Consider the following 71,496-nt stretch of genomic DNA (forward strand, 5'->3'; position numbering starts at 1 on the left):
GAGTTATCTACAAATGTGTATTGATACCAAGGCTTTGCTTATACCTTAGAAGAAATATATAAAAGCTTGTGCGTGAAAATCAGATGCAAAAATGTATAATGTAGTGAATTAAAAAGTGCATTTCTATGAATAAAATAATTCCCCTCTTCCCCTTGTTGTTCCATTCTATTACCTTATCATAATTAACATTTAAGTTAGGAAGGGCTTGTGACCTCAAAGCATGGAGAGTTATGGGTGATGCCAAAGTTAGTTGCATGTAATAATTTGGAATACTAGTTATTACTACTAAAAAATGAGTCTTTTAGTCCTTTTTGTTGTGATTGTTTAGCGAACTACCCTACACGCTTGAAACCTTTGTTTGGAATATTATGTCTTCATATTTTTTCTTTTCTGAAGCAGCTATAAATACTCCCGACCTTAATATTTGATATTGGATTGCAGATACGCTGACAGGATAAATTGGAGATGGTTTCTTGGTGGAAGAGCAAAAGATTGTGAAGAAGGTTTTAAAGATCCCAAAACAAAAGAAAAGCAAGCTTTAAGGAGCTAAAAAGTAGGAGGGTGAAAGCAAAACTTTTTGGATTTTAAGAAATTAATGAGAAACTAGAAAACCTGTTTTCTTTGTATTGAATTCCCAATTTTATTGGGTTTGAATTGACAAAATTTCTTATATATATATGCACTGTAATTTTACAATCTAAATTCTTATATAAGCAAATTAGTGATACTAATACTTAGTTTTATTTGGGTTTAATTTGACAAAATTTAAATATAAATGCCACTTTAGTGTTAAGCAACACTATAAGGACAAACTGGTAATTTTCAAGGTTTTAAATTTTTAAAAATCCAGCGGTAACATCATTCATTTAAAACATTATTTTTAATAAAAATTTAAAAGGACACATCGGTAATTTACATGCTCATATATAGTTAAAGGCATAATAGTAATTAGTGGGTATATTGGTCATTGACTTTATTGCTATGACATAAAATAATAAAAATTATTAAATCAAATATCTAAAGGTGTTTTCGTATTTTCAGTCAAATAGCAACAGAATTTCCCAACGGAATATAACGGTGGGTGAGAAAGTCGTTTTGAAACTTAATGGGTGCGAAAGGACATTTCGCCAAACCTTGGGTGGGAAAAGTCGTTCTCCCTTTTAGTAACTCTTTTACTAACGCAAACACAGAGGTGTGTAATGATAATATCCACTGATATATTCACCTGAACAATAAATCGGACTTTAAGCGACGGGAAATAACGAGAGCAGAAGTGCTGTCGTGTCTTGACAGCCAGTGGTCAGCAATAGTCTCTGAGTCTCCTTCAACTTAAGACTAATACCAGGTCTCTCTTCATTTTCTTTATTTTTATTTTTTTAATTTTAACTCAACCATTGCTGTTTAATTTCCACAATGTGCCAATTGTTGCCAACTTGATTCAAATAATATGAAATGCAGTAATAAATCCAACTTTTTATAAAATCTGAAAATATTCAATTATTAAATTTCTGGGTTCCTGCCAAAATTCGAGATTCTTGAGTTACTAGATGAAGGTAGGTATTGCTTTCAGAATTTCTTCTTATTAAGTTTGGGGTTATTTGTTGTAAGCGTCCATTTGGTTTACAGTTTATCCACTCGGAAATGAGATAGCATTTTGCCATAAGCTCTGCGATACATTTCTGTTAAGAATTTAAGACTGATGGCAATATGCAAATGTGATCATAGTGTTGGTTATTTTTTTCACAGCTTGTTTTTTACCTAATATTGTTTGCATTTGGATTAGTTTGGGGGATATACAATTTTAGTGTTTTATGCCATAAGCCATTTGACATTTTTATTTTCTCAAATAAGTCTGCCCCATTTGAAATTGTTTTTCTTAAATAAAAAAAATCACCAGGAGATGGAAGGCAATTCTGCTGTAAATTTAATGTTGACCAAAGATACAGCGGTATCTTCTGGTAATGAGAGAGTTGAGGATGCCAAGGTAGATGAGCATGGTGTTGGAGTGTTAAATGGAGATGAAGAAATAGAACCACCCCATGTCGGAATGGTTTTTTCCTCCCAAGAAGAAGTCCGTAATTATTACATCAAGTATGCTCAGCGGCAAGGTTTTGGCATCATGCGAAGAAGCTCGAGGTGTGGTGATGATGGGAAGTTAACATACTTCATACTTGCATGTGCTCAGTCAGGCAAAACCAGAAGCATTGCAAATAAAAAGGTTCATTTCAGGCCAAAAACAAACTGCAAAGCTAAGAACAACGTTGTAGTAGATCCTGATGGCAGGTCCATGTCTGTAGTGTGGTTCTTGAACATAACCATGACTTGAGTCCGGGAAAGTTGCAATGTAACATACAAAAGAAAAGTGGAGGTTCTCGTATGAAAAAGAGACAGGAGGCTAAAGAACAGGCAAGAACATTGATCCACCAAGACTCTCATTCTATTAATGGTGAACATTGGAGCATCGGTACTATACCATCAGGTGATCATTTTTGTTTTATGGTTTGTGAAAGTGCACTTTTGCTTTTTCGTTGATTTAAGCAGGATGTTTGTTAAGATAAATGATCAATTTAAGTTGCATTGTAAAATTTTCCAAGGTACATATTTTATCTTCTATCGAGAAGCCTAGAAATCATAGATTATGTGGTGGAGATAATTTAACTTATCAAAAGCAGTTAGCAAATCTAACAAGCATATTTTATATATTTTTCTTGCTTGTTTGTATGTTTTTTGTCCACAGAACATTTTTCTATATTAAGGGTATGCTAAATGTTGGAATCATTTATCATGTTAAATTTCCAAGCTCTTGCTAAAGTCTTCGATCTGTTGTTCAATAAAATGCATTTTTAAGTCTCTTGACTGGTTTTCAAATGGTTATGTCGTAACCTGTTTGTGTTACTTTCTTTTTCCTTTTTTGATTACAACCCTAGGAATTTAAGTGTCATGTATGTAACCTTTCAATAGTTACTGCTGCAGTGCAGGATTCTTTAAGGCATGTCCTTGCAAAGAGGGCTGTAGAGATGGTGAAATCTGGAATGGTGATCGGACTGGGCTCAGGAAGTACCTTATCTCTCGTCATTGAGGAGCTTGGAAAACTAATTAGAGAAGGAAAGATTTGAGCTTCTTAATGATCTTCACATAGTGTCACAGTTTTATCAAATTAGCTGGAGAATTAAAGGCTTGACAGGCCTTTTTTTATTTGTGTGTGTGTTACCACATACCCTACCCCATCCCTCTCTTACTCGAGCACAAATATAAACTGAATTGAAATTTCCCTTAAGGCCTAATTCGTAGACCTATTTCTTTTCTAAATAATAATTGAATTTTTATTTATGCTTTTGAGGTATATGCCACAGCTTTTTTCCTAGGGAACCTCCTTGTAGTTTTCTTATCTTTTGATGGTTTTTCATTGAGGTTCATGTGAAAGTGTGTGGCAATATGTGGTTTGTGATTGAGGAAGGGATTGCGCTAGACCCGATTTTTCATAAAGCTTGCAATGGTCTTGTTCTAGTTTTCTTCTCTTGATAGAAAACCTAACAATTGAACATGAACTTAATCATTTATACGACAAACCTATAAATGTTATGAGAGTGTGTGGAGTAGGAAAGAATTTTAAAATTATAATTATATAGCTCTAGAAAGGGAAAACGAAAAATATCAAACATGTAGAATAAATTTTCATTTTTAGCTTAATAATAGGCTGGATTTCCTAAGTATTCATAAATTGTGAGTTTAGATGATGTAGGACCTGATTCCCCATCACTAGATGCATCAGTGCTCTGTACAATCAGGCATTTTTAATATTGTTAAATATGATTTAGTTGTTTGAGGTTTTGTTTGCCTTCTTAAATTACTTGCAGTTGAAGGATATTGTCGCTGTAGGAGCAAACCATCAGTCTCGTTTTATAGCTAGACAGTTTGGCATGACAACTGTAAGGTTCAGGTTCTTTTGGGGACCATATTTTATTTTATCTATGAAAAATTATTTTGCATTTATTGGGATTATTTTTCATTGCTATGGTGTTGTTAATGCCTTTACTTTAGGTTGATTTGAATGATGCTAACGACATTGACATCGTATTTGACGAGGTAGATGAAGTGGACTTCAATAAAAACTTATTGAAGGTTTTAATTCTTCATGTCTCTTGTCGTGTTTGTCTTTCTGAAATTGAATCCTGACATCTTGCTATACTTAATGTATTTACTATCATCCTTTATTTGGCAGTGCAGGGGAGCTGTTCATACTGTGCAAAAGGTAAGTTGGTAACTGAATGAAAATTTTAATTTGAGAGTATATTTCCTGGTAATACTATTCTAATCAATAAACCAGTTCCGTCATTTGCTTGTTGACGAGAGCCTGCTGTTTGTAGAAAGTTCCTAGCATTTCAAGTTCTATTTGAAGCACTTTGTAACTGCTGATTTTCTCGTTTGTATTTTATAATTCAAGTCTTAGCTGGTCTCTGTTGCTACACTCTGTTCATTTGCATATGCTAGCTGCTGGCACTTCTTCATAGTTTAATATTGTTAAATATGATTTAGTTGTTTGAGGTTTTGTTTGCCTTCTTAAATTATCTTGCAGTTGAAGGATATTGTTACTGTAGGAGCAAACGACCAGTCTCGTTTGATGGCTAGACAGTTTGGCATGAGAACTGTAAGGTTCAGGTTCTTTTGGGGACCATATTTTATTTTATCTATGAAAAAATATTTTGCATTTATTGGGATTATGTTTCATCGCTATGGCATTTTTGATGCCTTTACTTTAGGTTGATTTGAATGACACTAATGACATTCACATCGTATTTGATGAGGTAGATGAAGTGAACTTCAATAAAAACTTATTGAAGGTTTTAATTCTTCATGTCTCTTGTCATGTTTGACTTTCTGAAATTGAATCCTGACCTCTTGATATACTTAATGTATTTACTATCATCCTTTATTTGGCAGTGCAGGGGAGCTGTTCATACTGTGCAAAAGGTAAGTAACTGAATGAAAATTTTCATTTGATAGTATATTTTCTTTGTAATACTATTCTAATCAATAAACCAGTTCCGTCATTTGCCTGATGACGAGGGCCTGCTGTTTGTAGAAAGTTCCCAGCATTTCAAGTTCTATTTGAAGCACTTTGTAACTGCTGATTTTCTCATTTGTATTTGATAATCCAAGTTTTAACTGGTCTGTGCTGCTGCACTCTGTTCATTCGCATATGCTAGCGGCTGGCAGTTCTTCTTAGTTCACAGAATATGTATTGCCCCTTTCTTTTTCTTGATCAGGTCATTTTCCCAATGGCATTGCTTTCAAGCTAGATTCTTTAACTCTTGTCAAGTATAAAATATAAGTTTGAGACGCTAGAACTGTTGAATACATAATATACCATCTCATCTGCTAAGTTAGTTAATAATTTAAATTCTTTAAGAAGCTCAAGAAGCAACCTAATCTTTCACTTGGTCTTACTGTTATCATTAATGTTGCTAAACTGCATGAATTGCATAACAATGATGCTAATTATATAATTCGATAAGTTCATAGTTTGCAGTTTGGGTATTTGATGAATATTTCGGTCAAACTGCTCTATTATGTTACAGAAAGAAGAAATGCGCAATTAGATGTTAAAATAAAAAATGTGTTCCTGATGAAGTCCTAAGGTGCATAAGTTAGAGAGCTAGGATACAATTTTGCTATTGGTAAGGATTTTGTGAGCTTATGCTTAGGGGCTACTTCTTGCTATGTGGCATCGGAATTTGCACTGAATTAATGAAAAATAATCAATTGAATATTTCAATTTAATTCTACTGTGCTAAGTGTTCTGTTATTAAAAACACAGGTGGTTTATTCCATGGCAAAGGCGTGTATGTGTTGCGAACCTACCCAGATTTCTCAATCACTCACACATACAATAGCTCATAACCGAAACAAACAACAACTTATAGCAACCTCTAGAGTTCCAGACTAACATAAGAGAAGTATTTCATTGATAATTCTGTTTACACCACTCTAGACCATCTCTCAAATAAGAACTACTGGGTTTAATTAACTACACTGAAAATAAGAGAAACCAAGCTAGAACGTAATAGAAACTGATATGCTGGACTTCGAGGGCCAGCTATCTCCCCTTTTCCTCACTTCTTTCTCGATGCCTATTTCCCTTTCTGCTGCTCCTTTTATTCATTTCTTCTACTAACAGAATTTACCCTTCTTCCAGTAATCTTTCGCCACCTGTCCCACTACCTTCAATTCACACTTTAGTTGCTTGTTTTAATATTATTGATCCCCTGGTGCTCCTTCCCACGCTTCTTATACACCCGCACTTCGCGTGTTTGTATCAATACCTCCCGAAGAGAGCCACCTTGTCCTCAAGGTGAATGAAGAAATTGCAAATTCAGGTGTCATATTCCTCCAAGTGTTCTCATGGTGGGGTAACCCTTGTCCACTTACAAGAACCTCCCTGTCCCCATTGATTACCTGCGGAGCTTGAGCACTTCCTCTGGATGACCACTAAGACCAAATCCTCATTCAGTGAATCCGAAGAGGCTGAATATGTGGTGATGGAAAATTGACCTTTTTGAGTTGAGACACATGAATACATTATGGATACGGGCAGTTTCTGGTAGGTCTAACCTGTAAACGGCTGAACCAATTTTCTCAAGGACTTGGTAGGGGCCATAAACCTGGGACTTAGCTTTTCATTTACTGCGGCAAGCTAGAGATTTCAGACGGTGGCTGTAGCTTCAGGTAGGCAGATTCACCCACTTCAAACTGGACATCCCTTCTCTTTGCATTGGCAGAAGTTGTCATGCGGTTTTGAGCTTTGTGCAGTTCTCCTTAGCTCAAGTAAAATGCTGTTGCGGTCTCATTTGTTGATTAACTTCATCCACCGAGAGTTTGGTCTGTGTATTTCAGCAATGCTGGAGGATCTCGTCCATATAATGCTTTAAAAGGCTCATGCCCGTGGAGCTACTATAGGTAGTGTTGAACCAGAATTCTGCCCCAGGAATCCAGTGAGGCCACTGCCGAGGCTGATTCCTACAAAACAGCGGAGATAAGTTTCTAAACACCTATTAACAACCTCCGTTTGCCCATCCGTTTGCGATGAAAGCCGAGCTCATATGAAGTTTAGTTCCAGCCTGCTTGAACAATTCCCCCCAAATGGCTCAAAACACCCAATCGCGATCCGACACATTCGTTCTGGAAACCCATGAAGCTTAACTATATCTTTAATGAGGCTGCTGCCACTTCCTTTGCTGTAAAAGGGTGTTTTGAGTGGTGAGAAATGACTGTATTTAGTGAGTCTTTCGACCACACACAGGATAGTATCCACATTGTGCACTTTTGGAGTCCCACTATAAGTCCATAGAAATGTTCTTCCAACCTGAACGGGAATAGGGAGAGGCTGTAACAATCCGACTGGCCGCAGTGCTTCATATTTTCTGTTGACACACCTGCAGGAGTTCACAACTTCTGGTATCCCTCTTCATTCCATCCCAATAAAACACATTCATCAGCCTTTTGTAAGTTCTGAAAAATCCAGAGTGACCTCAATCGGGGATGATGGATTCATGCAAAAGTTTTTGAATATGGGGGCCTTGTTTCGGAACAACTAACCTGTTATGATACATAACGTCTACCCATTAGCTTGAAGAGGATGGCAATGAGGGTCGACCACAAGTTGCTGGGTGAGCTAACGCAACTTGTCATCTTTTTGTGGTCTCTTCCAATTCCCCAACCCTCCGAAAAAACCCATTGAGATGGCTTTAATTTCCACACTCTTTGGCCGCCTGGAAAGGCATCAGCAGCTTTGTTCTCTGGCCCGGGCTGATACTGTATTTCAAACTGTAACCCGAGCAGTTTTAACACCCCATTTCTGTTGGTCTTCATTTAGCAACCTCTGTTCAGTAAGGAAATGGAGGCTTTTCTGATCTTCTGATAAGGAAGCGTCGGCCTAACAAATAATGTCCCACTTCTGTACTGCTAATACAATAGCCATCAATCTCTTTCATAAACTGATTTGAGTTTCGAATTGGCTGACAGTCCTTTACTAAGAAATGCAAGAGGCCTACCTTCCTGCATTAGACAGCTCCCAACCCACATCCTGTGCGTCCGTTTCATAACAACTGTTTAGAAAAATCCGCATGCGTAGCCCTGGTACACTGGTCAGGGCAGATTTTAGAGCTTCAAATGCGGCCTGCGGTTGCTCACCCCACAAAGCTCCTTTTTCAACAGGTTAGTCAAGGGAAGTGCGATTTTACCGTACCCTTTGACAAACCGTCTGTAGTATCCGGTCGTCCAAGGAACCCTCTGAGTGTTTTAATATCTTTGGACGGGGCCAGTCGACGATACTCTCAATTTTAGAGGGATCCACAGCCATCCGTTTGCTGAAATAACTGGCCCAAATTTCTAATTGGGTTGCCCGAAGAACATTTTTTTTGGTTGGCCACTAATTGGTGTTCCTGTAGCTTCTGAAATGTGAGACTGAGGTGCGCATGTGTTCCTTCCATTGACTGGCTGTACACAAGAATATCATCAAAAAAACCAGAATAAATTTCCGAAGATAAGACCTGAATACCTCGTTCATCAAAGCTTGAAATGTATGGGCGTTGGTCAATCCGAAAGGCATAACAGAATTCGTAATGCCCTTCATGAGTGCGAAAAGCCATCTTGTGCGTGTCTTCAGAGCGCACTCTGATTTGATGGTAACCAGACTTTAAGTCCACTTGGAAAATACCTCAGCTCCCCCAAGTTCATCGAACAGTTCATCATGGCTGGAATGGGAAATCGGTCGGAATGGTCACTTATTGAGTGCCCTATAGTCTACACAAAATCTCCAACACCCTCTTTTTTCTTAACCAACAACACTGGACTGGAAAAGGACTAATAGAGCTTAATAAGTCCTGAGGCTAACATCTCCCCAATGATTTTCTCAATTTCGTTTTCTCTGGTAAAACGGATATCTATAAGGCCTAAGTTTGGGGGTTGGGCATCTGGCAGTAACCTATTGCATGTCTTGGGGTCTGCTAGAGGGTAATCTGGTAGAGGCTCAAATACGGATCTGAAAGTTTCTAACACTGGAAACAGCTATACTACTGACATTGATCTCTTCGTCTGACTGTTTTGCAGCTGCCCAAATTCAACCATGTAACCATTTCCCTCATTTCTCAACGTTGATCATGGCTTTCAAGGAAACTTGTTTTGCTAAGTGCAGGATCCCCTACAATTGTCACCGTTTCCTTACCTATTTAAATTTCATCACCTGCTGCTCCTCCAATTCATTGTGGTTTCCCCTAATGTTTCAAGCCAAGCCATGCCTAACACTACATCTGCACTACTCATTTCAAAGGGAAAAAAATCTTGAGTTATTTGTACCCTCTGGACTCCCAAACTACTGCTTTACACTCCCCTCACATCGGACTTTATATCCATCACCAACTCTCACTCCAAACGCCTGTGTTCTTTCTACAGCAATACCCAGCTTCTCACAACTCTCGGCTAATGAAATTGTGGGAAGCCCCACTGTCAATCAAGATAATAACCTCCTGACCCATAATACTGCCCTTCAACTTCATCGTTTTTGGGCCATTGATTCCCACAACCGAGCTAAGGGAAAGTTCAACATTACCTTGGGTTTGTTCTGTCGTCGTTCCTTCACTGGTTTCCATGTCCCCTGGATCCATTCTTCTTCTTCCTCATCCACGAGGATTACTTGAAATTGCTTCTCACCACACTTATGGCCAAAGAAATACTTCCCATCACACTTGAAACACAACCCTTTTTCTCTTTTCCTCTGTATTTCGGCCTCCGTCATCTTTCAAAAGGGAAATTCCCGTCGCGGTGGATGGTTTCTGTCGAAGTACTGAAGTTTGTAGAAGTGTATTCGCGAGAGAGGAATTCATGGATAAACCCACGACAGTACCTTCTGCGTTTCTTCGCCCAGGATTTGAGAAATTGGAGAATGAATTTGAGGAAGAATTTGAAAGGAGTTCGATTTTAGGGACATTCAAATTTGGGGCTTTAATTGAATCTCCGGGTCGGTGGTGGATATCGGTTAAAACTCTTGGATCCCAAATGGTTTGACCCGACATTTAATCCTGGCCCATCCATTCCACTATTGGCTCTTGCTGGACCTGTCTTCAGTTCTTCTAAAGCCCAGTTACGTTCCTCTACTCTGTGGGCTCTTTCTATTGTTTGGAAAGAGAAATGGCTGGATCAACCTCAGCTCAGCCCAATTTCTGCCTTTAACCCATTCAGAAACGCAGCGTTCAGGATCTCTTCCTTCTCTTCCACCAACAAAGCAGCTACAGCTTCGAATCTTCTTCTGTAATCAGCGACTGTACTGTTTTGCTTTAGGGCCATTAGAGTTTCATAGGTTCCTCTCTTGAGATCCGCTGAATCTCTGAATTAAAGCAAGTTTAATGATGGCCACGGGTTACAGGTGCTCTGACTTCCATCCACTGATACCAGTTAATGGCTTCCCCTTCCATGCACACTGCCGCCGCTGTTAATTTTCCATCATCAGGAATTCCATTCAGAGAAAAATACCTTTCAATTCTAAAGATCCACCGTAGGACTTCACCCATGAAATGGGTAATTCCGTTTTCTTCTCCTCCAACTCACTTGACTCTGTCCCAAACTCCCTGATCCACTTACTCTGTTTTGATTCTCCCTTTCCTGATTTCTCACGTTTCTAGATGAATTTTGTTCCTCACGCCCCACTTCTTCTTATCCTTTCTCCTCATCCAACTCTGTATCTCTACCATGCATTCACGAATTGTCCCTATCCACGCCCAATTTCGTTACCTCTCGTTCACATTTTCAGCCTAGATTCCTTCTTGTTGTTACCATAACCCCCGCACACCTGCTCTGATACCAATTTGTTGCGAACCTACCCAGATTTCTCATCACTCACACATCAATAGCTCATAACCGAAACAAACAACAATTTATAGCAACCTCTAGAGTTCCAGACTAACATAAGAGAAGTATTTCATTGATAATTCTGTTTACACCACTCTAACCATCTCTCAAATAAGAACTACTGGGTTTAATTAACTCACTTGAAAATAAGAGAAACCAAGCTAGAACGTAATAGAAACTGATTGCTGGACTTCGAGGGCCAGCTACCTCCCCTTTTCCTCACTTCTTTCTCGATGCCTATTTCCTTTCTTCTGTCTCCTTTTATTCATTTCTTCTACTAACAGAATTTACCCTTCTTCTAGTAATCTTTCGCCACTGTCCCACACCTTCAATTCACACTTTAGTTGCTTGTTTTAATATTATTGATCCCCTGGTGCTCCTTCCCACGCTTCTTATACACCCGCCTTCGCGTGTTGTATCGTATGATATTGGCTGAAGATACAAAGGTTGTTCATCGTCTTGGTAGCAGCATTCCAGTTGCGGCTCAGTCCGTATTCCTTATTGCCAATCAATAATTTCTGCTTGCTTTTGTTACTGAGTTCTCCATGGTGTCTATTGCTATCACCTTTGACATTTTAGTAGTACATGTACTACATTTTTTACCTTCCATTTAATAATGACTCATAAGTTATTGCGAGTACTTAGCCCCTCAAAACAACATTGTACCATATCTGGTATGAATAGCTTGCATGTAGAAATAAGGAGAATTAGGTATTATCTTTCAAGTTCACGGTTAAAGAATGGTACTATAATTTGAACCAATCCTCTCTTCAGTACATTCTGGAAGTATTTACTGGAGACCTCTTTCCATATTTATTCTTTTAGAAGCATAGAGAGCACAAATTCAATTGCACAATAATACAAGAGAGTCATTGTGGACTGAAAAAATCAACGAGAAGTATAATCATTTGCATCACTTTGAGGAGAAAAACTTATTGGGATTCTCACACCACATCATCATGTTGTTGTAGTGGGACTGTCCAATAAAATATTGCCAAGTGTCGATACTTGGCATAAAATTTTTAAACGTTAAACTTAATAGATTTCAAGAACTTTCCTATGTTTTAGGCATTAGCCGCTAAACAAAAATCTTAAATCGATTCTCTGCCTGTGTTGCAGTTCTCCATTCAGCTTGCCATCTTCCAGCAGCCTGAATTCCTAATGTTTTATCCTTCACTTTTTTCTTGTTCAAGCTTGAAATTCAAACCTTTAAATTTTATTTTCCTTTAGTCACTGGTAGGTCACAGATAGAGAAATCGCCAATAGGCACCGATAGCAATAGTGTACCTGTGCACTAAGAAACTTGATAGCTGCAGTTTCTGCAAATTTTACTCATCCAATGAAGACTACAGTACAAGAGATCGCCTTTCATCTCTAATCTGAAACAGGTTTAGTATTCAATTAAAGTAAATAGATCCAAAGACCTCAATTATACAGGCTGGAAAATCCAAATAAAGTGATGCTTGGAAAAAGTGTTTTAGTCATGACATTTATTCTCTGTTATGGCAGAATTACTAAGGAATGGAAGAACACATACAAATCAAATCTTTATGTTCCTATATAGAAACAAAATAATCGTTTAGCAGCTCCCATTTTTTTGGTTAGAAAACACTTAGGAGTTGTGGATGCCCGATCGCTTGATGACAACAGCAACTTTGAGGAGAATGGTGGCTTTAGGCAGATACAGCATGATAGAGATGAAAGAGGAAAGTAGTGATGGTTCAAAATTTTCTTTTAGCTGCTAAAAGCCTAAACATAGAGAACTGTTTAGTGATTTAATAGTAGGTTTAAATTTATTTTTTTTATAATAACTGAGGTATCTAGGCACAATTTCCAACTGAGCCCGCCTAATTCTCAGGCCACGGATACCCAACAAGCCCAATGGACCAAGATAATTGCACAATTGTGGTAGTGTCTCTCCTGAGACTTGAACACAAGACTCTTGGATATAGTTACCTCTAGTGGTTAAAATGCTTGTCATCCGCCACAAGGGAGGTTAGGGATAATTTTTTTTTTTTATTGCCTATTTTATTGGACAGTCCCACCACATAAGCATAATGATGTGGTGAACTGTCTCATGTAAATTTTTCTCCATTTTGTGTTCCAATGGTGATTTCTGTGGATATGATACTATCGTTTTCAGAATGCTGACTAATGACATTTCAGGTTGAATTTCTCTCATTGTTTTGTCACCTGTTTTGAGGAGGCATGTTGCTCTTGTGGAGGTTATTGTTGAAATCACTGATTGAATTTCATATAAAGTGATGCATTCTTAATTATGTTTTAAAAGTATGCGATTGTTTCTCTTTTATTAATATATCGTGGTTTTTCTAGGACTATCCTTTAATCCCTCAATGTATTGGGGACAAATTGTAGTGACAAGATTTTCCTTTCTAATTTCCTGTGTTGTTATAGCCATGGAGTTCATTTCAGCACTTGACGTGAAATGAATGTTAACAGAGAATATTAGCCCTTTATCTAGGTGTTCCCCAAGGTTATTTACCTAAAATGGCATTTCCTGTAATGTTGTTTCAGTTCCTGAAATTTGATCTGCTGTGATGAAGGATGGTCCTGTGATCACAGATCTTGGTAATGTGGTGGTAGATGTGTGGTAGTTGCTTTTTAATCGTCTTTCTCTTCTCTAAGGAAAATTAGGTGCAGAACTTAAGAATGACTCACAGATTTGTTTGAATTGTGGAGCTAGATCTCCTATCCCCTTTGTGACTCTTCTTCTTTCGTCATCTTCTTGAATGAGGACTGTTTTCTCACTACTTGAAACTCCCGGCTCTTCCCCTCCCACACACTCACACACCTCCACTCAGCTCAAATTTCTTTCCCTTGGACATAAATAACATAGCATACTTTACACTATGTATGTTCTCATGTGTTTGATTTTCCCTCGTATTATTTTAGTGGAAATAGGTTTTCGAAAGGTTCTTGTAGTTTCAATCCTTATGACTGTATAACTCAACTGCTCATATTTTTTTATCAGCTTTCCAAACGGGATACAGAACCCTTTTAAGCTTGAAAGAATTTAAACATGATACCTGGAGTGGTTGATAATGGTAAGAAAAGGACTTGAAACTTGAGCCTTCTATTATTTTCTTGGAGCATGCCATTTCTAGTATTCAGCCTATTTTCATTTTCTAGACATACATCACTGCTACCCATATATCATAACTTTTTAGCCCAAGCTTTAATTATTCTATGTATGGATTTTTTCATGACATGATACAGGGTGACAAATTCTTGGACCATCGTATTTTCTATATATATCCACCTGATAGGAAAAAAAAAAAAAGAAAAAAAAAAAAGGAAGAGTTATTCCAGAAAGTTTCTAATATCATCAGTCCTTTTTACTGTTTCTTTCACCATAAAACTCGATGCAATTCTAATTTTGTCTCTGGGTGAAACGTTACTTATTATGCCCAATTATGGTGCAGGTATTGTTACTGGGGTTGCAACAGTTGTGCTGGTTGCCGCGGTTAAAGATGGATGTAATGTGAAAGTAATGGATTTGGAAGAGTTTATTGAACTTGTAAAAGGCCGGAGAGATGCTAATTCTACCACATAACAGCAGTGCTCTACTTTTGCTGTAATTATCTGTTTATGTAGCTGAGAAAGAAAAGAGGGGATTCTTGTATTATATGAAAGGCTCAATAGGGTAGATTGGCTACAAATTTTTGTGGTTTAGTGTGTTAATTACAATATCTTCACCCTTATGTAATTAATTATTCCTTATTTTAAGCTATGAGTAATAATAGTTTTACAAAGTCAATCTATTGTATCATTAGCAATCAACCATCACCATTATCATTTACATTCTTGTGATAAATTAAATATCAATTGAGATTGAAAAGAGTAAAGGACTTTTACAACCCAAACAATGACTTAATAACACTTTTTCACCCACATACTTTTAAAATATTATTTTACTACTCAAATTTATATTCTGTTTTTTATTTCGACATCGTTACGATTTCACACCATCACTATTCTTTTATTTGATTATTACTCACTAAAACCCTTTTAACTTTACATCTGCCAACTCTGTCAATTGTCGGCAATTGAGTGATTAGGATTTGCATAACTACCCCTCCCTAATTAAATTCTGATCAATCTTAACCACCAAAATCCAGTTTTCTACCACTAAAAGACTCATCGACCTCCCTCTTCAAAAACCCTAACAGTTTGGACCGACGACAGAATATAAATTTGGGTAATAAAATAGTATTTTAAAAGTCAATGGATAAAAAAATGTCGTTAAATTTGTGTGATAAAAAGTAGTTAACTCAATTGAAAAATATGAGAGAATGAAAGATGTATAATTGAGAGGTGGGCAAGGGCCCTCTCAAATTGGGACCAGTCCGTCTTGGGCTATGAGATTTCTTAAGGCCCAGATGGGTCTTATTTATTTATTTTTATATTTTTTGTAAAATTATTTATAACCCCCATATTTAGTGTCAATTTTTAAATAGGAGGTTTTAGATATTTTACGAAGGTTTAATGAAATGGGGAGAGGGTTTGGGCTCGGGCTTTGGAGGAGGAACCGGCTTGGGCCTGGCCCAATCCCTCCTACCCTTGGGTCTGGTTTGGTCCTAAGACCGGGTTTTTGGGCCGAGTCCTTTGGGCCAGGCCTAATTCCCACCTCTATGTACTATTAAGGATAAAATTTTGAGAAAGATTTTGAAAAAATATCTACTGCAATAAAGGGGTATTATGGAACAAACAAAATATAAAAAAGTAGCAATGGTAATGGAGATATTTATTCCCCAGTTTTGTTATATTCTTATTAAAAAGCAAATGAACACTCAACACGTAGAGAATCCACAGTGTGTTTGAGCTTCTCCGATTTCAACTCCCACCTCTTTGTAGCTTAATTTTAAAGCCCTAAATCAAATTCAAACAAACCCTAAACCTAAATATCATCAACCCATCAATTTTACTCACTAAATGAACCAATTTTTCTTCAATTGAGCCCCATATACCTTTTTCAGGTTCTTTTTAATTCATTTTCTCACACTACTTTTATTACAATCTCATCAATATTACGTTATCAAGTGTTCTTATTACAGTAGGCTTTTTTTTTTTTTTTTTTTTAAACCCCATTTTCGCCATTTATTTTTTGTACAAATTTGAATAATAAAGGAACCCAAAGGCACAATGGTTTAAGGGTTTCTGTTTTTGCATCTAAATGTTGTTGTTATTTAGTTAGGGTTTGTCGTTTAGCGTCTCTGGGTGTGTTTTTTATTATTTGCTATTAAGTTGTGATGCTTTAATATGTTTATTATCCTTCTGGGGTTTTTACAGGATGCAATCTTCTTCACCTCCAGATGCTGCGAATGCAAAAGGAGCATTTCGCAAGCCCTTAAATGATGCGGGTTGTAGGAAATATCGGCGTCGTTCTCCAGTTAACAGGTCGTCTTCGTCTGATGGTTAGTTTTCCATGGTCTTTGATCTACTACAATTTGAGTTTATGTCAGTATCCTGCGAGCATGTTAACAAGTAATTTATTATTAATGTAGAACAGTTTCTTGACCCAAAAAATTCCGCATGTGGCTGAGTGCACTTTCGAGTACATAACTTGGTCATGTTTTTGCTTTTACTTAGACAATGTGCGGGTGGGAGAATTGCAGAAGGTAGCATGATGTTATTTTTAGTTGGAGTGGGAAGAAAAAAACTGTTACCAAGTTTAGCTGACCATGGGCCTATTCTGTGGGCATGGTTGTAGAATTACCCAGTGCTAGGTTCTCGTATATTTCGTTATCTGCTGGAGTTGAGATGGATTTTGTGTTGTGAATTTAAATGGGATTCTTGTTTTCAACATTTAATAGTGAAAATAAAGGAATAACATAAGTCTTTGGTGTTTGTCACTTGTATTTTGGATATAAAAACTCAATACAGATTGCTGCAATCACACAGCTTTGGATTGATATATTACTTTTCATTAAGGTTATCTTGGAGTGCAATTATTGCTGAAATAATAGTGTCTTTGGCTTGGTCTTTGCTGGTGATGCTATGGGTTGAAAATGAGAATTGTTTATGAACTGATATTCTGACAATATATCCAGGATCACAAAGCAGTTTGAAGCTTGTTTTGTTGTCAGTATTCTCGTTGGTTATTTTGTGTGTAAGTATCATGTTTCTTTGTATATAGGGAGTCCTAAACATGACCGGAGCTCTAGCCCAGTCTTTTCAAGGGAAGATCCTGCAAAAGCCTCTGAACATCGACAAAGGAGGAGGGATGGCGAGAGGGAATTAGACAGGGATTCTGGTCTAAGCCAGTATGGTAGAGGTAGTGGTTCATATAGACATTCTGATCGCCAATCCTCCAGGAGTTCCCATGGTTACTCTAGGCATAATGATTATGGCAGACATGACAAGCATGCAAATGACGAAGAGAGAAATTATCAGAGGTTATCCTCACGTTCTGGTTGGGAGTCAAGAACTAGTACTCATTCTGATTATCCAAGACAAGAAAGTGATCTTAGTAGGTCTAAAGACTATTTGAGTAGTGCTGACATATCTATTCGTGACAGAAATGATGTTACTGGGCATAGAAGCAAGGATAAGGAGAAAGAATCATCATACTTAGAGCGTCAGAAATATAAAGATAAGGATTCCTCATCTGACAGAACTGGATCTGCTAGGAGACAGACTAGCTTAAATTCTGAAGAGACAGATAAAGATTGGCATAAGCGGGATAGGGATGGCAGAGATGAAAGAAGAGATTATCGGAGGAGTTCGGGAGACTATAGAAATGATCGTGCAGTCACCCATGAAGAATCGAGGGGTCATCGAAACGATTCATCTTCTGGAAGGAACCATGGTGGGCATCGCTTAAAAGAAGTGTGTAAGAGTGACTCGAAGGAACTGGATGGCCAAAAGCTTGCCAAAGGGGAGAAGAGAAAATATGATGATCAGGAAACAAACAGGGACAAGGACATGTACTATAGAGAAAAAGCTAATTTTGCAAGTGAAAATCAAGAAACTCTGACCAAAAAAACAAAGTTTTCGAACTGGGATAAAGGCGCTGATTTTGTGAAAGATGGTAATCATTTTGTTTATGCATTACTAATTATCTCTACCTGTCTTTCTATTGTTTGATGTGCATTTGATCATTATCTTGTTGTATGATTAATTGTAAAGTCATCTACAACTGTAGCTGCCGAAAAGATGTCTTCAAATTCAAAGCAAGCTCAGGGAACTGGTGGTAATGTGGCTCTTTCTCAGGCTGATGACGGTGACTCTGTCACAAATGGTCTAGATGCTGCAAAAGTTGCCGCAATGAAAGCTGCTGAATTAGGTATGAAATGCCTGTATATAGTTACCATCTCCATATGAAATTATTAGTGTTATATACTATTGAAAAATGCTTTACATGATATCTTAGTTTTACGATATCATTGGCTTGTGAATTAGAATCTCATGTCTTTCTTTTGTTAGTTAGGGAAATGGAGGGCAATTAGTATTTTACTCTAGGTCATTAATTCTTGATCTGGCTTCTTTTTCTCTAACTGCTCGGATAGGTGCTGCTCCGCAATTTATTCATTTTTATTTGGTAATTGGTAATATGATCATTTTGTTAGTAATATCCCATTGTTGTTGGTATGAAATGGACAAGGTGTCATTTCTTCCTTCCTAAGGCATGGAAGAACAGTTTCATTGAGTTATTTAATTCTAGTGTTCTGACTGTGTTTTTGTGTTTCCAAGTCCAAATGAATTCTTGGTCATGAAACTTAGTTTAGTTTTAAACTTGCAAAGCATGTTGGGATACTTTTGGGCTTTCTTGCTTATTACTTCTGACTTGCTTTTTCACACCTTAGCAAGTCAATATACTACTTGGGCCAGTAGATTATTGCTAGACAATTGCTGGCCAGCCTGTCCTAAATCAACTACCAAGGATGTTATCCTTACTCAATATTTGTATATTTGCTGAATATTATTGTTTTACTTTTGGGTTTTCTTGCTTATTATTTCTAATTATCGTATGCCATTGAATGCTTGGGAAAGAAATGAAAAGGTTATGAGTAATATTACACTTAACAAAATAAATATTCTAACTTTTTATCCTAAGTAATGTGGCACCTGGTTTGTCGACGACATATAAATGGTATGATGATGTGGTAAGTAATATAAGTATGCCAAATAAACTCTCACATCAGTAGGGATACTAAATTTGTAAGTGCAGCATTACTTAAAGGTTAAATCTTAAATCGATGCCCTTGTCTCCCTATATGTAGTTCCCATTAACTTAATGAATTCATATCACTGATACTCCATGACATTGTTCTCAGTTGGATTTTTTTTTTTTTCATACAGTTAATAAGAACCTTGTTGGGGGTGGTTACATGTCCACTGATCAAAAGAAGAAGCTATTGTGGGGAAACAAAAAGAGTACAACCACAGAAGAGGTATTTCCAGTATGTTCCCTTACCTACATATGTGGCTTGTTGGATCCTTTGTGCTATCTCCTATGAATCTCTTTGTTTTCCTTTTTAACCCCATTTTCGCCATTTATTTTTTGTACAAATTTGAATAATAAAGGAACCCAAAGGCACAATGGTTTAAGGGTTTCTGTTTTTGCATCTAATTGTTGTTGTTATTTAGTTAGGGTTTGTCGTTTAGGGTCTCTGGGTGTGTTTTTGATTATTTGCTATTAAGTTGTGATGCTTTAATATGTTTATTATCCTTCTGGGGTTTTTACAGGATGCAATCTTCTTCACGTCCAGATGCTGCGGACGCAAAAGGAGCATTTCGCAAGCCCTTAAATGATGCGGGTTGTAGGAAATATCGGCGTCGTTCTCCAGTTAACAGGTCGTCTTCGTCTGATGGTTAGTTTTCCATGGTCTTTGATCTACTACAATTTGAGTTTATGTCAGTATCCTGCGAGCATGTTAACAAGTAATTTATTATTAATGTAGAACAGTTTCTTGACCCAAAAAATTCCGCATGTGGCTGAGTGCACTTTCGAGTACATAACTTGGTCATGTTTTTGCTTTTACTTAGACAATGTGCGGGTGGGAGAATTGCAGAAGGTAGCATGATGTTATTTTTAGTTGGAGTGGGAAGAAAAAAACTGTTACCAAGTTTAGCTGACCATGGGCCTATTCTGTGGGCATGGTTGTAGAATTACCCAGTGCTAGGTTCTCGTATATTTCGTTATCTGCTGGAGTTGAGATGGATTTTGTGTTGTGAATTTAAATGGGATTCTTGTTTTCAACATTTAATAGTGAAAATAAAGGAATAACATAAGTCTTTGGTGTTTGTCACTTGTATTTTGGATATAAAAACTCAATACAGATTGCTGCAATCACACAGCTTTGGATTGATATATTACTTTTCATTAAGGTTATCTTGGAGTGCAATTATTGCTGAAATAATAGTGTCTTTGGCTTGGTCTTTGCTGGTGATGCTATGGGTTGAAAATGAGAATTGTTTATGAACTGATATTCTGACAATATATCCAGGATCACAAAGCAGTTTGAAGCTTGTTTTGTTGTCAGTATTCTCGTTGGTTATTTTGTGTGTAAGTATCATGTTTCTTTGTATATAGGGAGTCCTAAACATGACCGGAGCTCTAGCCCAGTCTTTTCAAGGGAAGATCCTGCAAAAGCCTCTGAACATCGACAAAGGAGGAGGGATGGCGAGAGGGAATTAGACAGGGATTCTGGTCTAAGCCAGTATGGTAGAGGTAGTGGTTCATATAGACATTCTGATCGCCAATCCTCCAGGAGTTCCCATGGTTACTCTAGGCATAATGATTATGGCAGACATGACAAGCATGCAAATGACGAAGAGAGAAATTATCAGAGGTTATCCTCACGTTCTGGTTGGGAGTCAAGAACTAGTACTCATTCTGATTATCCAAGACAAGAAAGTGATCTTAGTAGGTCTAAAGACTATTTGAGTAGTGCTGACATATCTATTCGTGACAGAAATGATGTTACTGGGCATAGAAGCAAGGATAAGGAGAAAGAATCATCATACTTAGAGCGTCAGAAATATAAAGATAAGGATTCCTCATCTGACAGAACTGGATCTGCTAGGAGACAGACTAGCTTAAATTCTGAAGAGACAGATAAAGATTGGCATAAGCGGGATAGGGATGGCAGAGATGAAAGAAGAGATTATCGGAGGAGTTCGGGAGACTATAGAAATGATCGTGCAGTCACCCATGAAGAATCGAGGGGTCATCGAAACGATTCATCTTCTGGAAGGAACCATGGTGGGCATCGCTTAAAAGAAGTGTGTAAGAGTGACTCGAAGGAACTGGATGGCCAAAAGCTTGCCAAAGGGGAGAAGAGAAAATATGATGATCAGGAAACAAACAGGGACAAGGACATGTACTATAGAGAAAAAGCTAATTTTGCAAGTGAAAATCAAGAAACTCTGACCAAAAAAACAAAGTTTTCGAACTGGGATAAAGGCGCTGATTTTGTGAAAGATGGTAATCATTTTGTTTATGCATTACTAATTATCTCTACCTGTCTTTCTATTGTTTGATGTGCATTTGATCATTATCTTGTTGTATGATTAATTGTAAAGTCATCTACAACTGTAGCTGCCGAAAAGATGTCTTCAAATTCAAAGCAAGCTCAGGGAACTGGTGGTAATGTGGCTCTTTCTCAGGCTGATGACGGTGACTCTGTCACAAATGGTCTAGATGCTGCAAAAGTTGCCGCAATGAAAGCTGCTGAATTAGGTATGAAATGCCTGTATATAGTTACCATCTCCATATGAAATTATTAGTGTTATATACTATTGAAAAATGCTTTACATGATATCTTAGTTTTACGATATCATTGGCTTGTGAATTAGAATCTCATGTCTTTCTTTTGTTAGTTAGGGAAATGGAGGGCAATTAGTATTTTACTCTAGGTCATTAATTCTTGATCTGGCTTCTTTTTCTCTAACTGCTCGGATAGGTGCTGCTCCGCAATTTATTCATTTTTATTTGGTAATTGGTAATATGATCATTTTGTTAGTAATATCCCATTGTTGTTGGTATGAAATGGACAAGGTGTCATTTCTTCCTTCCTAAGGCATGGAAGAACAGTTTCATTGAGTTATTTAATTCTAGTGTTCTGACTGTGTTTTTGTGTTTCCAAGTCCAAATGAATTCTTGGTCATGAAACTTAGTTTAGTTTTAAACTTGCAAAGCATGTTGGGATACTTTTGGGCTTTCTTGCTTATTACTTCTGACTTGCTTTTTCACACCTTAGCAAGTCAATATACTACTTGGGCCAGTAGATTATTGCTAGACAATTGCTGGCCAGCCTGTCCTAAATCAACTACCAAGGATGTTATCCTTACTCAATATTTGTATATTTGCTGAATATTATTGTTTTACTTTTGGGTTTTCTTGCTTATTATTTCTAATTATCGTATGCCATTGAATGCTTGGGAAAGAAATGAAAAGGTTATGAGTAATATTGCACTTAACAAAATAAATATTCTAACTTTTTATCCTAAGTAATGTGGCACCTGGTTTGTCGACAACATATAAATGGTATGATGATGTGGTAAGTAATATAAGTATGCCAAATAAACTCTCACATCAGTAGGGATACTAAATTTGTAAGTGCAGCATTACTTAAAGGTTAAATCTTAAATCGATGCCCTTGTCTCCCTATATGTAGTTCCCATTAACTTAATGAATTCATATCACTGATACTCCATGACATTGTTCTCAGTTGGATCTTTTTTTTTTCATACAGTTAATAAGAACCTTGTTGGGGGTGGTTACATGTCCACTGATCAAAAGAAGAAGCTATTGTGGGGAAACAAAAAGAGTACAACCACAGAAGAGGTATTTCCAGTATGTTCCCTTACCTACATATGTGGCTTGTTGGATCCTTTGTGCTATCTCCTATGAATCTCTTTCTTTTCCTTTTTCTTTTCTTTTTATGTGTCCACATTTTCTTATTAAAGTACCTGGTAACAATTTTTGCAGTCTGTTCATCGCTGGGACACTGCATTGTTTGGTGATCGTGATCGACAAGAGAAGTTCAACAAACTCATGGTAAATATCTTTTTCCGACTGCTATATATGCCAACTGCAAATCAATGTCTCTGTCTTTCTGTATAGGCTTGCTTTCAATATGTTTTGTCTGCTCTGATAACATCGAAACAGAACCTATTGTTGCATGTTCCTGTATGACTAGTCTCAGTTAGAGTTTATTCACCTACTAACACCGTTTTAGAGTCTGAGGTTGCCTTGGTACATATGGCCAATTGTAGGGTGTGAAGGGCGAAGTGAAGGTAGAGCACAAACCCAACAATCAAGATGGCAGCGGTCCCCTCCAAGCGGACAAGCAGAGGGAACTACAGCTGGATTTGGAGAAGCAGTACACAGCTGGACTTCGACGGAGAGATGGACGCACTGTTGGATTGGGTCTTTAAGCATCAATCCGGGACTGTTTTCTCTCTCCATCATAATTTATGACATTTTGTTGTACTCGTGTTCAAGAATCTTAGCTCTTGTGTTTTTACACCGACAGCTTGTTACGGAACTTGGTTTCTGCTATTGGGCATTTCAGATCTTGGAAAATGAAAATTGTCACTTGAACATTGTTGCCTTTAAATCTCAAAATGGGTTCGCTTTTCATGTTTGTTGTTTGGAAGTTATTATCATCTCTATCTCGCTTTCTACGTCACAGTTTCAGATTTGAAGTCACTGCAACTGTCTCTTGTTTCTTTATAAAAGAATTGAGGCATCTAGCGTCACCATCTCTCAATTGAAAACAGAAAAAAGTTTTGTGCAATGGCCTTAGCGATGTGTGTAGTTTGATGATGAAATAGAATGATTTACAGGGATGTAGAGGTTATAATTTATGCGTTTATGAGTGAGTGTGAATCACATCAGTCTGTTATCAGAAATAAAATTTCAGAATGAAGCTGAAATTGACATGGAGGTTAAATTAATAAACAGAGGGACAAGGGCAACGACAATAATGTAGGCTACCAACTTTGTGGAATTCACACTGAAGGCAATTGATGATGATATTCTTGGTGGGCTACTTAATTAAGCTTGTTGCAACAAAAATGAATCAATATTTCAGATTTCCTTGTGACTCAATTGAACAAGGTCTTGCTTTATTAATTTTTCTCTTTTTATTGTTGTTATTATATTCGTATAATGCATTTTAAAAGTAATTTTCTCTTCTATCATCATCTTTTCATTGTTTGAGATTGTTTTGTTCCCATAAGAAAAAAAAAAAAAACTTCATTGTTTTTAACTCTTTATATATATATATATATATAGTTCAATTAAACACAATAAAACAAAACATTTTAACAATTTGATAGTATAAGAAATAATTTCCCAAATTCTCTTGTATTAACCAATAGTACAAGATCCAATAATGTAACATAAACAATATCAAATAGAACAATTATAACCTTAAAAAGTGCAAGGTTTCATGTTACTTATATAAGAAAATAAAGTAAAAAAATCTTATCCATTGGCTTGTTCAATATGGTCATAGAGCAAAAAGTAGAGAGACCCCCACAAAGCTTTGTTAATAAAAGGGCAAGACCCCACTTGAACCCTGTTAGGCCTCCCATACTTAAATTCTAGTCTCCTATCATTCTAGCACAAAATGAAGAAGCCATTTTTTAATTTGCTAAGTGGACCACTTAACCTCTTTATTTAATTTTCATATCTTTTATCTTTATATTATAGCCAACCTATTCTCTTTCTCTTCTCTTGTTTCTTGATGAATGATGGCAAGAGGTGGGAAAGTGCCATTTGAATTGCTTTGAGAATCAATTACGTTATGTGGGTTGAAGCATATTTTCTTTCTAAGTGCACCAAAGATTTGGAGAATAATATCATCACAACTTTTTAGCTACTCCATTATTAATCCTAATTCAATGCCTCAACATTATTGAAAACATATAGCTAATTACTCAATGGATATTGTTTGTTTTGTTTTTAAGTTTATATATTTAAATGATTAGATTCTAAAATCTTTTATACAATCCTAAGAGATCAAACCAACTAAATTAATTAGTATCTACTAATTGCTAAGGAATATTCTTATTCTTATTCTTATTATTTTTTTGGGTTAATTTCATCTGTCTCACTAAATAAAGTTAAGTTTGAAACGCTCAAGTAATTTTCGAAAATGATTAAATACCTCTTAAAAAAAAAAAAAAATCAAAACATCTTTAGAAGAAAAAAAAAATCTCCCTTTTAAAATATAAAGCCTATCTAAAGGGTATTTATTGTTTAGAAAAATTATTAAAACACTTGAAAACTTAATAATATCTCATCTTTTTTTATGATTCTTTTTATGATTTTTGGATATTTTACTAATACATGGATATTTACTTTTCTTTTTCTTAATAAAATATCATCCTACCTAGTTTCCTAGGTATCAGGTTTAAAAAAAAAAATGTTAGTGATATGGGGCACTTATCTCCAAAATCATTAAAAAAAAATGATTATTTAAAGTGGGTGAATGGAGGATTATGGGTCATTATTATATGCTATAATAATGTATCTTAAATAGGAAAAGTTGTATCATATTACAAATTGAAAGACAAAAATGTCGTCCCACAATGAGAATTTCAAACATTAATTATAAGGTAGAAAGGTAAGTGTTATTCTTTCTTGTTTCATTGCTTTTGGCTTCTTCAAATTTATGTCTTATAATTCTATCATTCACATCTTTTTGTAAAGTATCATATGAACAAGGATTAAAAAAAAAAAAAAAAATTTGCTCAGTAAATTTTATAAAAAAAAAAATTATCGAAACGTGCAAAATTTGCACAATAATTGACATGATTCACATGGGAAAATACCTAGATTCTCAATCTCAGTGATGGCTTTGCTTAGCCACCCTAATTTGAAAGTTTTTCAAACATGTGACAATAGCAACATATCCAAAAGTATTAAGACATGAGTTTTTAATGGAAAAATAATGATAATTTGAAGTTGGCTAATGCAAACACATCATATTCGTCAACTAAAGTACCATTTTAGTGTCAAAGAGAAAGTCTATACTCTTGCCTTTTTTTTTTTCTTTTTAGTGGTAATATGGGTGTTCAGACCAGCTTGTACATACCTTAACTAATCCCCAAGGTCCATTAATCATTTTACAAGTCTAAAGGATTAGGTAAGTCACAATATAGTAGATGATCCCAAAGTTTAAACCTAAAAACTCAATAAATGAAGCAAACCTCTTTAACTGTCAGACCAATCCCTCGGGGTTACTCTTGACTTTTTTTTTTTCTCAGTAAATATTTTGAGGATTTTGTGCCAAATATTAAAAAATTAGCAGAAGTTTTGGCATAAAAAGAATGGATGTTCCCCACATCCACATACAAAAGGAATCTAATCACAATGTGATTATGTGTAAGTTGTAACCCACACCACCCTAAAACCTAAACCTAATCGTTTGCTTTGTTAATTATCTCATCTTTAACATAATTAAATTTGATTTTTATTTTGATTCTAAATCTCCACTTAATAGTCTTAAAAAGCAACCCTTGAATTTGGGTTTCTTTTTCTTTGTGGATTCCATTTAGTAATGTTAATGTCACACCAATCTTGAGCCTTGTAATGGTGGGTTCCTTGTTCTTATATGAAATGGTGGTCTTAATCCAATTGAGTTTGTTCTTTTGCTTACCACACCCACACTAGTGAATCAAAGATTTGGAGCATCACAAATCAAAATGATTTTTTTTTTCCTCTGATTATGATTCCATTTAGAGGGTCCCCACCACCCCCAATAATAATATTCTAACATTATATTAATTACCTCAATATTATTATTCTCTTTTGGACATTATATTCAATTTTTAATTGGAGACAGCTTCTACCATCCATTAGTTTCCAAGTCTTTTTAACTTTCTTCTAATTCATGAATGTGGATCATGTAGTATAATCCTTCTTTAATATATTCAATTCATTTGACAAAACAAAAGCCAAAAATTTGTGGGACTACTTAGAGTTGTCAGTTGTTATTTTTCAGCAATATTACATTTCAAGTTTCATTTTTTACTTATTTATTAAAAGTCAATTTTATTCATCATTTGAGAGATTGTAAAGTTTCAAACGTCCTACAGTTTCGTGATAAACTATTAACTACACCTAAAATGACCAAACCTCCTCAAAGTCTTGATATCCAAGTTTGATTTGCAACTAGATAAAGAAAGATAGTCATAGTCAAGGTAATGACTAATAAAAATCCCATATGAAAAATCAAAAATTAAAATTGTCTATTGTCATGCTCAATCAGATACCCCTTTTAATGTTAAAGTCTACCAAAGTGAACTCATCCATTTCTGCAACAAAAAAAGAAGAAGAAGCCAAGAAACTTCTGCCGAGCCCACCAACCCAACATAGGATTCAATAGTGATTCTATATATATATATATATGATGGAGCTTCAAGAACCTTGAGTGACATTATTATTTCTTTCAATCTTTTTTCAACGTTTGAGAAAGCATGAAGTTGAATAGGAAAACTCAGATTTATGGAGTTAATATTTTTAACTATATCTAGGTAGTCAAATAGTTTGATAAGAACTTTGAAGTGTATTACTCAAGAGATTCTGAATTTAAGTTCCTCTTCGGGTGCTAATAGGTATAACAACTGGAACTCTTACTAAGTCGATAGTTCTAGGGTCTCAGCGAATTAATTGAGGTGTGCGTAAACTGACCTAAACATCCTATGTCATTAAAAAAAAAAAAAAAAGTTAAATTTTTGATAAATAATTCATATGATACGTAATAAATTAATGTCTTATAAAAGTGTATTATGACGGCTACTGGGTTTACCCTAAGAAATTCTGCATTGAAAATTTGGATAGAAAAATAAAAAGAAGTTGTAAACACGTTTCTCTGGTCTAATTAAAATATAGAAAGTTCAGTTATTGATTATGGCCTAAATTTGACCAATTCGCCACCCATAAATCACCCAATTCATGAACCCACGAGCATGGTAAACGGTTAGATTAAAGAGATCACAAGCAAAAGATGAGCATCTTCTAAGTTCAACATACTCAGCATTAGATAATGACAAAAAAAAAATAAAAATAAAAAAATAAAAAAAAATAAAGAAATAGAGAAGGAGAGTAGAACAAGAAAGGAGAGCATTGGAAGCATCATAAATTGTAACAAGGCAATGGTGGAGGACCCCCCTTCTCTCTTTTTTAACGACCAATAATGTTAGCTTACTACCAGCACCAAATCTTTATAAACATTAACATCATCTTCAGTAATTCCCATGTTGGGACATGATTTGTTTTCCAATTTCTATGGTTTGTGATGTATGTGGTGGAAGTGTTGAGTTGAGTTGAGTGTTTGGTAGAAGTTAGGCAAAGGATTGGTGACTGGCCCTTATGGCTTTATGACAAGTCACAATAGCAACCAGCCATAAAGTTTTTGCCTTTAATTGTCTTCATTTCACTCTCCCCAAAACTCCCATCTTTCATATTACAGTCTTTACTTGTGATTAGTATTTTTTGATGACTTTGTAGAGGACCCACTTTGAGTTCATCCTCATCCTCATCATCATCAATCATCATACATCTGCAATTAAAAGTTTTTTTTTTTTTTTTGAGTGTTTAGCTCAACTAACACTCCGACCATTGTAATCTTGACGTTTGGTCAGTTTCCAAAAGAATTCATAGATTTTAACACGTGGCTCAGCTCTTGATAGAATCTGAGCAAAAAGAAAAATCCAACAAGCTTCTGTTTCTCCAGATTTTATTCCTTCATTTTTTGGCCCTCTTATAATCTTTCAATGTTCAACTGCCAACTGTCCTCCACTCTCCTTTCTCAGTGGTGGGAATTCATTGTATGTGGCTAAATGCCTCAATCTCAATGTCGCATTTAAGAACTTTGTTTCCTGTTCTCTATTTCAGTTTGGTGGCATCATAACTAACCAGCAGTCAATGTTTTGTCGGTTGAGGTGTCTACAGATGTCTTTATATTAAATACAATTTTAAATCTCTGAGCTCACTTGACTACTCCGTTGATTTTGCCCAAAATCAACTCTCTTTTTCTCTCCATTGGTGGATCTTTCATAGTCATTTTCATGTACATAGTAATATTAATATTAATATTTATTTATTTATATATGTGGTTTCATTGCATGACACCGTTGTCTCATTTCTATGCTTTGCTTCTTCCTTTCATTTAATTCTCAAACTAACTCACCCCATTTGGAAACTCACTCTTATTTCAATGTTTTTCTTCTTGATTTCTTGTTTTTCTTTTATAATCCTATCAAAGTCCTTCTCTTTCAAGCCATATCCTCCAATGATCACTGACTGGAGATTGTTGTCATCTTGGTTTTGGAAGGGATTGTCAAGCTTTTTAGTGTCATGGTTCCAAAAGGGTAGGCTTGCAATTAGTTTTCATCAAGTTCCAAAAATCATGCCATTAAAAAAGATGAATCTTGGTCCTTCGAAACCAGAAACTGTTCCAGAAGAGAAACTTTCTCTCTTGGATTTGCCCGAGTTAACTTTGGAATGCATTCTAGAGAAGCTTTCACCAACTGGGTTGTGTAGTATGGCTGGAGTTTGTAGTTCTTTGAGAGATAGATGTACAAGTGATCATTTGTGGGAGAAACACATGAAGCAGAAATGGGGGAATTTGATTGGTGATGCTGCTTATAGAGAATGGCAATGGCACATAGTTTCTAACAAGAGAGCAAGCCTCAAGAACCAAACCAAGCAAAATGGATTTTTCACTTCTCTTTATAGCCTTTTGCCCTTTTCTTGGATTAGACCGAAGATTGAGAACAATATTGAGCCAAGAAGTTCTTTGCCTGTTGATTCAATTATGGCTTGTTATGTCTCTCTTGAGAGTGGCAAATTCTGGTTCCCTGCACAGGTCTATAATCGCGAGGTAATTATCTGCAATTGTTGATTTTTTAATTGCAACTTGGCGTTTAGTTAATTTCACCTCTGCTCTTGTTTGTTCTGTGTTTACATATAAAACAATTGTATTTTGTATTTTGTATTTGTCACTCCACAATTCATTGAAATTCCGTGTGTTTGGTGGCAGAATGGACATGCTGGGTTTATGCTATCATGTTATGATGCTCAGCTTAGCTATGATTCCCGAACGAACACGTTTCGAGCAAGGTAAATAAAAAAGAGATGCCTTCTTTGATTAACTTTCTTCTTATGCTTTTTATCACTCAAAAACTTTTTAGAACTAGAATCAATGCCTTTATATTACTAAAAGTTTCTGAAAAGTGAATTCAAGTTTAGCAATTAGCAGCTGGGTAGGATATTGATATATGCTTTTAAAGCTCGTATGCAAAGCAGGGCATTCTATTGAACTTGAAATGGATTTTATTTTGCAGGTATTCGAACCTTGGGCGGCGGACAGTCGAGGAAAATATATCATGGGATAGGCTAAGAGCTCCACCAACTGATACTCCTTCAAATGTTCTTCACATCTCAGATTGTTTAGATGACTTGAAACCTGGTGATCATATTGAGATCCAGTGGAGAAGAAACAAAGAATTCCCCTTTGGTGCGTTTTGTATCTCTAATGACTATTAAACTCTTCAATTTATCCCTAGAGGCTAAATATTTGTCACTATGAATTCATTGTGTAACAGTAATCCTTTGCTGGTATAATATTGAAAAATCTGAGCTTAATGTATTGCAGGTTGGTGGTATGGTGTTGTTGGTCACTTGGAATCATGTGAAAGAAATGGGAATCACTGCCATTGTCACTATAGTGGTAAGTAAATTGGTTGTGATAGCATTTTCATAATCAAGAATGTACTTCTTTTGAATTCAATTTAATGACTTTTTGCTGCACTCAACTGCGAAAAATTTTCATTAACAAATATTAGCATAGATTGTTATTTGACCACCATGTTAGAGTAGGGAATCTGACTATGATGTCTTTGCTGACAGATATGATGGTTTTGGAGTTCAACCAATATCCTGCTGGCTCGCAATGGAGACAAACAATGATAAACAGGAAAGAGCATCGCGAAGTAGGCAATGAAGCTGATGGGTTTTATGGAGGAATCAGAAAGCTTTACAAGGAGGAAGAGATAGCAATGTGGAAGAGCCTCTGGCCTGCCCGTGCCTTGGACTAGAATATGATGAAAATGTTATTTAGCCCGTACATAAGCCCTCTCTTCTTCTTTTCCTTTTGAACTGAGAATTGGAAGGGATTAATCATAGAAGATGTAGAGTAGATTAAACTTGATTAATTTTGCTCTTCACAGAGGAGAGAGCCTCAAAAGGTTTTTACCAAGATATGTAATCTTCGTCGATACTCATTGAAAATGAATAGCAACCTAGCTAGCTAATTTTTCTGTTGCAAATTCAACACATCTTCAGCGAAAAAAGAATTGCCTCTATTAGCTTTAAGTGCATGGTAATAGTTTCCTGAGATTTGAAACTGTCTGTGATTGATGGTTTTTCTTTTACCATTTGCTTTGAATTTCTTCAGCTTTAGCTGTAATATCAAATGTTTGATGACATGAAACTTTCATCTAGAAAAAGTCTCAACCAATGAATGAAAACAAAGCTCATGGTTTCAAGCAAGTTTGATCCATACAAGTCTCTGATTTTACTTATGCTGCTGTAACGTTGGTGGCTAAAATTCCCAACCCATGATAAAACAAATAGGCCAGTTTCTTGTGATTGTTATACCATTCAGAAGTGCATAACAAAAGTTACTGCAGGAAGTAGGTTCAAGAAGTATATGCCTCATTTCATTAACCTATATAGTGCCCACTGAAGGTAGGAAAGGTAAATGGAGTTTATGTTTTAGCCTCAAGAGTTGGTTAAACATTACCCTATTCTACTACATAAAATTCAACATCCTGATTCCTGACCCATCTCTATTCCATTTCCATCACAAACTGAACTCAGTTGAGCCGAGCTCATTTCGATACAAAACTTAAGAGCTGGGCTTCAAAGATGTTGTTGGGCCATTAAGTTCGTTCTACTAGCCCATCTAAACTTTATGGGCCCTTGTCTTCCTCATAAGATCTCCGGCTAACTACGAACCAAATAGATATTTTGTCACCTGATAATCATTCACTAATCTGAAATTTTCTCAAGAGATAGTACTCAAACAAACACATTATTCATGTGTATCTAATTATTGGGTGATCTGAGAAAGATTAAGAGACAAAATAAGATAAAAACAATGGGAAAACATTGAGTTTACTATCGATATATATATTTTTTTAATGACCAGAGGTATTCGGACCAGTTTACGTGCACTTTAGCTAATCCTTTAGGATTCTGAAACTATTGGCCGGATAAGAATTCCAATGACTATCCCTATTAGCAACCAATGAATGACTCAAATTCAGGATCTTTTGAATAATATACCCAAGAATCTCTATCGAACTGTTCAGTCACTCAAAGGTAGTTTGCCTTTCATACTATCAGTCCCATGTTTTTTATGCAAATTCTCTTGGAATCTTGGTAATTCATTTGTTAATCATGATTGAGCTTGGACCCATTTTATTCAGCCCACATAACGAACAAACCCGACTCCTACACCCTCAGCTCAAAAATCTATTAATTGTGTACTACAGTAGTTATACATTATTTATAATATGGAATTAATAAATTTGTTGCCATTAAATTTAGAGTAAAAATATAATATATGATGTCACTTTGCTTTGAACTGGGTTTAGGCTCGGACTCGCATGTAACATAGTTGGGCCGATGAATGGGCCATGTCTAAGCCCCTCTGCGTTCGCACAAAAAGATACAACATATTGTTGGAGTCAAAACCAGAAAAAAAATAAAATGAGAAAAATAATAGAAAGCAAAAAAGAAGTAAAAAGGTAAGGGAAGAGGAGTCGAATAGAAAACGTAAAAAACCATTAGAAAAACACTCTTAATTCCATTGATTACAAAGAAAGAAAGAAAATCGAGTCACACAGCTTTGATTTGGTGGTTGGTTTCTCCTTCTCTGATAAGAGAAAGAGAAGATGAACGGCGGTCCCTCGGGTTTCAGTACGTACCAATAATGTGTTTCTTTGATTTATTAATATTCATAATTTAAAATGTATATATGATTGATGAAATTGAATTTTTTATGGTAGATAATGCTCCAGTGACCAGAGCATTTGTCATCGCTAGTGGAATTTTCACCGTTTTCTTTGGGATCCAAGGCCGTTTTAACAAGCTTGGTTTGTCGTATGAGGTGCTACTGGTTATTTGTTGCTCTTTTTTTTTTTTGGTGATTTATTGTTGACTTTTATGTTTAATTTGAACTGGGTTTTGTGTTACTTGGACAATTGATGGCCTGAATATGACCAAAATAGTGTTTTCTCTTCAACTTATTTAAGGATGATCTAGGGTTGTTTTAGCTTTGCAGAAATATTTTCCATGCATGATCTTTGGAAATTGTACTTTGATGTGGGATGGTTTTGAAAATCAGGGATTTTTTGAATTTAGATATGTATAGACAAGGATTTAGGATTTTAGATTTGAATGGAGTTCTAGAGTTTTTTTGATGGAAAAAACTTGAAATTTTTTTTAATAGATAGTTTCTCGAATATGGATGAATCGAGCATTATCTTGAATAATATCAAAACAATGGGTGTGAGAACTGCCATGGAATATGGATTTGCACAGTACCATAAACAGTGCATGTGAACATTATCTGAATTGTCATAGCACACATTATTAAACTTTAGATGTCCTTTGGACCATCGGTTATGTAGTATTTACTGGTGGAAAAACCGCTAAGTATCTTCTCCTACTTCAGTTTTTTAGTGGCTTACCGAAATTCTATGTTTTAACTGACTCATTCACCATGAGATTTTTTCTTATCAGTTCTATTCTATTTAATGACAGGACATTTTCAGAAATTTTCGCTTGTGGAAGTTGATTGTGTCTGGATTTGCCTTTTCATCTGCGCCAGAATTGATGTTTGGGCTGTATCTGCTATACTACTTCAGGGTGTTTGAGAGACAGATAGGTTCTAATAAGTACTCAGTGAGTGATCATCCTTTTTAAATTTCTCATGATTTATGTATTATATCTTTCCTTACCCTCTACCCAACATCTCAGATGACCCAACCCTCGTCTGAAAAAAATTTTGATCCAAGACTTTTTGTACATCCACAAGAGACCCAACCAATCGTATTAGCAAGCAATCACTATTCCCCATCATATCTTATTTTACTGTGTATTCTAGAGAGTAAGCACTACTATCTTGTGCATCTAATAGGGAGGATTAACTTGGTTATATTATTCTTATTATATAATTATAATAAAGGGAAATACATCTTATTATTGAGTAATTGGGCTTAATTATATAGGTTCTCCTTATATGCTGTTTACTCAGAACATGATACTTGTTTGTGGAATTGAAAGGTTAAAAACAAAACTTGTCAAGTGAAAGTTTAGTTTCAAGCAAACAAGACTCTGGAATGCATTATTGTATACATTTACCTAACTTGGAAAGACCTGCAAAGGAGCTGCTGACTTGTTCTGGTTACTTGGACATACTGTTACTTAAAATGAAGAAAAATTTGACTTGATTCTTTACATTAGATTGCCCAGATATTGGACAGCTCATTTTTTGTTAGTAGCTGAAAGGGGGTCGAGTGAGAAAAAGAGAAAATGAAGAAGATAATGGTTTGAAATGGATCAAAGTCATTGAAAGAGGCCCCAATGTGTGTACAACTGATACATTTTTTTATATTGTTAATTGTTTTACATGGTGTAACAGTTCAATTACTTCGTACAATTTTCTTAGATTGAGTATATCACTTTGGGAGGTGACTTTGGGATTTATCATATTGTGAAGGTAATTGTAAAACGAATTAGGGATGAATATTCACACTTTTTCTCATTCATAGAATAAAAGGGTACATCTTTATATACACTTGTAGTGTTCTAAACTAGGTAGGTGATCAATCTCTATTAGGATACAAGATCAATGTGATCTCTATAATCTAGGAAGTTATATACAATTGTAACACTCTCCCTCAAGCTGGAGTATAGATATTAATCATACCCAACTTGTTACAAAGATAATCAACTCGAATTCCAGTCAGAGCCTTTGTGAAGATATCTCCCAATTGTTCTCCAGTCTTCACGTACCCAGTGGAAATCAGGCCTTGTTGTAGTTTCTCACGGACGAAATGGCAATTGATCTCAATGTGTTTTGTTCGTTCATGGAACACTGGATTAGATGCAATATGAAGAGCCGCTTGGTTATCACACCATAATTTCGCTGGTACTGAAGTTTCAAGGCCTATTTCAGTCAGGAACTGATATATCCACATTATTTCACAAACAGCTTGTGCCATAGCCCTATATTTCGACTCTGCACTTGATCATGACATGACATTTTGCTTCTTGCTCTTCCATGATATTAAATTTCCTTCGACAAAGACACAATAGCCTGATGTGGATCTTCTATCTACCTTGGAACCTGCCTAATTTGCATCTGAGAAACATTCAATATGAGAGTGACTATGATTGTCATATAATGTATCACGTCTAGGGGCTCCTTTTAAATAACACAAGATCTGCTCCAAAGCCGCCCAATGATGAACTGTTGGGGAGGCCATAAACTGACTGACAACACTTACTGAATATGCAATATCTAGATGAGTCACCGTAAGATAGTTCAACTTCCCGACCAATCTTCTATATTTCTTAGGATCTCCAAAAAGTTCACCATCTTTCGTAAGCTGCATATTAGGAACCATCGGAGCACTACATGGCTTTGCCCCCAATTTCCCGGTCTCGGTTAATAAGTCGAGCACATATTTCCTCTGAGAGAGGAATATACCTCGTTTGCTCCTTGTAACTTCAACCCCCAAGAAATACTTTAATATTCCTAAGTCTTTTGTGTGGAACTGGGTATAGATAAAAGACTTAAGAGATGTGATGCCCACTGTTAGGATCCCACATTGGAAGGGAAAAGGGTGGGCATGTGGGTTATAAAGGCTTGGGCACCCTTCCTTGGCAAGCTGGTTTTCCAAGGAGAGTTCTACCCAAGCCCATGAAAGACCCAATGGCCCAGCTCAAATTCTTGAGTTATTGGAGTGGGTTTCTATCAATTGGTATCAGAGCATGATCCTGCGCTTATGTGGCAACACACGCGTGACAGGCTGACCTTAGGCCAGGCTGCTACCTCGAGAAAGGGCATGGAGGCCGGAGGGAAAAGGGGATCCGCGTAGTCACCCAAGGGGTAAAGAGGTTGATGAGGGTAAAAAGGCCGACATGGACGTCAGTTGCGGAAGCGTGGTGGAATGTTAGGATCCCACATTGAAAGGGAAAATGGTGGGCATGTGGGTTATAAAGGCTTGGACACCCTCCCTTAGCAAGCCGGTTTTCTAAGGAGAGTTCTACCCTAGCCCATGAAAGACCCATAGCCTAGTCCAAATTGTTAAGTTATTGGAGTGGGTTTCTATCACCCACACTATCACTCCCAATAATAACAATATCATCCACATACACAACTAGAAGAATGATGCCAGTTTCAGACTGTTTGTAGAAAACAGAATAGTTAGTTTTACATTTCAGCATACCAAATCTCTTAACAGCCTGACTAAGCTTTCCAAACCAAGCACGAGGACTTCGTTTTAAATCATACAGAGATTTGCGAAGATAACATACTTTCCCATACTCCCCTTGGGTAACAAACCCAGAAGGTTGCTCCATATATACCTCTTCCTGAAGATCGCCGTGAAGAAAAGCATTCTTGATGTCTAGCTGATGCAAAGGCCAATCATAAGTAACTGCCATATAGATAAATAGCCGAATAGAGGTGAACTTAGCCATAGGGGAAAAAGTATCAGAATAATCAACTCCGTAGGTCTGAGCATATCCTTTAGCAACCAGACGAGCTTTTAGCCGAGCAATTGACCCATCTGGATTAACTTTAATTGTAAACACCTATTTGCATCCTATTGCCTGTTTATCTGAAGGTAAAGCTACCAATTTCCAAGTACCATTGTCATCTAAGGCATTCATTTTCTCTATCATTGTATTACGCCAACCAAGATGAGAAAGAGCTTCATGAACCGTTTTAGGGATAGTAATAGAATCAAAGGAAGCAATAAAGGAGCATGATGAATGTGACAAATGATCATAAGAAACACAAGAAGAAACATGATAAGTACACTATCGTTTACCTTTTCGCAATGCAATAGGAAGATCATCACTTGAAACTGGATCGGATGACAAAGAAGTTGGTGCCAGACATGAAGCAGGAGGAGTTGGACGACGAGAGTAGACTTTGATAGGAGCAGGATCAGAGATGGGAGCCGATGCAAGAAGTGCAGAAATAGTGACAGGGTCAGAGATAGGAGCCGGTTCAGATATCGGTGTAGGGGAAGTGAAGGTATAAACTAACAAATCATCATTATCATCATCCTTCTGACGATCTGCAGGAGAAAAGGGAAAGTATGATGTTTCTTCTAGAAAGACAATATCAATGGAAACAAGATACTTATTAAGACTTGGACAATAGCATCGATATCCTTTCTGAAGTCGAGAATAACCAAGAAAGACACATTTTAATGACTTGGGATCTAATTTAGTGACTGACTGTCGAACATCCCAAACAAAGCAAGTGCTACCAAATATCCTAGGTTCAAGAGGAAATAATGTTTTGTTAGGAAAAAGAATATTGTACGGGGTCTCACCATGGAGGACAGAATACGGCATGCGGTTAATAAAAAAACAGGCGGTGGAAACTGCATCAGCCCAGAATGGTTTAGGAACATTCATTTGGAATAATAAGGCTTTGGCAGTTTCAAGAAGTTGTCTGTTTTTCCGTTTTGCTATTCCGTTTTGAGATTGAGTATTAACACATGAAGTTTGATGAAGAATGCCATTTTGAGTCATGTAATTTTGAAAAGAAACTGACAGATATTCTTTTGCATTATCATTGCGCAATGTATGAACAGAAACATTGAATTGAGTTTTAATCTCGGCACAAAAAGCACAGAAATAAGAAAACAAATCAGAACGATTTTTCATTAAGAATAACCAAGTCATACGAGAGTAATCGTCCACAAATGTAACAAAAAATCTGAAACCAGTTTTAGACAGAACTGGACAGGGACCCCAAACATCAGAGTGAAATAATTCAAAGGGAGAATTAGCTCTTTTATTGACTCTAGGGCTAGAACTGACACGATGATGTTTAGCAAACTGAAATGACTCACACTCTAATGTAGACACTTTATTAATCTGAGGACACAATCTCTTCAGTGAAGGAAGAGATGGATGGCCTAAACGACAATGTGCTTGAAACGGGGATGCAACGCTAGAACAAGCGACATGTGTAGATTTTGGTCTGTCAAGAATATATAAACCTCTAGATTCATGTTCTTTACCAATAATCTTCTTCATCGTAAGATCCTGAAACAAGCACTAATCAGGAAAGAATAAAACACAACAGTTATGAGCACGAGTAAGTTGGCTAACAGAAATCAAATTGAAAGAAAAATTTGGTAAATGTAAGATATTTGACAAGCGAAGCTGTGGGGTAGGGGTAACTGTGCCAGACCCAAGAACGTAGGATGGTGACCCATCTGCTAAAGTCACATTCAAAAAGGTTTTTGATTGATAAGTAGCAAAGAGACTGGGATTACTTGACATGTGATCTGTTGCATCAGAGTCAATGACGAATTTGGAGGATGAGGAAAGGAGACATATATTTGGCTTACCTGAGTCAGCCATAGCCGTGATAGGAGTAGATGAAGCTTTGAATGATTCCTGGTACAATGAAAACTTGGCAAATTCATCTGCAGAAATAAGAACTGACTGATCAGAAGTATCATTGGTGGATGCAACATGGGTTGAGGGATTTCTTTTATTTCTGTTCTGAAGCTTTCTACAATCACGCTTCATGTGTCCTGGCTTATGGCAATAGTGGCACACAATTCCTCCCATATTACCATTTGACCCTCCTCCTTTGTTGCGACTTCCAAATTGTGATCGCTCAGATTCATAGTCATTCTTTTGACTAACGAGAGCACTACTAAACTGAACCGGTGGGGTACCTTCTGTGTGAAGTACCCTACTAAAGACATCCTGCAATGAAGAGATCTCTGGACTTGCTAAAACCTGAGACTTAGCAATCTCAAATTCAGAAGGAAGACTTGCAAGAAAACTCATGATTACCATTTGCTCCCGTTGTTTTTGTTGAACTTTGACATTAGCACTGAAGGGTAACAACATGTTCAACACTTCATAAGTCTTCTTAAACTCCGTAAAATAAGTTGTAAGGGATTTATCTTGTTTCTCTACACAGTAGAATGCCTTACACACTTCATAAATATGAGAAACATTCCCTTTTTCAGAATACAAAAACTCCAAATAATTCATCAGTTCTTTAATAAACCCACAATGATTAATTAGGCCAAGTACCTCACCGTCAATAGAGTTCCGTATTTGTAGAATCAACCTAGCATCATCCCGAAGCCTTGCCTTTTTCGAATCATCCTTAGGTGGATCATCATTCATATGATCATCTTTATCAATACTCCGCAAATACAGTATAACAGTTTTACGCCAATCATGGTAATTAATTATACCAATGAGCTTATGTTCTGTAATTTTCGACATCGTCGGTACCATTTCCATCACTGGCTTTGTATCAAACATGTCTTAAACAAACAATAATCCCAATGCACACCAACAAAAGGTTAAAACAAAGTAAATTAACCAAACTTCAGTGACACACCAAATCAATCAACACCCACAACCAACCAGAGACCAAAGCACAGCAAAAAATCCAATAAGCAAACGAAAACAAAGTTCTGAAGAAATCACAACCAAATCCTCAGAAATATCCAAACAAAGAACAATAGTAACTAGTAAGAGATTACCCAAACCCAGCACGAAAATGTGCTGTACAAGTGTCGGCGAAGCAGACGAAGGGAATCGGAGGAGACGTCAACAGTGGACGCGCTCTCATGCGCCGGCATGTGGTATTGTTGACCGGAGTTTCGGGTGGCACGTGGAGCTCACGCGTAGGGATTCTGACTGCCAAAACTCGGCGTTTTGCCGATCAGCGGCTTCTGAATCGCCCTAGGGTGGCAATGTCAAACAAATCTCACCCTAAATAGGTGTTCCCAATTTGAAACCCAAACCTTAATTATCTTTTAAAGCTTTGATACCATGTAAAACAAATTAGGGATGAATATTCACACTTTTTCTCATTCATAGAATAAAATGGTACATCTTTATATACACTTGTAGTGTTCTAAACTAGGTAAGTGATCAATCTCTATTAGGATACAAGATCAATGTGATCCCTATAATCTAGGAAGTTATATACATCTATAACAGTGATTATTTGATGTTTTGAATAGTTCAACTGTCCGGTTTCTTATAGCCATTATTGACATTTCAATCGCTCATTCCTGCTGATTTGGTTCAGCGTTTTTGTTGATATTCCCATGAAATATGAAATCTTGACTGGTCTTATGTGAATTATTTGGTGGGTGTTATCTTAAGTAAACTTTTTTTCTGTTTCCAACATGGCTATGTCATCTCCAAAATTAGCTCTATGAGTTTGTGTAAGAGTCACAGATGTGGGTTTTTTTTTTTGATTTAATTATATATCATTTTTTTTTTTTTTTTAATATTTTTCATGCTCTTTTACTTCCATAACTGTTTTGTTTCCATACTTTCATTAGGCTTTTATGAAGTGGTGGTAGAATCCCATATATGGTAATTGCGGTTTCTATAGTTTGATTAGTTACTATTTAGTTTACCTTAAGTACCCTGCTCATCAATGATTGAAACACAAGATATAAGACAATGTTTTTCTTATTGTTTTGAATTTCTTTTCCTTTTGAACTTGTATCTGTTTTCTTTCTTAAAGAAAGAATATGCTTTGTACTTGCAGGTCTTCATCTTGTTCTCCATAATAGTTTCATTCCTCTTTGAGGTCCTTGCACTGGCACTTCTTAAAGGTATGCATTCTTTCTATGATCCTTATATGCTCCTCTAGTTTCCAATTTTCAAGTATTTCATTCAACTGTTTGCACTGTGTAGTATGACAGCTGTTTTGTGGTCTTATTGTCCCTCTTTTTTTTGGTTTACTATTCTGCATGTGCCAATGGTCTTTGGGCAGATTATTTTAACAAGCCTCATATTTTGGTCAAAATTAGTCAACTCTTGTTGGTGTCAAAAACTAGTTCGAACACCCCTAACATTAAGAGCCCTTTTAAAAGAGTTGTCATCTGACAAGTGATCTGAAATGGAAATTATACCCTTGTTCTCTCAAGCTTAGACTTGGAATGAAAATAATTTTCTTACACTCACGAGCTCCTTGTGTATAAATATCCAAGCGTAAGTGTGGTCATTAACATGAGACTATCATGTTATGGAGATGGCTCCTAAACCAAGGAATGCATTAAGTTTATTGCTTGTACATGGTTCATTAACTAATTAATTTCATATTTGAAATAGACATTCTGGGAAAAATGCTTCTCTCCCTATCTTTTGCTTCTCATTCTCCCTGTTTTCCTGCTTCTCTTTCTCTCTTTCTCTGTTTCTTTCTTCATGTTCTGGCTTGTGCATGCTACAGTTTACTTCCACCTGATACATAGGCTCAAAGGAGAAGATATAATACAGCTACACTTTTCGTTTATTACTTCTCTATCTTTCTGCATACTTGTCTACAATGTGAAATGGTGGAGAAATTAATTCACTTACATCTTTCTTTTTTTGCAGATCCTTCTACAAACCTACTCACATCTGGACCATATGGTCTTATATNAATATGAAATCTTGACTGGTCTTATGTGAATTATTTGGTGGGTGTTATCTTAAGTAAACTTTTTTTCTGTTTCCAACATGGCTATGTCATCTCCAAAATTAGCTCTATGAGTTTGTGTAAGAGTCACAGATGTGGGTTTTTTTTTTTGATTTAATTATATATCATTTTTTTTTTTTTTTTAATATTTTTCATGCTCTTTTACTTCCATAACTGTTTTGTTTCCATACTTTCATTAGGCTTTTATGAAGTGGTGGTAGAATCCCATAGATGGTAATTGGGGTTTCTATAGTTTGATTAGTTACTATTTAGTTTACCTTAAGTACCCTCTTCATCAATGATTGAAACACAAGATATAAGACAATGTTTTTCTTATTGTTTTGAATTTCTTTTCCTTTTGAACTTGTATCTGTTTTCTTTCTTAAAGAAAGAATATGCTTTGTACTTGCAGGTCTTCATCTTGTTCTCCATAATAGTTTCATTCCTCTTTGAGGTCCTTGCACTGGCACTTCTTAAAGGTATGCATTCTTTCTATGATCCTTATATGCTCCTCTAGTTTCCAATTTTCAAGTATTTCATTCAACTGTTTGCACTGTGTAGTATGACAGCTGTTTTGTGGTCTTATTGTCCCTCTTTTTTTTGGTTTACTATTCTGCATGTGCCAATGGTCTTTGGGCAGATTATTTTAACAAGCCTCATATTTTGGTCAAAATTAGTCAACTCTTGTTGGTGTCAAAAACTAGTTCGAACACCCCTAACATTAAGAGCCCTTTTAAAAGAGTTGTCATCTGACAAGTGATCTGAAATGGAAATTATACCCTTGTTCTCTCAAGCTTAGACTTGGAATGAAAATAATTTTCTTACACTCACGAGCTCCTTGTGTATAAATATCCAAGCGTAAGTGTGGTCATTAACATGAGACTATCATGTTATGGAGATGGCTCCTAAACCAAGGAATGCATTAAGTTTATTGCTTGTACATGCTTCATTAACTAATTAATTTCATATTTGAAATAGACATTCTGGGAAAAATGCTTCTCTCCCTAACTTTTGCTTCTCATTCTCCCTGTTTTCCTGCTTCTCTTTCTCTCTTTCTTTCTTCATGTTCTGGCTTGTGCATGCTATAGTTTACTTCCACCTGATACATAGGCTCAAAGGAGAAGATATAATACAGCTACACTTTTCGTTTATTACTTCTCTATCTTTCTGCATACTTGTCTACAATGTGAAATGGTGGAGAAATTAATTCACTTACATCTTTCTTTTTTTGCAGATCCTTCTACAAACCTACTCACATCTGGACCATATGGTCTTATATTTGCTTCATTTGTACCCTTCTTCTTTGACATTCCAGTTTCGACGAGGTTCCGTGTATTTGGAGTTCGCTTTTCTGATAAGTCATTCATATATCTAGCTGGTCTCCAGGTTAGTGTGGGTTTAATTTATTGCGTTTTGCTACGTCTGCCCTCGTTTCCCCTCTTACTGGAGATCTATGATCTAACATTACATTCTGTCTGGCAGCTATTTTTATCATCATGGAAAAGATCTATGTTGCCAGGAATATGTGGGATTTTTGCTGGTTCCTTGTATCGTCTAAATTTCTTCCACATCCGCAAGGCAAAGGTAATAAAATTTTATTTTATTTTTTTATAGAAGCAAAGCCAATGTAATAATTCATTATTATGTTTGGACTGAAATAACTTTTTGTGACTACAAATGTAGATGATAGTTTGGTACTCTGTTCAAGCATTTAAGCAGATCCTTTTTATACAATTATGAGCTTCATTGTAGTTATTACATTGAATGCTGTCTGGAAATGAAACAGAAAAGAAACAAAATCAACTTTAATGTGATTTCTTTCCTTTTTTAAGAAGAAAAGAGAAAGGAATTAACTATGAAAAATGATGTATGGAGTTTGCAATGAATAGCAACGAACTAGTTTGGTATGGGTATATATATATCCATGAAGGCTTGCATTTTTGGAGTCAGTGATTTCTGTAGGATTTCAGCCATAATGATGGGTGCCACCTTTTTAGTCGGTAGTTCCACTCCTGATTGAACATCATAGATCACAGTAATATAAGTTACTTTAGATTGTTTAAATCTTCTGATCTTTAGAGCATCTATGCCATTTTTAGGTAGCATTATAAATTATTTTACAAGGGTCTTCTTGGAATCAAGTGCTGCAGTTGAGATATGCAGATTAAGTTAGGAAGTCTTATTCAAATCTGTATAAAATTCAAATTATTTGTAGTATCTGTGTTATTTGCATATGTTGTCATAAAGATTAGAATACATTGTTCTTGATTGCCCTGTTTATTGTTGTGTGACAGTTCCCTGAGTTTGTTGCTTCATTCTTTTCGCGGCTTTCTTGGCCATCTGTTGGGAGTTCGTCTGCAGCACCAAGTAGGAATGTTGTAGGAAGTGTGCCATCCTACACAGGGCGCCAAGTGGAGGCAAGTACCTTGATTGTGTTTTAACCATCTGCTTAAAACTTTTTTTAATTGTTAACTAGAGTGGTAATAACTAATGAAACCATGTGGGCATGCATGTTTTATGGATTCATTTTCATTATGTTTGGGATTTTAACCCTGGTGCCCTAATACTTACCATCCTATCCTCTCCTCTCCCACCTGGGAGGTGGACAAAGTCTCTACTGGCAGTGTTTTTGCTCCCATGACACTTAAATTTGATGCTTTTATTTTTGTATGATATAATTTGTTTGGCTTGCTTATGGTGTCAAAATTGTACCCTACATGTATGAGGAGTGCTAAACTTTGTGAAGAAAGTTTAATCAAAGGACATGCAGCATTTGTTGATTAGGCTTAGTTTGCTTATTATCATTTTTTGTGATCGCTGCTATATTTCACCCTTTTAGTTTTGGCTTAAAGCAAAGAATGAGAATTTTTATTATACAATCAGGAAAATACCTTTGATTGACCTCAATTGCTGCTAATGATGAAAGCAACTTCGATATAATTTTCCAAGTGGGTTAAAGTTAATGAGCTGTAGTGGACTTCTATTAAATATTTTTATGGCTTTTCTCAAACATTGTGATCTGTAGTGGTTAACATCAACTTTTCTTTATGAAGAAACTAACTTGATTTTAAATCATATTTGATTTGCACTTCATTTCTACCTCCTTATGGGCATTCCTGAACAACTTATGTTTACTTTGATTTCAGAGAAGTTACCCTTCTCCCACGCCTTCCAGCATAGAGCCGCCAGAAGACTCCATTGCTATGCTTGTTTCTATGGGCTTTGACCGGAACTCTGCCAGACAGGCACTTGTGCACGCAAGAAATGATGTCAATGCAGCTACAAACATCCTTCTTGAAGCACAATCTCACTAATCTTGAAAGAAAAGATTGATGAGAATGTGAAACCTGGACTTCTCGAACTCAGAACAGAATCCCATTGATATCAAGATGTGGTGTTAAACTGAAATGACCAGTCCGTTGACCTATTTGATTTGCTGCTTCAGGAATACATCGTGGCACTCGTCTATTTTGAAGGGTTTTTCTTTTCTTTTTCTTTTTTGACACTGTTTATCTAGATCTGTAGTTTTAATTCTTAACATATCACTATATATACACCAATATCACTTCAGTTTAGGAGCCTGTAGAATTATTGACCCCATATTTGAAAATATGCATTTCCTCACAAGGTTCAGACTTCAGACACTCTCATTTCATGCAAGCCGGCGCTTCAGTCATATGATGATCCCTTTCAGATGCTGCTGATAAGTTTGTAAATTTGCTTATCCTAGTATTTGTTTTTGGGTCACTTCTACAGTTAGCCATGCCTTCCTTTTTGCCTTTTGGGAAATGTTTCAATTGATTCTTCTTTTCTGCAAATCTCATTGTTGGAATTTACCCTTCCATGATTATGTCTATAATGGGACTGCTGGAAACAGCAAAGGTGTCTTTCAGGCTTCTTAATAAAGACATAATACAATATTTGAACTTAATCTCTCCTGTGATGTCAATTGAAGTTCTCTTACATTTTGTTACAAGGTGCAATGAAATGCCAAAAAAGAAAAAAGAATAGTTGCATTTTATTACATGCAAAATCTTACAATCTAGAAAGACAGCAGTTATGGTCATCACTTGTCACTAGCAGAAATGGCGGCTCGTATTTTGACACTGCGTGGAACAGGAAGATAAGTTTGCGATGCATTCATTGTTTTATAATTTTCAGCTTAACGGAAAATCAAAGGCAAATATAATACTTCAACAAATTTGTTTAGGACAAACAATGGTCTAATGCAGTGTTTTAAAACCTGACTTGGCATGGCCGGTTGACCTAGTTCAATCGGGACTCGAAGTCTTCATCGGGTCGGGTTACAAATTTTCTTATTTATTTAAAACCTTAAAAATTAGGACATCAATTCGTAAACAATTGAAGGCTAGAATATTAGGGTTTTTAAAGAGAAACTATCGGTGAGTGCAATGGTGGTAACGACATCGATTTTCAATGAGTGAATCGATTAAAAATCGTAAAACAATGTCGTCGAAAAAATCCTGTTGTCGCTGGTGATTGGGGAGGTGAACAAGGGAGGGGTGAGATGGGTTTTGGTCAAGAGGCTAAGGGAGTAATTTCGTGGTGATGGAGAGTGTTGTCGTTGCCAGAAACATGCCCTATTTGCCGACATCAATGATGGTATTTGGGGTGTTTTTGTAAGATTTCAAACCTATAATGACTTAAAAATTTTTAAGGGTATTTTTGTTAGATTTCAAACTTTTGGACACTGGCTTTACGAGCCTGGGATCCGGCCACTTTGCTGGGTTTCACCTGAATTGGGTTTTAAAATTTAAATCATTGGTCCAATGATTCTCACCATGAATCAGTTATCCACTCTTTCAATTTTCATACTGGAAATGACAGATAGAATTCTCTTACTCTGGACTCCAAATGAGTATGTGATTGAGATTTGTTTGTTTCTGGATTTTATCTTTTTTAATAGTTACCAATCGCAACAAGAAGATTTTGGTCTAACCAAATCCCATGGTGGACAAAGGGATTAACTAATCGCTATGGACACCAAAGGCAGAATTGAAGTATAATTTTTTTTTTTTTTGAAATAAATAGAAAGATGTTAATAACCTAACATCGTCAACCATTTTGTAATAAACAGTGGGGTAGGGAAATTATGTTCAATTAAGGTTAAAAATGAAGCCAAAAGCCAGATGAACATAAAGGCTACTTTTTCAATAACATGTGAATATATAGATTGAATGATGCCATTAGGAAGTTTCTGCTCAGGAATCCCTCTAAAACGCATTTAGGAAAAAAAAGGGTTGCCCCAAGAACAAGCTTCATAATAGTAATATAAAGTGCATACAATCAAAGCCAAATATCCAAAACTCCGACCGAAAATCCGTGAAACCAAGGTGCAAAAGAGAAGAAAATAGAGTACTCCTTCGAGGGCCTCCTTTCTTCTACATGTGTGGGTCAACATGGACGTTATATGACTGTATAAACGTCATTACAAATGGAAAAGTATTGGGCACTCAACTGTCGTGGCTAAGCTGATGACCTCTCTTTTCCTTCCGCAAGTATCACAGTGCTGATGTCAACACGGCTCTTATGGAGCTGAAAGGCTGGGGTGATCCAGCTTCCACAACTGCATTGTATGCCTGACCAATTGAAGTAACCCAAACGTGCTTCACAATGAACACAGGACAACTTTCCCTCCAATGCACCTTCTTCAACTGAGTCACAACAACAATTTGCCAAAAACAATTACTAAGTGTAGCATGAATAGATGTAGCTCAAAATCAATATTGGATTATGCTATTTAAAAGAAATTAGATGCACTCAGAAAGTAACCACAATGCTTACTTTAAGAAATGAATCTGACAAAAGTATTCTTTGAAGAATAACCACTAAGGAGGGATTTCTTACTCTCCAGAATAGGCTAAAAATGACAATGGAGCAAAGAATTAAGTGGAAAGATAAAATTGACCGTCTTTGACAAGATTAGCCATTACAATAGCATTCTTCATACTTCACAGATCATGTTTCCAACATAATATGAATTATAAGCGGGCTTGCTACACATTTGTTTCAATTAAAAATATTGAACTATCCCTTTCTTCACAATGCTTTCACAAAGAATCCCAATTAAAAAATATCAGGGGCAAATAAATCGAGATTGTAAATTTATCACAATTAGGGCATCTGGAAAGACTAATCAGATCACAATTAAATTATCTTCTAATGTCACAAGTGAAAATTTATTTCAATTTGCAAGTTAAAATATGCTACAAATATTAAAGAACACTCATACTGAGTAGCAGCCAAGGTACACAACATGGTCATAAACTGTGCTAGTCTGTTCACCTATATCAATATTCCATAGTCAAAGCACAGCTAGCTCATCAAAAATTCAGGAAACAAGAAATAGTAGATATTATGCTACCTGCTGTCATCCACTGAAGAGGTTCAACAAATATGGAAGAACACTCAGATTCATCAGACTTGTTAAAATGATTGCCACTTCTCCGCTTATGCCACTCAAAGGCCGTCTCACCTTCACCTGGAATGTGCTCTACAACATTCTCCTGCAATGCAACAACTCTTCGGCATTTCTTGCAGCGGTATGCACGGTTATGATTATCTCCATTTGGAGTTACTTCTACAGAGGAAACTTCTGCAGGCAAGCCAGGATCAGCCCCGAATTTGGAACTGTCAATTTTCTCACCACGGTTATAAGAATCGCCTAAAAGCATACGTCAGAAAACCTTTTCAAAATATTAATCAAAAGACAGCGGTTCACTTATGCTTCTCTTTCTAAATTCATGATGCAAGGCAAAAAATAATGAAAATATTAACTTAAAGAAGTGCAAGAGACATACAAAGCTCCAAATTAATACAGTGCTCAATTGCAAACAAATATGAAAAATGAGGGAAAAAAGAGTCCAAAAGCATTTCACGAATAACTTAATGTAACTGACCTGTCTACTGATAAGCCATAACATTTTAGAGCTGTACTTTAGAAACCAATAACAAGGGGACAAACAAAACCATAAAATCAATATGCAAGTACTATATTCAGTAGACAATCTAACCAATCTCTCTAGAGAGCCACTTCAAATCTTCATATTCTGTTACTTATACAATTTTTAACGGCACAGCTCTTAGTAAATTTTATAATTTTCATGATTTTTATTTATTATTATTATTATTTTTTTTTTTTTTTTGCTTTGTAAAAAATGATGTAAAAATGCAAAAAATGCAAAATAATTATCTTTTTTTTTTTAATTAAACAATTTCACTTTTACCATAATAATTAACTTTTATGGATGACAAGAATAGACATGACCTTGAGATTCAAAATAAACACTTTAATTCATGTCAAGTTAGAATAGATAAAAAGTGTAAAAAGTTCAACCAAGACAAATCAGCTTGGTGTCTAGCTTTTAAGTGATCACATCAAAAGTTGAGCATTCAAATTCTGCATTCCGACTTGGCTGTCAAAGTACATAACAGGCATTCAAGTAAGCATATCTCACCACATTTTAGAACACTTTCGATAGCAATGCAATATATGTTTTAGATCTTGGGATAGAAAATGAGATCAGCTTAGAAAGCTCGAGAAAATGAGATCAGCTTAGAAAGCTCGAGTCATGACCCACGGGACATTAGTTACTTAAGCTTTAAATTAGGTGAATAATCACCTTTAAACTCTTGATGATTGCCAGCTTTACCACACATGCTGCCCTTGACTTGAAATAATTGGAATTAACATTATCTTAAACTAACTAACCCATAGAATCCCAAAACAGAAGGAACTGAATTAATAGACATTGAAATGTCATTCGAAAAAAAAAAAAAGGAACAGAACAAAAACAGATCAGAGTGGATGGAGCAGGAAAATAAAGAATGAGAATTATACCTAATACTTTTAGACGAAATCGCTTGTAAATGGAGCTAGCATGATCAACTTTGAAACCCATTTCCTCAAACATCTTCAACTGCAATGAGGAAAAAGAATATATATTTACAAAGAAAACTAGAGAAATTAGAAATTAAGAGATAAGACATAAAATTCAGAATCAGTGGATAACCAAAGACAACATAAGCTACCTGTTCTAAAAATCCATCATTCGGACAAACAAATTCACAGCTCTGTTGTAGCGATTCAAGTGCATCTACAGGGATACATGGACAAAACAAAAGAGGAAAAAAGAGAGCAAATGTGTATTAAGTCTGAAATGACAAAGACAGATATTTTCAATCTCATCTGACGAACAGCAATCCAGATAATATTTGATAAAGACTTAAACTCACAGTCATATACCAATTTGTAGACCCACATTACTCCAAACTAACAATGGATTTGTGCAAACCTTCTGAAGAAAGCTGTTCAGTTCTCATCAGATATGCTGTAATGATAGCTGCACTGCAACGAACACATGCAAAGAAGGGTGTAAAGCCTTAGGACTTGACAATTCAGAAAACTGGAAAAGTTATTACAATGAAGGTCTGTTCTGGACAATTTCTAACACAGATTAGCACAGTGAAAGAGGAACAAAAAATTTATTTTTACACATAATAATCAAACTTGATTGTTGTCAATAATGAATTTTACCAGAAACTAGAAAGTGTCCCTTTCCTGAATTTGAATTTCAAGTCCAATCTTTACCGGCCAGAATTGAGTATATTTAATACGCATTAAAATCCAAAGGCAAATTGGATATACTGGTAATAAAACAGCAATGTTACATACAAATTGAAATAAGATTTCCCTCAGTATTTAGAAAACCAAATCAGTTACTGTACTGAGCTACCAAACTTTTGTAAAATAGTTTTGTTTCCAATGATGTTATGTGCAAAAAGCAAAGGAGACACAATAAATATGATGGAAAACCTTAGGTGTTTGTATGAGTAATGAAGACACTATTTCATCTCTAGGGGAAAATCTCAAGTTAATCATTGGAAAGAATTGAGGAAACCTGTAAGAAAAGAAATCAGCGACCAAAAAGTAAGAGTTTGAATTTTGACCATAATTTATAAGCCTTTCAAACCATTCTTATATCTTTGGGATCAAAATACCATTGTCCTAAAGTAAGTTTAATCAAAGGCTATTCCTCTATTTTTAGAACGATGACAATCATAAGGAGGGGTAGGAAATAGTTAGGCAGTCATTTCTACCCAAAATTGGACTGAAACGGCAAGTTAACACAGCACTCTTAATGATGCATTATGTATTTTGACATATTCGTAATTCAACACTACCAAGCACTTAGGCATTAAATTCCTATGATTTCTATTAGAACTACAAAGACAATGGACTTGAGTTAACTCCCAAAGTGATGAACTGAAAACCGAATCTTATAAGTTTGAGCTTAATACAATATAAAAGTAGGCTTAAATGTATCCATCAAAGCCTTAAAACCTAACTATGGTATTCCACAATGTAATTGGATTTTTCCCTTGTAGATCTTAAAATTCATAAGAAAAAAGATCCAACAAACAGAGATGCTAATCCTCTAAAATAAGGAAAATGAATAACAAATGTACCTCCTTGACACACCAGCAAAGCAATGCACCAAAACAGACCCCTCCTTTCTACTTCGATCAATGAAATCCAAACATACATCCAAATAATCCAACAAATTCTCACCCTCCATATCTCTGATAGGCACTGCCATTCTCACCAGCTTCATATCCTTACCAGCATATTCCAGCAAGTACAAGAGCTTCTCACGAGACAAAGAACTCTTTGACACATCACCCACATTGTCCTCGGTGCTTGAACCATCACCACCGGCTCCGCCAACATAAACCTTCTTAATCTCCTTGGAGGGGATTGTGAGACCGCTGCGCCATTCAGAGAAAAAGGATATCGATGCACTGCTCAAAACTGATAGAATATGTGTGATTTCATTGCTGCCTTTTTGGAGAACCTCGGCTGCATCACCTATGTTGCCAATAAATAGATGCTCACGGACAAGGTACGGCATGACAACACAAGAATGATGGCTTCTTATTAAGATCCTAGATTATGTTTCACCTGCAGAAAGCTAAAAATTTTAACATTCTCATTTCCAGTTTAGTTTTTCCAACAATCAACAGTTATCTAAAGGAAGTTCAAGCAAAAATTTCTAGAAATAGAAAAAAGTTAAAACTCTCGGCTTGGTCGCTGAGAAAATAAAGGTAAATCAACTTGAGCATAAATCATAATTTTAAACTTAAAAGTACGACAAGACTTACAATTAGGATAAATTCAAAGCACCCCGCAGAATTTTTTTTGATGGACTTCATGAAAATTCAAGATTGATTTCAGACAATTCGAAAAGAAGACTTTCATTATTTTAAAATATGTTCCTCACAAATTCTGAAACCATACAAGTTCGACTGTATTCTTGCCAAACCTCAACTATTTTTTTCCTACAAATTGCAAGCCACTAAATTCACTGAAACATTATGTTTTACTATCCCGCAAAACCTGAAAGATTAAACTCAGCCAGTATCCGAATAAAATATACTTAAACAAAAACAAATCTCAGACAATCAATAATTACAACTAATAAAACTTATAAGAAAAAATATTTGATATTTCAATCTCTGAACTAAGATTTCAATGAGCATCAAACTATCAGAAACTACCATTTCCTCCTATTTTCCTTTCACTTTCTCACCAACCAAACAGGATATTAGAATCTAAAGTCCAGAAAATTGATTTAATTATAGTTCAAATATTGAAGATAGATAAAATAAAATAAAATTATTGACCTGAAATGAGGAATGTTCCGGCCGTATAAGGAATCTCTATCTCCGCTTTCGCTTGCTCATTTTCGCCTCAAATGCCGAGCGAATATAGAGAGTTTGCTTTACACGTGGGAATAACTGCTAATGGGAATGGCATGTGCGACTTGCTTGAGCTTATTTGGCTTTCCACGTGTCAGCGATAAGAGTCGAGGCCCCACCGTTTGGTTTCAGTTATTTAAAGGTCAGTAAAGCCCTCAGATGACATGGAAAGATAACAGGTCAAGAATAATAGCTCGCTTAATTATTTTAAATAAACAATAATATAAAATATATATATTTACAATTTTGTTACAAAAAATATATATATATATATAATCTTGAGGCATAGACTATATTATGGTCATTTTAAAAATGTAGAATTTCTTCATTTTGCCATGTAGGAAGATTGTCCTACAGATGACTACATTTGATTGGTGTTGAATTAGATTCTTAACATTTGATTGGATATTAATAGTCATGATGTAAAATAGATTGATGAATTAGATTTAATAGTATATGTGACATAATATAATTATTGTTTAATATTGTTTATTATTAATAATAGATATTAATAACTTTATTAATTGTTGTTTGTTTTACGTTAATAATAAATATTGTTATTTACATAAAAGATAAATTTACGTGAATATAAAGGTCTCATACGTTTTATGTTTTCATGGGGATGTCCCTTCACATTCACGTTCATTTACAATCTCACATTAAATGTCTATCAACTACTATATCTCTTTGGCTTCTCCAAGATTCCTCTTCCCCACTACCTCTGCTCCTCCCCTGGACCCCTTCACATCCAAATCAACCCAAACGCTTCACATTCACATTTACATTATTAAATATCTACATGTTGCCTACCAAGCCATTGGAGTGGTGGGAAGGAGGAGAGATTCTGGGAGGGAAAGATGAGATGGCTGGTGGGACATGGTTGGCCTCTTCTAAACATGGTAAATTTGCTTTTCTTACTAATTGTAGGGAGATTCCTTCAATCCCTCAAGCTAAGAGTAGAGGAGACCTTCCTGTTCGTTTTTTGTAGGTACTTAAGCCATGTGTATAATAGTGTTTCTGTGGCAAGCTCACCCACTTTACCCTTTTATTTTACTACTTAACAGAGACTGAGTATCATGACTGGCAATTACTCATTTGAGAATATGATATGATTTTTGGGTTGATTTTTGTTATGCCTAAAGATATAAGGACTGACATCAGGACCTTTTAGCCCGCAAAAGTCAGATCATTGGAACAGCCACCGTTTGTGTCTATCATGATAGTGGGCGCGCGTCAGGCTAGTCAGGAGGCTGTGGTGCTCCCACGTGTCCAATCCCTGCTCTAAATCGCGTAAATTACTCTGGAAGGTGGGCAATGTGACATAAAGAAGGATTTACACAGATAATCCCACCAACTCGCAGATTTAGTGATGATTGCCTCAAAGCATCTGACTATAAATTAGGAATTCATCTCTCATTAAGGGGATTTTCACACATTTTTTCACTTAATTAATTACTCTCTCTTTTCTCAACAGTTGATACCTTGTAATATCATTATAAAGTCAATCAGCTAATAGCGACCTGACCCCTATCATCAATATAAGCATCAGTGGACGTAGGACTTGCTACTTTAGCATCCGAACCACTTTAAAACTTATCTTCATTGCATTTACTATCTCTGATCCATTACTTTCACGTGTGATTTCGGGGCCTTCTACAACATTTCGCACGTATGTTTCGTTGGTGCAAAATCCTGCATCAACAATTTTTTTGTTTGATTTGTGGGGGTGATGGTTATGTTACAGGAGCAGTTGTTTGCAAGTCATGTCGTTGTTGGCATCGGTTCAATGGCCTTAGGCACTGCTGTGTCTTACCCCCTTGACACTATCAAATTACTTATCCAAGTCAGTTTGTTTGTTATTTCTATGAAATCAAAATCTGTAAGTTATTTATTTATTTTTGTGGAAAGTAGGTTGTTACAAGCTCCGATAAACAATTAACAACTCAGGCTTTACATAGATTGCAAATTGAACTAAAGAATATAGTCAATGCCAAACCAAATGGTTCGGCAAAATATTTTATTAATTTACTGTTTTCTTAGGGAGGGAAAGCTGAAAAGATGCATAAACAAAAGAGTAATGCTATAGTTATCGACTGTAGTGTATTGAATGATGTGATAAAATCCTGATTATTAATTAATATTAAGTTAAAATTAACCAACGGTCAAAATATGTACAAATTTGGTGTACTATTGTGGATGATTATATTATTTTTTTAAACAAAATAAAAGGGGGGACAAGTTAAACAGAGTAAGCAACATGTTTGTGTTTGTCATGAGTTGGTCTTCCTGGTGTTTAAACCATTGGATCTAACTTTTGTGGCTATCGAGGAGCAATGAACGGTGATTAATTGAAGCAGACTTAAGGATTGAAAAAATAGTCAGACGCCAAACCAAATGGTTTGGCATAATATTTTATTAATTTATTGTTTTCTTAGGGAGGAAAAGCTGAAAAGATGCATAAACAAAATAAAAGAAGGGAAAAGTTAATCAAAGTAAGCAACATGTTTGTGTTTGTCATGAATTGATCTTCTTGGTGTTTAAATCGTTGGATCTAACTTTTGTAGCTATTGAGAAGCATCAAACGATGATTAATTGAAGTAGACTTAGGGATTGAAAAACAAAAATCAAAAGTCATAGAAAATGACAAAGCTAGGTAAGAGTCAGAGTAGTGTAATAAAAACTAAAGGGGATGGCCTTTGCCCGAGCCAAGCAGCTGAACATAGAAAGTAGCAAAATCTCTTTAAAAGTGCATTTCTTTAACTTTATTTATTATAATAAAATTGATCCCAGTTGGCCAGTTTCAATGTAAAATATTTTATTGAAGTTGTAGTGATTAAATATACTAATTTTTCTAAACAAGGCTTAAGCGTTGGGCCTATCAGATAATCATAATTAAAAAGGATAATGATTTGTCAGCTTTACAGACTGAATTGGACGGTTGAGATGGCATTTTACAATGTAAAATCTCGAAAATGAGCTAAAAGTTTATGGCAGTTAAAAGGGTCTACCTACTTTTCTTATTATACATATGTTCTGTTTCATTTAGACGAATGTCGAATCATTCATCTTAATTTAGAGTCTGTTATAACTAAAATATAACGTCGGTCCAACAACTGTTTAAAAAACAAATTGTCAAACCTATATCATTTCAAAGATATTTTATACCAATCTTATCTCATTTTAAGATAAAGATGAATGAGAATTCTTTATATTTTAAGACAATTTGTAAAATCACTCATTACATTGACCTCAAAAGTATATAAATAGGCACCCCTCTTTATGAAAAAATGGTTGGTTGGATATATGAAAGCCTATTTTTCTTTGTAAACAAAGTATTTTTTCATCTTTCTATGTCTTACAGGTAATATCATGGAAATGGTCAAAGAATAATAAAATAACAGTGAATGTATGATTTGCTTTGAGCATCTGAACCACTTTAAAAATCATCTTCTATTTACTTCATTGCATTTTCTATTCACGTAAAATTTCTAAGTCAACTTAGCACTTTGCACGTATGAATCGTTGGTGTCAAAATCAAGCTTCAACGAAATCTATGACTTCTTTGGAATTAAGTTTGTTACTTTTTCTATTGTGGAAAGCAGGTTAGTTCAAGCTCCAGTAAACAATTAACGGCAACTCAGGCTTTGCATAGATTGCGAACTGAACTAAAGAAAATAGTCAGATGGTTCGTCATCTGATTAACAACAACCCAAGCTTTGCATAGACTACAAACTAAACTAAAGAAGATAATTAGATGCCAAATCAAATGGTTTGACATCTGACTATGTTCTTTACATGAATGTCGAACCATTCATCTTAATTTAGAGTCTAGGGCTTTTTAGAATTAAAAATAGAAGAAGATGACTGTAGGGAGTTCATGATTGTTGAACGCAAACTCTAAAGTGAAATACAAGGAGACTAGGAGATACAGAGCCTTCCGCATGAGATTGGTAACTCTCAGTAAGTTTGTTTGTTATTTCTATGAAATCAAAATCTACAAGTTTGTTACTTTCTCTGTTGTGGAAAGTAGGTTGGTTCAAGCTTTGCATATACTGAAAATTAAATTCAAGAAAATAGTCAGATGCCGAACAAAATGGTTCGGTAGAGTATTTTATGAATTTATTGCTCTCTTAGGGAGGAAAAGTAGAAACGGTTGCCGAACCATTTATACATTTTATTCATTTATTGTTCTCTTAGGGAGGAAAAGTAGAAAAGGATTCCGACCCAAATGGTTCGACAGAATATTTTATTAATTTATTGTTTTCTTAGGGAAGAAATGCTGAAAAGGATGCCGGCAAATCAGGCTTTTCATAGACTGCAAATTGAACTAAAAAAAAAAAAAAATAGTTAGATGAATCAAGCACTGGATACTAGATATGTGTTGTGGAAGAGTTGACCGACTGTGAGAAGTTTTTCACCAAGTTTGCTCAATCCATGAAGAGAATGGGAGCAGTTGGAGTTCTTGTAGGGTCTTCAGGGGAGATTAGAAAGAAGTGCAGCATGGTCAATTAAAATATTATATACTACTTCCATTGATGTACCATGAATATTTAGTGTACGTGGTTTGATGAGATCATATTTTGAATAATCCTGTACTGAAGGATGGTTTAAGTGTGTAATGATAACAGAAAGAGTTTGTGATCAATCACAATAATTCAGGCTCATTAATTTATGATGAACAAATGATATACCATTTGACTAAAATAAAATTAATGATATATCATTAATTTTTGATACTAAAGACAGAGTAAGTTTGTTGTGGTTTTTGTTATCCTAAAGCATGGCCTATTTGATTGTGTTTTCTTAATTGTTAAAAAGACTAATGGTTCAGCACAAGGGATAATATTGGTAAAATATAGTGAGAAATTAAGATGTGTTTAGGCTATGGTTCGGCACAACATACATCAATATGGTGGTTTGGCAGCCTATTTAATATTTATTTGATACTTGATAATGAACCAAATACATCAAATTGTGAACTATTAACAATTAATTTTGGCTAACGAGCTTAAAACATATCAATATGAATTATACACATCATTATAGTTCGGCAACACCATTCATAATATGTCGAAGAATATTGCAAAAAAATTCTGTTTCGGCATCACCCAACAAATCATGAAATAAAATTTATTGTCGTAGCCTTCTTATGAACCACATGCATCAAAATTTTAAAGAGCCACTTATGGTTCGCCAGCACAATTATCAAATAATTTTTTGAAGATGTGTTTTAAATAATCAGTTAACTTTTGGGGCATATTAACCCGATTTTCAAGCAAAAACAGTCGGACCGTTGGTTCAACATTAAAACTTTGTCAAGGAACAACGGTTCAAATAATATTAATTATACAATTTAATATTACTTATTTGGATTAAATGGGTATACATTGACATGTAATATTTATATCAAATTATTATTCTTAATTTCTTTATTATTTATTGCTTTAATTATTAATTGAACATTAAATTAAATACTATTACAAATATTTTCTAATCTATACTATTTATATTTTATAATTTCTTAATATGTCAGTATATTCTATAATTTATAACTAAAATAATTAGGAGGTTCAATAGATCATTTCCAACCTATTTAATGCATGTATCTCTATACTAGATATCACCCAATTGAAATATTCAATTATTCAAACAAACATGGTGTCAAAGCCACTTCCATAAGCAATTCGCGCAACGCGCAGGCCTTTCACCTAGTACTTATTAATAGTTAATATTTAATTAACTTTTACTCAATATTTTAAGTAGCTTATAACAAAATTTGTGTTGTATGATAAACTCAAGGTAAGGGAACAAATTAATGAAGAAAATAGACAAGGGCCAAATTGAGAGAATTAGGGGATATGGGACTATTGTAATATTTCATGATATAATCTTACAAAAGAACTTGAAGCATAACATATACAAATATGTATATCAAAGTAGCCCAAAACTCCATTTATATAGGCCTGTAAACCGCCTCAAAAGCAATAATGGGAGAAAACACATGGCACTTAATATATGTAGACGGCCGGAATTCTATAATTGATCCTTGTGAGGATGTGTCCATCTACAACATGCTAAATATGCAAGCAAAGACTCATAGAAAGGGAGGATGAACATTAAGTCCTTGACATTTGTGTGGTGTCGGCTGTAGATATCCTGATGCTAAAGTCAACACGGTTGGAAAAAGAATGAAATAAATGATGAATGAGATAAAGTAGATAGAAATCATCATGACTGTGGAGCTATGACATGATAACCATCGTATGGTCGGAACTCGGCTGTACGATGTGAATTGGCAGCTATACGAGAGAGCAAGAGTGAGAATATGAGGAGCGAATTGAGTAGTAAAAAGTGAAGTCAAGAGTATGTTCTAAGGTCCCTCTTGAGAGGGTCGACGTCAGTATTTATAGGCAGTTGGGATGGTTAGAGCTTCCATGAGACTCGGACTCCTGTTGAGGAGTTAACGTCGACTCTATGTCTACTGGCCTGGTAAAGGCGTTGTAATCCTCTTTCGAGTATCACGCTATCTGTCTGGAGACTCAAAGTTTAGTTATGAATCAGTCGAAGGGATGTGAGACTTGGTCCATAGAGCCAACGACAAGTCATGTGACCGATGGAAGGTTCTAACTTGTAAAGCGACCTGACTCGTAATGTGATCTGAATCGTAGGTCGGCATAATTTCTAGAGTAGCCCAAATTAAATAGTGGCATGACAAGTCATATGTTGTTCTCCAAGATTATACATGAATTGGCCAATTATACTCAATGCATAAGCAAGATCTGGCCTAGTGTGTGACAAGTACATCAATCTTCCCACAAGTCTTTAGTATCTCCTTTTGTCAACTAGTACTTGATCAGTCTTAACTCAGACCTTCTTCAGTGGGTGTATCAGCTAGTTGATATGCTGACATACCAATTTCCTGCAGCACATCCAAGACATATTTTCTTTGTGATAGAAATATACCTTTGTTAGATCAAAACACTTCAATTCTAAGAAAATATTTCAAAGAACCTAGGTCTTTCATTTCGAATTCTTCTGACAAGTACTTTTGCAATGCCTTCCTCTTTTCTAGATCATTTCCTATAACCACCATATCATCCACATATGCAATAAGTGTAGTGATCTTTCTTTATTTTTTTTAAGGAATAGTGTGTGATCTGAATTGCCCTGATGGTAGCCAAAAAACATCATAGCCTTTATGAACCTCCCAAACCATGCCCACACAGATTGCTTCAACCCATATAGAGATTTCTTTAACTTACATACCTTTTGGTTGTGCTTCTTTAGTGAAATACATCTTGGTGGAGGACCCATATAGATCTCTACTGACAAATCTCCATGTAGGAAAACATTCTTCATATCGAATTGTTATAATGGTCAATCTAGGTTTGTAACTAAAGATAATAAGATACATGTCGTGTTGATTTTAGCTACAGACGAAAATGTCCCTGTATAGCATATTCCATGAGTTTGAGTGTACATTTTTGCTACAAGTCTTGCTATAAATCATTCAATTTGCCTTATACTTCATAGTGTAAATCCATCGACATCCAATGTCTTCTTTCATGGTGGATGATCAACAAGTTCCCCGGTTTCATTCTTCTATAATGATTTCATCTGTTTATTCATAGCAGCTTTCCATTTTGGATCATCTAAGAATTCTTGCACACTATTAGGAATAGATACAATAGATAATTGATTCACAAATGATAGATTTGATTCTAACAAACGATGGTTAGACATATAATGACTCATGTGGTATTTAACCTTACTAGATAGTTCATGTTCGTATGTTGGTTTAAGAATCCCTCTAGTACTACATGGTGGTAACTGTTTCCTAATTGGTTCAGACTCTAAATCATGAATATTCTCACCGAGAGATTGGTGTGGCATATAAGGTATAATGGACTCAAACTTAGTTTCCTCTAATGAGTTTGAAATTGGCTCCATATTTTCATTATTACTTTCATCCAATGCATCCTTTTGTTGATAAACTAGCCCAGTTTGTGAGCCATGGTTGCTGAGATCCAAACTTTCACTCATTATGTTCTCTATATCTTGAACAGCATAATCGAGAGTATGAATTTCTTCTTGACAATACTCCCCCCTGAATTTCAGACTCAAAGGAAAAAAATACATCAAGTCTTTATGGAAAACAACATCCATTATGACAAACATTCATTGAGTTGGAAGATGATAACAACGATACCCCTTTTGATGAACACCATACCTAACAAAAACAAATTTTAATGCTCAAAGAGACAACTTGTTATGTTGATGTGTATGGAGATGTACAAATGCAACACAACCAAAAATATGAGAGGGTAGGTTTGAGATCATCGGAGCATTAGCTGCTTTAGCAAAAGCTTGGAATGGTGTATGGAACTTAACAAAGCTAGAGGATACCCGATTGATTAAGTTGACTGTAGAAGTGAGTGCTTCTCCCCAAAAGGATAATAGCATATGAGCTCCTATTAAAGAGGCACAAATAACCTCTAATAAGTGCCGATTCTGTTCAACAACACTATTTTGTTGGGGTGTGTTGGGACAAGTAATTTGATGAACAATACAATGTGCTACCAAGTATTGCTGAAGGTTAGAACTTTGATATTCTCCATCATTGTCACTCCGGAGAACCTAAACCTGTGCACTATATTGAGTACAAATCATTTTGTGAAATCTTTGAAATACCAAATTAATCTCTATTTTGGATTTCATTAGACATACCCAAGTCATCCTTGTTTAGTCATCAATAAAAGTAACAAACCAACGGGATCCTCCTAAAGTAGTAACTTGTGATGGCCCCTAGACATCAGAATGTATAATCATAAAAAGACTTGGACTTCTATTCAATTTTATAGGAAATGAAACACGATGACTTTTTGACAGTTTACAAACATCACAACGAAAGTTATTGATATCATCAATTTTTTCAAACAAGCTTAGAATTTTTTTTTTTTTAAGTAACCGAAAGAACCATGTATGTGATGGCGATGTCATAACCAGATGTCAGATTTCTATTTATCCTTTTCAAAGCAATCAATTGTCAGAGCCTGTCGTAACATGGTAGAATTTTCTAAGTAATACAACTTCCCTCATCTAATACCACAACAAATCATCTGTTTTGATTTTGAATGCTTTAAAGTTACAAAATTCAAGCAAAAAAATCACCACACAAGATAAGACTTTAGTTATTTTGGAAACTGACAATAAGTTATGATTTTAGGATGGAACCACTAAAACAGAATCTGGGTGCAAAAGTTTTTTAAGGGTTAGTGATCATTCCCCAATGACTCGAGTGAACTCACCATTGGCAGTAGAAAGAAATTTTTGTGAGGATGATTTAAGGTTAGAAATATGCCTAGAATCAAATGTCATATGATCGGTAGCACCAGAATCAATTATCTGTGTACTATTAGAAACAAATGTATACATATGTAAAGACTTACCGTTATTTCCAACAATGACTACAATTGATGAGGATTGTTTGACATCTTCTTCCTTTTCCACAACAACATTAGTAAAACTTCTCTTTGAGTTTTTCTTCCTTTTATCATGACTGTAATCCTACCTGTTTGGATATTCAACCAATTCAAAACATTGGCTTTTGGTATGACCATGTTTGTTGTAGTGAGTGCACCAGTCAATCATTTTTTTCTACTTTTTTTATTTTTTTTTATTTTTTTACTCTTTTTTTGGTAAATGAGATAAAAAAAAAAAAAAAATTAAGGAGAGAGTTGAAACACAAAGACTCCGTTTGGTTCATTATTCTGATAGTTTTTAGAATAATCTTTTGAAAAAAGTTAAATTGGGTGGGTATTATGATGTAGGATTTGAAAATTAACAAAAATATCCTATATATTTGTTTATTTACTAAATATCCCTATAATAAAATATTAAAAGTTAACAAAAATACCCCCAACCTACCCATTAAATACGGACAGTCGGCCACCACCGTCCGAGGATGACCGGAGTGTTTTTGCAATTTCTAAAAAAATATTTGAGAGTATTTAATTAAATTAACAAATTTATGAGATTTAAAAGAAATTAAAAAATATATAATAATATTTTGAGAATAATGACATTTTATTGTTTAACTTTTTTTGGAATACTAAGCAACCAAACGAAGCCAAACTCTCTAAATTTCAACGACGATATGGAGTGCAACGATAGGATGGCATCACATCAATGTCTTTGGCGTCAGATCGACGACCTTGGCTTGTCGATTTGGTCTTCTCAGCGACGACAACAATAGATTGGCTTATTGGTGACAGCTTCGGATGATGAAGTGGCAACATATCGACTTCTTCTCCAATGATGACAACAACAGATCAGCGCATTGGGCTTCTTCTCCAGCAATGTAGCAACATACCACAAAGATTTGATTGGCATTGGCGACGATTCTATTTGGTGTCACAGGTTTGTTTTGGCGTCAGCTTCTGGACTTCCAACAGTCGGTTTCTAGGAAACTTGTTGTAATAGCTATTGCTGGAATCGGTTGGCTATTAGAATGTTGTAATAGTTGCAGAAACTCGTTTTCCGATTGGCTGAAGGTGGCTGGACTTTTTCTTGGCTGGAATTTTTGGAGTTTTTTGGCGTCAACTTGGTGCTAACTTTATTTAGAGTTTGGAGTTTTTTTTTTCTTTGGTATTTTGGGTGTTTGCAGTGGCCAAAGTTGGTGGTTGGATGGTTGTGTTTGATTGGATTTTAGTGTTTGGGTTGCGGTTGGGATTGATTGGATTTAGTGTTCGGGTTGCAATCATTTTCTCCTTCTTGGACTGACGATGGCTAGAGGGATGGTAACTCCTCGATATATGAGCAATTCTTTATATCAGAGAACAAGGCCTGATACTATGTTTGTTTGAAGAATTTAATGTTTTAATTAATCGATTTTCACTAAAGAGTTACCGAATTTATATAAGGAGTATACAATCTATTGAATCTCTTAATTATGTCAGTTACAGATTACACAATATACTAACATAATTAAGAGATTATAAGATATAAAAAATGTTATAAGTATGATAAATCTGATAAAATAATATTCATAAATCTTAACACTTAAAGGGATTTGAACCTGAGACCGTACACTTTAAACACATATCCCAACACTCAGTCTTCCTACTTGAGCTATCCAAAAGTGGGTTTATTAATCATATACAATGTTATCTAATTGGATATCAATGAATATTCTAAATCTGACAAAAAAAATGTATGATACAAACTCTTTTTCATGTGGAAAATTAAATTTAAATATTAATATTGAGTTATTTTTCAATAGCTTAGACTTTTTTATCTTAAATATTGAATACTTTTTCAATAACCCAAAGGGAGTACTCGTATAATAGATATACAAGATATTATTTACAATTATGCAAATTAAATAATACGAAAAATGTAATATAAGATTATACAGTAGAACTTCTCTATAGTTATAATGTTGCAACCAACTAAATTTATTACTATGAGGAGATTATAACTTAATAGAGGTGTAGTTACAAGAATTATTGTTTTGATTTAAAAAATTATTGTATTAATTAATTTCATATTTTATAATTCATGTTTTAGTAGTATTATAATTTCAATTCATTGTTTTAGTAGTATTATGATTTCAATTCATTGTTTTAGTAGCATTAAGATAGTTCGAAAATCGATATCAAAGAGTCATTGCTAAATCGAGTTATTAGATTTAACAACTTTACTACACTAATCAAATGAATATTAATGTCTTCCTCAACCATTCAAATGAGCAATAAGTCGAGTATGCTTTAATTGAAAAATAAATCATTACTAAAATTAGACAATAAGATAAAGGAGATAATCTTGAGGATGATAGTATGAAAATACCAAAAGTTTCATGCCAAGAAGCTCTAAACATGCTTGAGAGCTAGAAATATTTTGGCTTCAACAAGAAGACATCCATGCTGGCAACTTATTACGTACCCATAAGATAAAAGATATGATAACAACTTTAAAACATAAATCATTATCCAAACAACTTTAGATAAATATTTTATTTCATCTTAAACCTTTAATATAACATAGAATATATGTTTCGTAATATACATATAATTATTATTATGTAGAGATAAGTTTCTTAAGACGAAATCTAGAAAAATTATAACTTATTACAATATGAAATTTATTCTTATTTATAACTGGCTCAAGCTGAGATCATAATTTTTTATAACTATATAAAAGTTATTCCTATATAGAGTATCACTATAGAAAGTTTATAGTGTATCCCAACTTCTTTTTATGCTGAATTATTGTTCCATGGTCTGAAGTTATTCAGATGGGCCACATTCTTATGTTTATTTTAGGGATTTGTCACTTCATAAATTGACCAAATATTATGCTGATTGAAGAGGTGTCAATTAAACCTTTTCTTTTATTTGGTTTATATGTCCCACTATGCTTCTTGTTTCTTTATCATTGATTAATCCCAAATTTTTTCAAATAAGTGACACATATTATATAGTTTGATTGAGATGTTATAATCATTCACTTGTGAATTGTTTGATGGAACCTTTAAATCTTGTATGTATATTTCCTTGATTTACAACCATACCTTTAATATTATTTTAATTAGCTTGTTCTTCTTTTTCTTTTTCAAGAATTAATTATTACAATATTAATATTTCAATAATGTCTCATCAAAATTTTCTTCACTTTTTACTGTTTCTTCTCTTAAAATTATATTATAAGTTTTTTTTTTTTTTTTATATTTGATGAATTAATAAAGAATAATATTGTTGACTTCTTATAGTATGATCTAAATACAAATAACCCATATGATTATTTTCATCATAATTTTTTTAAATTAATATTTTATTTACTAAAAATTTCACAATTTTCTCAAATTTGCTTTAAAATCTTATGATATTTATAAATAATCTCAATTATATGATGGAAAATGAAGGAATGAGATAATACAGTTGAAGAGATAAAAGGATCTTGAAATCCAACTTGGCTTGCAAATAAGAAATGATATGAACACTTGAGATTTCCACTTGACATTGAATTGAAGGTGCCACCCACTAAAAGAAAATTAAAATTAAACAAATCAAAAGAAAGAAATTGAATCATGGGATTCAAGAGGCTGTGGCAGTTAAAGTCCCATATTAATGCTCTGTTCTGTCCACTTCATTGCTATCAAGTGTGTATCAATTGGCCCAATGTTAATGGAGATGTAACCTAAAGCCAATACAACACTGCAAAGTGCATTTTCAAATTGCAAGGTATATGTTCTATGGAGAATTTTTTCTATTTATCCACTTAGTTTAGATAATAAAATATTCAAGCACCAATATTAATGGTCAACCCATTAGGATTCACCATAAGATTAGTTCTACATCTAATGTTAGGCTTTTAAGATTCTATTGAGCTGGATAGAACAGGCTACCAAGCCTGGAAGCCCAAAAGATAAACGATACTGCAGAACAGAAGATCTAAAGATGCAGAAGTCCAGAATCCATATCACATTGACTTAGTTGGAGAATCAGTCATAGAAGCTCATGCAAAGAAGCTCAAGAGGGTTGCAAAACTTGGCTATTTCGATGTCCAGGAATAATATTTGAGAAATTTTCACCACTAGAAAACCCAACGATTCAGCTTTACTTCTGGTTGTTGCCTTTGTGCTGTTTTTAGGTTGATTTCGATTCACAGCCTACACTCAAACTACATTAGCTAATGGCAGCTTAAAATGATCTTAACAGGAAAACTCTTCACACATTTCCTTCTAAAGTACCCAGCAAGAAAATATCAGACTTGGAAGCTGTAGATAAAGAATCATAATCATTCATTAAAAAATTGCAGTCAACTGCAAGTGCCCAAAAGCTGTACATAAAAAAAAAAATGGATTTCAATTTCTATGTTTGAAAAGAATATGATAAACAGCACATACAACCTGTATCACATTTTACCACAAATCCGTGAGGTTCTCATTTTCACCCACAATCTGATTCTCTCACTAAGCTACAACATTTCGATAACACACTGTAAGTGCATATCTTGGCATCAAGTATGGCCATCACTCCGAGTGCCATGTATCGTGGAACTAGTGGGTTGAATCACAAAGGGAACTCGGGTAAATGTAATATCAGCACTCCTGATCTCTATCCATGGTATAAACAGGTATTTGCCAATTCTTGGTGTTCTTCTTTGGATCATCAGTCAGGCTGAGATCATTTTCGTCCTCCTTGTATGTTTTAATGAATGTTTTGGCTCCAACCAGACAAGCCTCTCAACCATGAATAACTGGTAGTTATTCTCAATCACAGGATCCAGGATCTGACTAAAGTTTGATGAATATGCTAATTTGTATCTGCAAATATCATCACCAAAAGTCAAGGTCAACTTCACCACAGCATGAAAGTTTTTACCAAATTTTATGTTACGTTAAGAGCATTATTCAAATAATTAAACTCCTAAGACCTTATATGAACTCGAGTATTACCTGACGGAGAGTGGTGAAAAGAATCCAGGTGTTCTCTCATTTGAAGCAATAAAAGGGTTCGTCCAGGTGGAACCCATTCTTTATCCTGCAGAGAATAAACTCTGGGCGTGTATCCCTGTCCAGATGAGGATGTAGGGTTCTTTCAACCCCATTCTTGTCCTTCCTGGTTTTCAGTATCACCTCTACGAACATGCATGGCATCATAATCACCAAGGAGTGCCTTTATCTATAGACATGAAACTTGTCAGGGCCTAAATAAACTATGAAATGGAATGAGCTTATGGTAGTCTTTTTCTAAATGCCAAAATAAAAAGCCGAAGAAAAGAGAATTACAGAGTCTGCTAAAGTGTCAAACTTCAACCAGTCTAAATACGTATATGATATGTTTTTTTCAAATCCATCAAAATTAAATCATCCTCCATTCCCTTGGCCAATCTAATAACAGAAAAACAGTGATGTAAAATTATCTTTAGATATGACAGCCCTTATCCCAAATAATTTTGGTTGGCAATAGATAAGGCACTGGTAAAAGTTATCAACTATAGTTTAACGCCTTTGCGCCTCCACTTTCTTGTGCTGCATATTAACCAGAAGCAATACTATACAATTAATTTGATGCTTTAAAACATTAAAAATGAAGACTTCACATGCTCTGATGAATTTGACAAATAATGGCCACCCTAAACATGCTTCCAATAATGAAATGTCTTCAAATTTTCAAACTATCAGCCAATGTTGCTTTACACAACTACTTCAAATTTGACAAGCCATCTACTCCACTATATTGCAAATCATATCTTCAATAAATAATGAGTTAGAATTCATCACTAATTACTTTAATTTTTCTCTTTTCGAGATAAATATTCTTCAAGTAGAACTAGCAGACATCTCGGACTTCAATAGAACCTAAAGATTAGTTCTCATATTTTACACCTACAGGAGCCAATCTTATTGCCTCCACATATGCAGGCCACTAATCCCATCCTTCTTTATTAGTCATCAAACCACAAAGCAACGAGATCTTACTACTTAATCTTAACATGCCATTCTTGGCTTGACAGATGGTAATATGATTCTATACTAGATTCAATTTAATGCAAACTCTACAAAAGTATGACTTGAGAACCCACTTTATCACCCTCCCCATCTATGAAAAAAATATAGTCATACAAATTTCTATATTTGATTTGGTTCAATGTCGTCTCTACAGGAGTGATATGAAATTAAGCTTATCACCTTCCCCATCTATGAAAACAGTATTAAAGCTCCTCAGTAGATGTGACCCAAGAATTAGTCACAACCGCATAAATTATTTATTAAATTATTTACATGACACAAGCATCAAGGAATGTAAGCACTGTCCATTGGTATGTTTTCTCACTAGCACAGATAATCAAGAACTTCCTTTTCCCCCTTTTAAAAAATTAAAAAATTGATGGCATTATACATACAAACCTGTTCAGCGCATCCCTCAATTTTTCTGCAGCCATTGATGGAAGAAATGAATGTGGCAGCAGTATAGCACTCCGGTTTTTTCGATCCTTGCATTCCATGAACCTAAATGACAAAGATAATTAGTGTGCAAAACTTGCAAGATCAAAGCTTAACTCATCCATAAGAAAAGCCACACTTCCATTTTCCAACAAGCAAAGGCATCAAAATATTAACTCGTTAATAAAGAATAGCGACAACTTGCATTTTGCAACAACAAATGGCTAAAAAAAGGAACAATGTCTTCAACATCTTTTAAAATGGAAAAGACTAACGTAAATTCAGATAATGATCCAATTCAAACTTAATGATAGTTAAAGACTGTCAACCAGAGAGACAACTCACTAATTTAGGATATCAAAGCCAATCATTTGATTAAACTCAAGTACACGGCAACATGCACAATTAAGCTCTAAAAGAAGGACACAAAGGTTAGTAACAAGAAAAAATTCCCAATGTATGGCCACTTTCTCCAAATCAATCAATGCTCATATTTTCATAAGAACACACAAACAAGGCAAATTCAAATATTCATAAGCATGTCAATATAAGATATCTTCTCTTTCTATTAAAAAAAAATAATAAAATTAAGTGCCCAGAATATTATATGACCTACAATGAAAGACAAGTACATGGTTTTTCAAACTCAGTTACTTAATTCTACTAAGACAAACCAACTATAAGATTCTGAGTCTTACAAAAAGGTGGCAACTGAAAGCCAGCATAACAAAAATATATCAAATTACCATGACAGGGGATTAGCAGTTCGATTGATGAGCAAGAGATTTGAGTAGCGAGTATCATTTCTGAGATCAACTCGACTAACGCCTTCCACATGTGCAACCCCTCTAGCTCCCAACTTCATACTTGTCATTAGTACCCGATACCACATTTTCGAATCGTCTAGAATCACCGGTACAGTTTCAGATATAAGATCCACATCGTACAAAGATTCAATAGCACAAGAGTTATCTGCCCGCCTACCATATGAAAAGGAAGCAAGTTCAGATTATGCAATTCCTTTTTGTCAACTGACAATAAGTTTAGAAGATCATTAGTGATAGAGATTTCTTTCACAAAACAATGCACCTGATTTTGGAAAATCACCCAACTTTAGGGAAAAAACTTCAATAAATTACCTTTCCTCTGAACTTTTATTGTCAGATTGATGAAGAATGCCTTTCGCATTGTGCATCGGATTGATACAGATCCTAGAAGGCATAACTAAAGTTCTGCAACAATTAGAAACTAATAGGAGTAAAACACTAAACAAAAATACACAGATAAGAGAGAGAGAAACGAACCAATCAACTGTTCATTACATAGTAACAAAGATGCTTAATGAAACTGGTGCCACTTAACATCTTATAATAATTTTAACTTAAACTTCAGTTCCTCATAATCAAATGTGAAGCCACTGCTGAGATCCCAGCATTCAAATCCCTAACTTTCTTTACTAAAACTAATCAGCAACTCAAATTCACCTAATCTTCCTAACTTTCTGGACTCAATTCCCCAATAAAATAAACAATTCAACAGAAAAATCCCACAAGCTCAAAAGGGTTTCAATCAAAAAGTTACCTTTTCAAAAACATGGCTTCTTCAAGGGCACACCTGAGGCTAGATTCTTGATGACCAAGGCCAGCACAAGGTTCACAGACTTTACCGGGGCAGTCAATTCTGCCACCCCAATACAAGTACTTTTCATGAAGAGTGTGTTGTCTCTTGTTCCTGGGTCTTTTTAAGTTTCTGAGGGAGAATGAAGAAGAGAAGGAGAAGCCATTTATTGAGAAAAGAGCGGAGAACATGCAAAGAAATGCAATGACTGATAAGAAGATGAGGAGAATCAAAATTGTGGATCTGGGTTTTGGCTTCAGCTTCAAGGTTTTGGGAGTTGTCGCCATTGGAGCTAAAGGATGAAGAGAGAAACCAACAACTGAGAAGAAGAAAACGAGTGATGCTTTGCTTTGCTTGATTACAGATTTGAGTTTTGGGCTTCATACTTCCATAGTCAACAACCAATTTCCCAGAGGTTTCCTTTATTAAATAAAAATTCAGTTATTAACTTTTAACTATTAAAATAATCAGTAAAATATATATACAAATATTTATCAATTTAAAACAGTATATATTTTAACGATTTATTTATAATTTATTAACAATTAATAATTTTTTGTTATTTCATTAATTGCTTGAGAGATTTGTGATAGATTAGGCATGACAGTTTTCTTCGGAATTCTAGGGACCCGTCTCTCCTTGCCTCGCCGCGTCTCGTATATAATATATAAAATTAAAAATTATATATATATTTTTCACTAATATCCATATATTTCACATAATTATATAATTATTTTACCTATATAAACCTATATTTTCTCAAATTTCTCTCACCTTAAACAATTGAACAAAAACAAACTCTAACCCATATTTATGTAAAATTAATTATGTTTAAACGACTAATTTAAATGTTTGTCATGTGGACGGGAATTAACTATTGTGTTTGGTAATATTTAAATTAATTTATGTTTATGTAAAATTAATAGGGCGGGGACGGGTCTCTAATATTCCCCTTTGGTGTGGGAAAGAAGAATTTTTGTCATCCCCGTAATGGGGATGGGGTAGGACCTAAGGGTGAAGAGTGATTTTGAGGACAATAACGGGTATGGTAAATGAGATCCCCACCCTATCCCATCCCGTCCCATTGCCATGCCTATTATAGATTTGTTATATATCAAATCTCCTGGTATATGTTTTTAACTCTGGGGCCTGGGTATAGTTTTGTAGATAGTACGTAAAACCCCTCGTATATTTTCGAAATTACAGAGAGCACAGAGAAAAAAATTTAATTGTAGGTAACCCCCGATGTTGATGGTCCGCTTGGTTTTACTTTTGCCATTAAAAAAGTGTCGGATCCAGAAAAGACAATTATACCCTTCTCTTAATGTAATTATATTTTGTAGACCATTTTAACCTTATATTAGGCTAGAAATACCGAAAATTCCTCATATTAGATGAAGACAGTTGGCAAGAATTTGACGGGCTACAGAATACAGATTACTAAATGATTACACTGCAATGACTAAAATGCCACTATATATTATTGTTTTT

At 35.2% G+C, this 71,496-nt stretch overlaps 5 protein-coding genes and 1 long non-coding RNA gene across 10 annotated transcripts; 4 read left to right on the forward strand and 2 right to left on the reverse strand.

The window, feature by feature from the left end:
- Positions 1-4,711: 4,711 nt before the first annotated feature.
- Positions 4,712-5,848, forward strand: LOC116124671. Its single transcript, XR_004127240.1, has 3 exons — positions 4,712-4,841; positions 4,942-4,971; positions 5,819-5,848. It is a non-coding gene; the product is annotated as an uncharacterized LOC116124671 (long non-coding RNA).
- Positions 5,849-15,670: 9,822 nt separating this feature from the next.
- LOC116124683 (arginine/serine-rich coiled-coil protein 2) lies at positions 15,671-23,838 on the forward strand. 4 transcript variants are annotated; one of them, XM_031410417.1, is made up of 7 exons: positions 15,671-15,899; positions 16,213-16,337; positions 17,060-17,953; positions 18,068-18,208; positions 19,225-19,325; positions 22,859-22,927; positions 23,109-23,838. In XM_031410417.1, the coding sequence occupies exons 2-7, from the start codon at positions 16,214-16,216 to the stop codon at positions 23,574-23,576; spliced, it is 1,797 nt and encodes a 598-aa protein (XP_031266277.1). In that variant the 5' UTR covers positions 15,671-15,899; position 16,213; the 3' UTR covers positions 23,577-23,838. The 4 variants fall into 4 exon arrangements, with proteins under 4 accessions (XP_031266277.1, XP_031266278.1, XP_031266279.1 ...); XM_031410418.1 differs by having other exon boundaries at positions 15,672-15,899; positions 19,225-19,316; XM_031410419.1 differs by having other exon boundaries at positions 15,675-15,899; positions 23,146-23,444.
- A 4,893-nt stretch (positions 23,839-28,731) lies between these two features.
- On the forward strand, positions 28,732-31,220 carry LOC116124695 (F-box protein At2g32560-like). The gene is made up of 5 exons (XM_031410435.1): positions 28,732-29,768; positions 29,928-30,007; positions 30,232-30,404; positions 30,543-30,617; positions 30,797-31,220. The coding sequence occupies exons 1-5, from the start codon at positions 29,103-29,105 to the stop codon at positions 30,982-30,984; spliced, it is 1,182 nt and encodes a 393-aa protein (XP_031266295.1). The 5' UTR covers positions 28,732-29,102; the 3' UTR covers positions 30,985-31,220.
- Positions 31,221-32,663: 1,443 nt separating this feature from the next.
- On the forward strand, positions 32,664-45,591 carry LOC116124696 (rhomboid-like protein 20). The gene is made up of 8 exons (XM_031410436.1): positions 32,664-32,872; positions 32,962-33,062; positions 33,719-33,859; positions 40,749-40,815; positions 42,895-43,046; positions 43,143-43,244; positions 43,955-44,077; positions 44,807-45,591. Exons 1-8 carry the CDS (start codon positions 32,848-32,850, stop codon positions 44,972-44,974), a joined length of 879 nt encoding a protein of 292 aa, XP_031266296.1. The 5' UTR covers positions 32,664-32,847; the 3' UTR covers positions 44,975-45,591.
- A 1,236-nt stretch (positions 45,592-46,827) lies between these two features.
- LOC116124744 (dual specificity protein phosphatase 12-like) lies at positions 46,828-52,479 on the reverse strand. Of its 2 annotated transcripts, none has more exons than XM_031410477.1 (7): positions 52,365-52,444; positions 51,150-51,652; positions 49,976-50,028; positions 49,713-49,777; positions 49,522-49,600; positions 48,046-48,345; positions 46,828-47,335 (listed from the first exon to the last, which is right to left on the reverse strand). In XM_031410477.1, exons 2-7 carry the CDS (start codon positions 51,590-51,592, stop codon positions 47,148-47,150), a joined length of 1,128 nt encoding a protein of 375 aa, XP_031266337.1. In that variant the 5' UTR covers positions 51,593-51,652; positions 52,365-52,444; the 3' UTR covers positions 46,828-47,147. The 2 variants fall into 2 exon arrangements, with proteins under 2 accessions (XP_031266337.1, XP_031266336.1); XM_031410476.1 differs by having other exon boundaries at positions 46,829-47,335; positions 51,150-51,642; positions 52,365-52,479.
- Positions 52,480-67,645: 15,166 nt separating this feature from the next.
- LOC116124711 lies at positions 67,646-70,399 on the reverse strand. Its single transcript, XM_031410448.1, has 5 exons — positions 69,970-70,399; positions 69,528-69,620; positions 69,135-69,368; positions 68,353-68,454; positions 67,646-67,694 (listed from the first exon to the last, which is right to left on the reverse strand). Exons 1-5 carry the CDS (start codon positions 70,290-70,292, stop codon positions 67,646-67,648), a joined length of 801 nt encoding a protein of 266 aa, XP_031266308.1. The 5' UTR covers positions 70,293-70,399.
- Positions 70,400-71,496: the final 1,097 nt, after the last annotated feature.

This window comes from Pistacia vera, unplaced genomic scaffold (genome assembly GCF_008641045.1).
Source record: "Pistacia vera cultivar Batoury unplaced genomic scaffold, PisVer_v2 Contig155, whole genome shotgun sequence".
In the NCBI taxonomy this organism is placed as follows: domain Eukaryota; kingdom Viridiplantae; phylum Streptophyta; class Magnoliopsida; order Sapindales; family Anacardiaceae; genus Pistacia; species Pistacia vera.

Coding starts and splice junctions, on each gene's coding strand:
- LOC116124744 (XM_031410477.1), bottom strand. CDS start 51,592: ATGCCGTACCTTGTCCGTGAGCATCTATTTATTGGCAACATAGGTGAT. Junction 49,601..49,712: donor ATGATGGATTTTTAGAACAG/GTAGCTTATGTT, acceptor TCCTCATTGCAG/TTGAAGATGTTTGAGGAAAT. Junction 47,336..48,045: donor TCTTCAGTGGATGACAGCAG/GTAGCATAATAT, acceptor GTTGTGACTCAG/TTGAAGAAGGTGCATTGGAG.
- LOC116124696 (XM_031410436.1), top strand. CDS start 32,848: ATGAACGGCGGTCCCTCGGGTTTCA. Junction 43,047..43,142: donor TATATCTAGCTGGTCTCCAG/GTTAGTGTGGGT, acceptor TCTGTCTGGCAG/CTATTTTTATCATCATGGAA. Junction 43,245..43,954: donor TCCACATCCGCAAGGCAAAG/GTAATAAAATTT, acceptor GTTGTGTGACAG/TTCCCTGAGTTTGTTGCTTC.
- LOC116124695 (XM_031410435.1), top strand. CDS start 29,103: ATGTTTTTCTTCTTGATTTCTTGTTTTTCTTTTATAATCCTATCAAAG. Junction 30,405..30,542: donor AAACAAAGAATTCCCCTTTG/GTGCGTTTTGTA, acceptor AATGTATTGCAG/GTTGGTGGTATGGTGTTGTT. Junction 30,618..30,796: donor CTGCCATTGTCACTATAGTG/GTAAGTAAATTG, acceptor CTTTGCTGACAG/ATATGATGGTTTTGGAGTTC.
- LOC116124683 (XM_031410417.1), top strand. CDS start 16,214: ATGCAATCTTCTTCACCTCCAGATGCTGCGAATGCAAAAGGAGCATTT. Junction 19,326..22,858: donor CCACAGAAGAGGTATTTCCA/GTATGTTCCCTT, acceptor CAATTTTTGCAG/TCTGTTCATCGCTGGGACAC. Junction 22,928..23,108: donor AGAAGTTCAACAAACTCATG/GTAAATATCTTT, acceptor ACACCGTTTTAG/AGTCTGAGGTTGCCTTGGTA.
- LOC116124711 (XM_031410448.1), bottom strand. CDS start 70,292: ATGGCGACAACTCCCAAAACCTTGAAGCTGAAGCCAAAACCCAGATCC. Junction 68,455..69,134: donor ACTGCTAATCCCCTGTCATG/GTAATTTGATAT, acceptor TTTGTCATTTAG/GTTCATGGAATGCAAGGATC. Junction 67,695..68,352: donor TTGAGGGATGCGCTGAACAG/GTTTGTATGTAT, acceptor TATTTATTGAAG/ATATGATTTGCAATATAGTG.